Source organism: Patiria miniata, unplaced genomic scaffold (assembly GCF_015706575.1).
Source record: "Patiria miniata isolate m_02_andy unplaced genomic scaffold, ASM1570657v1 HiC_scaffold_21, whole genome shotgun sequence".
In the NCBI taxonomy this organism is placed as follows: domain Eukaryota; kingdom Metazoa; phylum Echinodermata; class Asteroidea; order Valvatida; family Asterinidae; genus Patiria; species Patiria miniata.
Window position 1 is genome coordinate 2539523 of NW_024037060.1, and position 60948 is coordinate 2600470.

Sequence of the window (60948 nt, forward strand, 5' to 3'; positions counted from 1 at the left end):
TTTTTTGAATTCCTATTAAAGTCCCCTAGAGTTAGGTCATGCACTTTCTTAGAAATGTGTGGGTTGCTTGGCAGCGCATGTGGGCGGTTGGTAGCAGAACTTGCAACCAACCACAAAAGTCCTTGAGGAGGAACTGTATAAATTCGGTGGCCAGTGAACTTTCCCTTCACTTGACCACCGAACTGCAAATAACAGAGACAGGTAGTTGGAAGCACCCAGCTTCACTGTTTAAACTGTCTTCTGTAATCCTCCAACTGAACCTGCCATATTCATATATTCATCCTCTGTCCTGCTCTAGGTGAGTTTGATAATACTTTTATCTAATTACCGGTACTTTTACTCCTAGGTTAAAGTGTTTATTCTTTACTCAAAGTTTAGACCAAGTCATCACATGTTGTTATTATTACTATTATGTTCCTTTCATACCATCACTGTATTTTTGAGTTGAGAGAGTTGTTAAGCTTGATAGATGAATATTGAGTTCTTGGACATTCCAACTTTGACCAATTTCCACTGGAGAAGTTCTTACTGCAGTTGACATTCTTTTATTGATTCGTTGTTGTCATTTCTTGAAGCAAGCACAATCTTTTTTTGGATGTTTGATGCATTGATTTTCACATAGCTTGATTTGAGAAGTAACCATGTTCTCTGAAAGTAGAACAAATTCCAAATTGATCAATTCCCTAAATTGTTTTGAGTTTTCTTTGATTGATCTGAAAGTTCACGTACTAAGGTTTGCCATTTTTGTACGAAAGACTTGTGGCGACTCTAGTCTAAATAAAGTTGAACTTTATTTCAGAAAGAAGAGTTTTTCCAAAAATCATGATTTATTATTATAAATATCCATGGATTATTCAGTTCACTTTTTGGCATGCTCCAAAAGACAATCAGCATCTGATAATCATTCCCAGTTACTTTTGGATAGAGTGAAAAGAGGAATAATTTCCGAAGTACAAATTCTGTAAATATTTGTAACAGTTCTCTTTGATCATTTGATAAGTGTATTCATTTTGTTATATCTATTGTAGTCTTTTATCTTAGCTTAGTTTATTCCAGTAGCTAGCCTTTTCTTTATTTTCTCTATATCCAAGTTTTCCATCTTATATATTCCTTTTTGTTTTAAGATTAATTTGATTATTCAGGACATTCGTATTTTCCCTCCTGGTCAACTTTTACTTTCTTATTATGAGTCATTCGTATTCACTGAATTGTTTTAAGTGTTATATTGCAACAGGTGTAACCTTGTCATGCCTGAGGCATTGGTCTTGGTATAATGTTCTTGGGGTACCTTACTCACTTCTGGGTAAGACCAACCTACGTACGTACGCACACCAGTGGTAGAGGGCATTGAACAGCACTGGTGACCGTGACAACGTTACACACTGCCTATTGTTTAAAGGGATTTTCACTTTTGCTTATATGAAGAATCCATGTAGTTAGTATTTTATGAAGTTAATATTTATATTGACTTGACCACCGAACTGCAATTAACAGAGACAGGTAGTTGGAAGCACCCAGCTCCACTGTCAGGTTAGGCAGTTGATCCGAGATATGCTTGATGCAGGCGCAATCAGGGAGTCTACTTCGCCATGGGCATCCCCGGTTGTTTTTGTAAGGAAGAAAGATGGTTCCCTTCGGTTCTGCATAGATTATCGTAGACTGAATGAGAGAACCGTCCGGGATGCCTATGCACTCCCTCGTATCGAGGAGACTCTCGATGCCCTGCTTGGAGCTAAGTGGTTTTCATCCTTGGATCTGAAGTCTGGTTACTGGCAAGTCGAGGTACGAGAAGAAGACAAGGCGAAGACGGCATTCACAACCCCTCTTGGGTTCTATGAAGCCAACCGCATGCCATTCGGCCTCACCAATGCACCAGCAACATTTCAGGGGTTGATGGAATGCTGCGTTGGTGACCTCAATCTGAAGACATGTCTTGTTTATCTGGATGATGTCATCGTCTTTTCTCGTACTTTCGAAGAACATCTCGAATGTCTGCAGTCAGTACTCGCCTGTCCTCGGGAACATGGATTGAAACTGAAGCCGTCCAAATGTCAATTGCTCCGTACTTCTGTCAAGTACCTTGGGCATGTCATTTCAGCGGATGGTGTTGAGACTGATCCTGACAAGATTGCTGCACTAGAGAGTTGGCCAACACCCACAAATCACCAGGAGGTCTGGTCATTTCTTGGGTTTGCTGGGTATTACAGACGCTTCATTGCTGGCTACTTCAAAATCGCAAAACCCCTCCATGATCTTACAATTGGCCTCCCCGCTAAGCGTAAGGCACGCCCCTCACGTCATCAGAATCCCCCACCTTTCATCTGGACCCCTGACTGTCAGAAAGCCTTTAATTGAGACCTTGATTGCCCACTTGATGACAGCACCAGCACTTGCGTATGCCGACTTCAACCAACCTTTCATCCTGCATACTGATGCAAGTCTTACTGGACTTGGAGCTGCTCTGTATCAGAGCAAACTGGGCCAGACAAGGTAGTGCGGTTCCTTCTGCAGTTGATGACCCTCCTCTGTGGCCTGGGCAAAGCTCCTTACCTCGGGTAACTATGGAGGAGTGGAGAAATAACCAGAGGAGTGACCCTATTTTAACTAGGGTCATTGGCTATACAGCGTGTGTCAATAAAAACGCAGGATTCAAAGCGATTTTTTTTGTGAGAAAATTATGCTACTGGTGTGCCTAATTTGATAAGAAGTTGATTGTCCATAATTTCATCTTTGACAAGATTTTTGTTTGGTGGAATTTGGACTTTTGGTTCAAAAGTTATGACAAGTTTTGTGAAGCCCTTCTGAAGCGGGTTGGTCTGATTCAATGACCTTAACACAACGACCAGTTATGTACAATGCAGGTATGCATTGAAGACAATTAAACCAGAACAAAACTTTCTTTGAAACAACTGATGATAAGTATCACTTAAATTTAATAACTGGACTATCATTGTTTCAAAGCATCATGAATGTCGTCTCTGACATATCAAATAATAAATAATATCAGACTTGCACACATATCCTTCTTTGTGATCCACAAATACTTTCACCTGTACTGAATTCAAACCTTTCATTAGGTATGTGTGATTTCACAAATCAGACAAGCTTGGAATTTATAACCCTTCTTCAATATACTCTATCTCTGGACAGGATTGTCCAAATGAGATGGGATAAAAAGCATAGTGAAGAGAAGGAAAGGTACTTTGAAAAGAGGGTTAACATTATGATGAATAGGGGTGGTTTATATTCTTAATATTTTTGTTTCTAATCCTGCGTTTTTATTGACACACGCTGTATATAGAACGTGGTCATCATCCCGACAAACAACAGAAGCGATCTGAACATCGTGATGTCCTCTCGATCTTGTGAGATTGGGACAAGTTGGTGTTTCGGGATGGTGTCCTCTTTCGACAACACCAAGAACAAGATGGTGATAAGGTTTTTTAGCTGCTCCTCCCAAAGACCTATCATGACATGGTTTTCAAGTCTCTTCAAGATGAGGCTGGTCATTTTGGTCGAGAGCGCACATTGGATCTTGTTCGTTCTAGATTCTTTTGGCCTCACATGGCAGAGGATATTGACAACAGAATACGGACATGTCCAAGGTGTATTCGGAGAAGCTTCCACCTGCTGCTGTACGGATGGCACCTCTTGTTAGCATTAAGACCAGTGAACCTATGGAACTTGTCTGCATTGACCATCTTTCTCTGAAGTCGTCTGGCGAAGACCAGTCAAGCATTCTGGTCATCACAGATCATTTCAGTCAGTATGCACAGGCATTTGCTGTCTCTAATCAGACCGCAAAGACTACAGCTTGAGTCTTGTTCAACAACTTCATAGTGCATTATGGATTTCCAGGTCGACTACACTCCTACCAGGGAAGGGGTTTCGAATCAGAGGTTATCAAGCAGTTGTGTCAGGTAACTGGCATAACTAAAAGCAGAACCACGCCGTATCATCCCCAGGGCAAAGGCCAAGTGGAAAGGTTTAATAGAACCCTCTTGGAGATGCTTGGTACATTGCCCGAGGATGGTTATGGTTATGGTTTATTTTTTCACATCATAGCATGATAGCACATCAACATAATAAACAGGAAACTATGTAAAGAATGACAAACAATGATACGAGGGATCAACGTTTTCATGTAGTTTTTGAATTTTTTCATTGATCTAAAGATAGGCATTGGTTTGAGGTGGTTCCACAATAGAGGTCCCTGGTTTCTGACAGTCGATAAGTAAAGAGATGTTCTAACTTTATGGAGATGAAGAATTGAGGCTGACCTTGTTTTATTAGAATGGATATCTGAGTTTTTGTTAAAGGGAATGTACATCATTGGTTTTTGATGTAATTTTCAGAAATGAACTATTTGAGGGGTTAGTATACATAGATCAAATATTGTTACACTGACATTTTTGAAGTTTTGTGTTCGAAAAGGTTGGAAAAACCAAGAAAAACAAAAATGTTTAAGTAGTCTGGTTCCCTGACTCCACAAAAGATAAAATGGATCAATTTATAGATTATGGAAAATTGTAAGGCACGGGAACCAGTCTAGCTGGCCTGCACCCGTTCATGAAACATGTAACCAATAGCAAACAAAATTTGGACCGAAAAAATGGTTAATTTGGAGCAGTAGTTGAAAAATAGTTAGGTTTTTCCAACGCTGGTCGGCCGACCACCGTTGGAAATGTATACAAAAATACCATTTTCTTGAAAATGACTTCACACCAGGTGCCATAATTTTACAAGATGCTTGAGACTGTCATTTACCAACATCCTAGTAAGGTATTTCGTAAAAACTTGGTAGTTTTATTTTTCGATGTTTGCAAATGTTGTATATTCCCTTTAAGAAGGATATGAAGGCTGCATGGCAAAAATATCTGGCGCCTCTGGTTCATGCTTACAACTCAACAAGGAATGATGCTACTGGTTTCTCACCATACTTCCTCATGTATGGTAGACATCCCAGGCTTCCTGTTGATGTTGCCCTTAATCTGGAACCAAGAAATCCACCAAAAGGATCCCATAGCGCCTATGCTGACCAACTTCGAGAACGCCTGTCTGCTGCCTATAAGTTGGCCTCAGCACATGCAGGCAAATGTGCTTTGAAGAACAAAACACAACATGATCTAAATCTACGGGCTGCAGTGCTTCATCCAGGTGACCGAGTCTTGGTGAAGGTAGTTGCACAAACAAGCAACTACAAAATATCGGACCTTTGGGAGGAGAGCGCATACAGGGTAGTAAAACAGGTTAATCCTGATATCCCCGTGTATATGGTGAAGCAAGAACAGGGTGGAGGTTTGACTTGAACGCTTCATAGGAACCTGCTCTTGCCATTTAATACCTTGCCCCAACCAGTTCCAACAAGTCCACCAAAACAGTCCCCATCATCAGAGGATGACAATTCTGAACATTATACAGGTGATGTAGGTCAGTCATTGGAGGATGACGGCAGAGAGAATACCCTGCCTCAAAACGCCCCTCATGACAAACCCCAGAAACAACGACCGCGACGACAAGTCGAACCCCCAGATCGGTTAGAATTCTCCAATGCCCAGATTGTTCACGTACCAGAATGGAAAGAAAAAGCAAATTTTCTGTATTTTATTTTGGAAGATAAGCCATGCGAACGAATGAAAGAAATGTGTCTTGAAGCAATAATTGTATTTAAGTTATGCAGATGAAATCATGTATTCAAGCTCATTATTTGTAAAAGTTCCGTAATTTGTTCGTCAATTCTCTCAAAGGTTTACATCTGCTTATTGATTGCAGTAGCAATTACGATAGCAAAGTTTCTGTATTTTATTTTGGAAGGTAAGCCATGCGAACAAACGAAAAAAATGTGTCTTGAAGCGATAATTGTATTTAAGTTATGCAGATGAAATCATGTATTCAAGCTCATTATTTGTAAAAGTTCCGTAATTTGTCAATTCTCCCAAAGGTTTACATCAGCTTATTGATTGCAGTAGCAATTACGATAGCAAAGTTTCTGTATTTTATTTTGGAAGGTAAGCCATGCGAACAAACGAAAAAAATGTGTCTTGAAGCGATAATTGTATTTAAGTTATGCAGATGAAATCATGTATTCAAGCTCATTATTTGTAAAAGTTCCGTAATTTGTCAATTCTCCCAAAGGTTTACATCAGCTTATTGATTGCAGTAGCAATTACGATAGCAAAGTTTCTGTATTTTATTTTGGAAGGTAAGCCATGCGAACAAACGAAAAAAATGTGTCTTGAAGCGATAATTGTATTTAAGTTATGCAGATGAAATCATGTATTCAAGCTCATTATTTGTAAAAGTTCCGTAATTTGTCAATTCTCCCAAAGGTTTACATCAGCTTATTGATTGCAGTAGCAATTACGATAGCAAAGTTTCTGTATTTTATTTTGGAAGGTAAGCCATGCGAACAAACGAAAAAAATGTGTCTTGAAGCGATAATTGTATTTAAGTTATGCAGATGAAATCATGTATTCAAGCTCATTATTTGTAAAAGTTCCGTAATTTGTCAATTCTCCCAAAGGTTTACATCAGCTTATTGATTGCAGTAGCAATTACGATAGCAAAGTTTCTGTATTTTATTTTGGAAGGTAAGCCATGCGAACAAACGAAAAAAATGTGTCTTGAAGCGATAATTGTATTTAAGTTATGCAGATGAAATCATGTATTCAAGCTCATTATTTGTAAAAGTTCCGTAATTTGTTCGTCAATTCTCTCAAAGGTTTACATCTGCTTATTGATTGCAGTAGCAATTTCGATAGCGAGATGTACCCACTTATGTTTTTCGTTCAGTCTAGTAATTTTCAAGAATATATTCTTTAATGTATGTGTATGTCTAGGTCTAGTTCCGAGATTTGTCAAGCTTTTGTTCCGTTTTTTTTGTACGTGTATTAATCAATCCTTCTTTTTAAGTCGTTTAGTTAAGTATACACATGTACCCTGATAGTTATATAATAATCGTTCTTGTAAATTTAATTGAAAGAAGCCTAGATATTGAGTACACTGTGACCGACTTCCACTACAGATATGAGATATCGCTGATTGCTAACGGCTGAGGCAATAAAACATTCCACAGGAAAAACTGATGTTTTCTCTTCACTTGCCCATTTTCTTGCTGAACCCACATTGAATTGAATATAAATATTCAATTTCCCTTTTCAAATTGTCCTCCCCGCCCCAACTCCCCCCCCCAAAAAAAAATGCGCATCGATTAAAATTCAATACCTTATTTTCTTTCAACACTCGGTCCGAGTGTTCTCGGAACAAAAGTCCTAAGACACCAACAATTTACCTCGCCTTTATACTGCCTTTATTTGGCTGAATACCTTTCATATACAGTTATAAAGATGAAATTGCACTAATAAACTCAACACCCATAACATTGGAGAAGTATGTGGTTGAAGTCAATGGGCGGAGCAACAATTTGAAACACACTCATTTCAATAACATAAGTGTTTGAAGAACCAAGGAAACCTTTGCTTATTGATTCCACAGGCGCCCCCCCCCCCCCCCCCCCCATTGAAAAACTTCATAGCTTACATAATCCTTGCCAGCCTAACGCACTCAATTTTCACACACTTACACTGACTCGCATTAAAACAACATTTCTTTATGTAACTGAAATATCAAAAAACAAAATATAAAATGTATGCATATTATACACAGACCTTTGTACACTCACTTTGAGCTTATAAATCTAGGAATGAATTTCAAACTGTTTCAATGTTAGTAGCAACTGTTTTAACCTTGTTTTTCAGTTGAGCTGTGAAATTGGAACAATCTTATAAATGACTTTAAAGTTGGCATTTTAAAAGCCTTTTATGTTGGAATGTGCACAAATTAAGCATCAGTCAAACAAAAAGAGCAACTCATTGCTCACTACAGAGTACCTTTTGCCTCAAAAAATTTCAGTTCAACACTGAAAGTCTATTTCTCTCAAAATTACTGACGTTAATATGCACCACTTTTTTTATATTGGACTCTTAATGACATTTAAATAGTTACTTGGAGTTTGCACAAGAAGGTTGATTTCAAGCAGAAGTCTAACTTGTAAATTCTTTGTTGACAGAAGTTCAATTCAAACCAACATTCAATTACATTATTCAAATTAATTAATTATCATATTCATGATAGAGTGTCATATGAAGTCCTGACATTTTTGACAGTCCTATTTGCTTGGAGGTTGCCACGGTTACCTGGTATTTTCATTCTCTCTCGACCTGCGCAATGCGTGCTGGAAGTAGTGCAACCATCTCCTCACAAAGTTCATACTCGGCCTAAAACTCGGCAAAATGAAAAAGTAAATAAAAGGAAACGCAATTTTAACAGACAGTTTTATCTTTGAATATTCTGTTTTCTTGCAGACATTATCTTGGCACACTGTATATATTGTTTACATGGACCATATGAAATGTAATCCGTAAAAGCAGTTTATAAGGTTCATACAAATGAAAAACAAAAATTGGAATCCATGTCAGGGTACCAGTCGTGAGAAAATGTTCCCTGGAATCAGAAGAGCCAGTTTTACAAGGCCAATCAGAAACCAAATTGCAGACAGTCATAACCAATCAGATTCATTCCACTATGCCTGCTATTCTAATACCAGTAGGGTTGACAATAAGTTGCATGTTTTTCTTTCATTTTCATGTGAAAACATACCTGCATTTTCTCCATAGCATCTGGGTGGCTCTTACAGTAATCTACCACAAACTTGTAATTTCTTAAGCTGGGAAAAAATGGTCAAAAAAACAAGTTAACAGTAAATAAACATCTGATATAATTTTTCTAGATATCGAGACAAGACACAATTTAACTTGTCCCAAAACACAGACTATTTCCAATAAATGAAACTTAACATTCCGAAGGCCTAATTTTCAGTAAAAAGAAAGTGGTACTTGAACAATGCAGTTTTACATTCTGGAAAAAAAAATAAAAAATTTTAACATTTGGCACAACAAATTAATGTCAACATTGCTATCAAAAAGTATTACCTTGTGGACAAGTTTTCTATTCTCTGTTCTGGGTTGGGCGTGATGATCTTTGAATGTCTACCAAGAAAAACAGTATATATTCACATGTAGAAAAAGAAAAGTCTACATACACATATGAAGACATGTCTCCGGTATACTACCGAGGTAACACAATGTTAAACGCAAATTATACAGTTGTTGATTGGGAAAACCAGTGGTGTTCTTACAATCTAGCTTTGCAGAAATACGCCACCAGAGCCGGTCTCATGACCTCCTCCTCAAGCGTCGACGGCATCTTCTGTTCAGCGTCTCTTAACGAATCTAAAACATGAACGACAAGACAGGTGATTGGTTGCCTGTGAAAGCCTCAACTGGTTGAACGATTGGCGGGGCTAAAAGATAGTTGAGGGGGGCCAAGGTGTCGGGCAATAGTGTGGTAAAGAATGTTGCACTGTCAACATTTCGGAAATGTAAGGAATTTTTTTTTTTTCAAAATATCAAAATAAACTTAGGGAGAAATGCTGTAAAACAAAAGAAGAGTAAAATTTGGCAAAAAACACTGAAAAATAATCTCCACCAAAATAGTCTAACACATGACTTAGAAATAAGTGGGAGGCTTTTGAATGCAGAAAGGCTATAAAACTTACCGAGGAACTGTTGGAAGTAGTCCAAACTTTGATTTATTCTGAAATACACAAAAAAAAATCTTGTCTGTTAAAAAACAAAAAAAATTCCCTTTCACACAACTGCACACGTCAAAAGAACATCTGTTTGAAAAAAAAATACCTTAAAAAAAATAGCCGAAACACTTTTACACAAAAACAATGGTTCTTATAAAAAAATGTTTATAATCAATCAAAAGATGCGATTTTGCATTCCCCCTCCCCCCCCCCCCAAAAATTGTATCATTAACAAAAACTTTAAAAATTAAAATAGTTACAACTGTCTTGTGGTGCAAGCTGCTAATATATCAATTCATACTTACAACAGGTTGATTTTATTACAGACGTGGGTCGTTGGTGCAACCCCAGAAATCTCAGCTATGGCCAGCTTCAAATCCATCATTTCACTGCAGAGAAAAAGTCAGTTGTGTTAAAACAAATCAGTGACTTCTCTATCATAACTCTGTAATGGATGCCGTCTATAACTGAACCTTCAACCTTAAAAATCAACCCATTACTGTTAACAGCAACACCCAGTTCAAAACTTGTTATTCAAGTGCGTTTTGTGCAAACTTTACGTGTTACTTTTTTGTTCACTGGACTATGGAGTTGTTTTTGTGCGACTGTGACAGTCATCTTATGTGTGAAAGTCACACTCCTGATTGACTTTAATCAGGGGAACTTATTTCCGATGTTTGGAATAAGTAAGTTTGGCCCGTTTCTGGAACACCAGCCTGAAATAGTGTCAATAACAAGTTCTTCAGTCTTAAGAACAGTCACAAGCTATTCAAACGAATAATGACCAGGGCATTCCTTTTCCCAGTTACTTACTTTAGACTTACTGTTATTCAATTCATGATAGGCTTGACTAAATCTAAAAACAGATACATATACTTTGAACCTCGAGCAAAACAGAGGCACAATTTAGAGACAACAAAGTCCTACTGTCTATTTTGTTGTTATTTAGAATGGAAAATGGGAAATGTTACAAAAATTAATTTATAGAGCAGTCCAATTTTTAGGACAACGGACTTTTGCAAGTGGCATGAAATTTATGCATGCCCGACCTCCTAAATGCTTCTGTGGAGAAACCCATTGAGTAAAGGAATAAATATTGAGAATTGTACCTCGTGGTCTCCGCCAACTCATACATGAGTTGCCTACACACCATCAGGAAATGTTGCGGGTTCAGTTCCTTCAAGATGTCTTGTAGCATGTCCACTCGACGCTTGTGCATCTTACAGCGTCGCTCCAAGTCCACCTCAAAGGATGCGAGCACTCTGAACAGAGCGCTGTGATCCTGTCAAGATGATATCGTAGTCAGAGAATAAATGCAGGGGAAATGTCCTTTGGAGGGTTCATTTTTGTCTGATGGAGACAGTCTTACTACAGGGAATGTTGCAGGGAAAGGTCGTCAGCCACTGCGAGGCTCATTTGAGGCTCGGCTAAACACAGAATTTCTTGCTTATTATCACCACTCTGTGCTTACAGCACTAGCAGAAAACATCCTGTGCCAACCCTGTAAGCACGGAATCCTTAGTTACAGGATTTACGCACTAACCAATGAAATATGCCAAAGCACAAAGTTTTCTGCTAAAGTAAGCAGGGATTTTTCACTAACAAACAAAATTTTAAAAAGGTAAGTATGAAAGCTTACTTAATTTAACACGACCGGTCACAATCATATAAAATTCAAAATCTCGGCCTAACTTTGTGGCTTTCTAACTGTAGGAGATTGCACAATTATAGTTAAGCATATTTCTTTGTTTGACTTTGAAAAAAATTGTAACAATGCACCTAGTCAATTTCCAATCGTGGTGTACATGTATATTTGAAAAAGACTACCTTCTAAGTTCTGTACAAAATATACTTACTCTAACAATCTCTATGTAGTCAGAAACATGGCCGTCCAATACGTAGTATTCTTTGGCTTCAAGTATCCACTTCTGTCCAGCTAGGAATATCTCACGAGCCTGAATGTAAAAAAGTTTTTATTCAATGACCGTTTACAACTTACAAAGGGAGAGTTACAAAGGGAAAGTTGGGGGAGACAACTGGGAGAGACATTTGAACCCATGACACTAAAGTACAGGACACTACGGATTTGTCCACGTTTAGAATGAAATGAGTTGTGACTAATGACTACATTACCTCATCAAATGTCACCACACATTTGTCCGTGACTTTGTTTTCCAACGACGTCAACTCCAGCCCTTCAAACTGCGATGCCAGTTTCTTCAGATTTTCGTCGTCTGTTTCGCAGTTTTCCCGTTCGGGGGATTCTTGCTTTATTGAGGGTTGCGATTCACTGTTTGAAGCACACTCATTCTGTTGTTGATTCTCTGTGTCCTGTGAACTATCGGTTCTCTGGTTTTCTAGACTGTCTCTGTGAAAGGAAACAAGCAAAGGAATTTATTCTCATTAAACACTCCAAGACAGACATCTGTTTATCTTGTGCTCTGTAAGTGTTCTTTTTAGCAGACACCAGACTACTGCATGGTTAGTATCAGAAACTACACTTTATTCTTTGCTTAATAACCCTAACCTTCCCTAATCCTCCCTAATCCTCTTAGCAAAATGGAGCATTTTGCAGGATTGAGGCTATATGGCAAAAATGTTTGACTGATTTTGGAGGATGCACTGTGTCAAGGTCTTAGGCTGGATCTTGTGTTGTTTATGCTCAGCTGTGCATAAATTTAGTCATTGATTATACTTGAAATCCTTCGCACTGTTCCAGGATGTCCCTGGCTCTACCTCAACACAGTGACAGCGATTGCTGGAGGATTTTGCAGGATAGAGGCAGTGGTCACCCCACCAAGGACCACATTTAAGAAATAACGGAGGATTTTGCAGGATTGAGGCTGTATGCAATTTTTACACAGAGGCAGTTGGAGGATCTTGCAGGAAGTATAAGCACATGGGTTCGAGTCCCACCAAAGTATGCGAAAGGAAAACCTGACAACGTAAAAGCCAGCTTACTTGGATAGGTTGAGTAGGGCCAGGCAGTATTTCAGCCAGCACCTTGCTATGTCCGCTTTGTGACGTTTGAGTTTGTCGATGTCATCATTGTACTGATCCTCTTCAGTTTCCACAGCTGGCAATTTCTCTAGTGCCTCGGCATAGATACGAGTTGCGCTCGCTTGGGTTTTAAAAAAGAACAGAAAATGTTATCTTAATTTTTTTTTTCTAAAACAAAACAGTTTTGGCACGTTTCAACAACTTCATTCTTAAGCTTTATTTATAGGCTGGCCCGGATGCAAGAAAAAAAGCTCTTAGTTCTTCAAAAGTTCTTGGTTCATCAACAGTTCTTAGTTCTTCAAAAGTTTTGTTCTTCTGAATTTCTTAGTTTTTCAAAACGTCTTAGTTCTTCTTAATTTCTAAATTCTCGAAGAAGTCTTATTTCTTCAAAATTATTGCTTCTTTATAAGAACCAAAGTACTTAGTTCTTATAAAGTTCTTGCTTATACAAAAAAGTTCTTAGTTCTTCAAAGTTTTAGTTCTTTGAAAGTTCACAGTTCTTTGAAAGTTTTAAGTTCTTCAAAAGTACTTGGTTCTTCCATAAAAGTCTAAGTTCTTAAAACAGTTCTTACCCAAACAGTGGCGCGCCTGTGTGTAGTCGTCCTGGGTGATGTAGTATTGCGACAGCGTTGCACAGTTCAAAGCCCAGTCCATTGGTTCATACTGATCGGTCTCGAGTTGACGCTTCAACGTCTCATGACAGTGGCTGGCAGACTGTAAATATTGAAGGAATAATGTGACATTTTCTTAAGAATTTGTCAGGTGCACCACAAAGTGATGAACAGGGAAGTTCCCACGCATCACTTTGGGTGTGACAGACAAATTGTCGACTGCTGTGATGTGGGACGACATTTTTCACACACTAGGGATGCATGACACTTCAGGCAGTGCATTCTTGAGGTTGCAAAAGCGGCACGTTTCAATTCACAGAAAATTGTTTTGGGAAAGATTTCCATATACAAAGTTCACTCAACACCCTGTGTACAAACCCTATGAGATTGGACTGAAAAATTCTAAGTGTTTTCTAAGAAAATGCTTGTATTTTCTCACTGCTGAAATTGACTTTAATGACATGAAATTGCTATCTGGGGGCTTGTTAGTCAATACAGAGGAAAATTAGTGAACTTCTTTTATGGAAATCTTTCCTTGTTTTGCTACATCAAATCAACACATAATCTCCGAACTAAAACCATCAGAAACATTTCTTCTTCACCTGCAGTTTGTATTGGAAACACTGGTTTGCGCAAACTTGGAGCACGAACAAGAATAGGCTAGCCAAGTGACGGTGCTCCTAGAGCGCACACAATACTATACGATTGGCTCAGAATGGCTATTGACTGGAAATCTGTTCATGCATCTGGTCTACACAATGGGCTTGATTTAGCCCACTCATTGGTGTCACGGGGTAAACCTATACGACAGCACTGCCCGACTCTCTTCAGCAGTCTACAACCAGCTAAGTCACAACTGTCAGTCTGTCAGTCGGATAGTCGGGGAGTCAGTCAGTCGGGCAGTCAGTCAGTCAGGCAGGCAGTGAGATAGGTACAAAAAGACAACACTAAAGCCAAAAAAAAAGTCTCCGGTTTCTGGTATGCGCGCGCAAAATGAAAAAGTTTTTTTTTCAATGAAAGATGATGTCTCAAAACCGCCAAACTCACTGGTTTGACTGGAATTCTGCTGCTGCGCAATTTCAACGTGTTTTTAGATGGGGTTATGGTCGAGAATAAGCTTTATGTGGCCTCTCTGGACTCCCATATGCTGCACTAAGTTTAGTCGGGCACCATTTTCAGTCATCAGCCGACATTTGAAGCAAAAAAGTCGGGTAAAAAAAAAAAAGCCGCGTCGCCGCACCACTTTTTGGACAAGCTCCATACCAGAAACCGGAGACTTTTTTTTTTGGCCTAAACTGGCCCCTGGTACCAGCACAATTACATGTACAGTAAAACACGATGTGGTCCCAAATTGTATGCTCCATGCTAGTGTTACCTTCTTGCTCTCTCCCAGATTACCGTACACCTGGGCTAGGTAGTACAGCGTGTGCGTGTAAGCTTTCTCAAATTTCTGCTGCCGTTGGTGGTCACTAAGTCTGTTTTCTTCTGCCACAAAAAGCCTGTTAAAATAACAGCAACAATTTTAAAGATTATTTTATTGTTCTTTTCACTCAAGATATAGTTATTAAATTGTTTGTACTCAGTGAATGTTATATGTTAGATGAAAACAAGTTTATGCTCAACAAACTTGATCAATTAAACATACATGTAAATGTGACTCTTATTCATCAAGTGTTCTGAGAATATTACACAATATGCGCAATTCCAACTTTGAATTTTTTTTTACTGTGACACTGCTGTTGCTATGGGAATGACTAATAAGCATCAAGAATCCGATTTTGAAAGTTCAGGGTTAACACATACTCATTCATTCCGAATGGCGCAACTCCGACTTCGTGCTTGTACTTCTTGTAAACACTCTCTGCTTCCTACCCAAATAAAAATAAATTATTCATGTATTAAGTCGTCAAAGTTGAACAATTACTGAGGATTGGCTTGTTATTGATCATGTGAGTTGACAACTGACTAGTGATTGATTTATAATTAACTTGTCATTAACTTGTTATTTGTAATGTGACTGACTTTGTGATGTGACATATGATCGACTTTTGCTTGATTTGTGATTCACTCATGAATGATTTGTGACTGGCTTATGATTGACTTGTGATTTGACATGTGAATGACATGTGATTGACTTCAGATTTGACTTGTGATTTGTAATGTGATTTGACATGTGATTGACAGGTGATTAACTTCAGATTTGACTTGTGATTTGTAATGTGATTGACTTATGATTGACATATGATCGACTTGTGATTGACTTGTGATTTGGCATATGATCGATTTGTCATTAACTTGTGATAGTCTTGCGATTGACTTGTGATTTGATTGTGATCAGCATGGGATTGACTTGTGATTTGATTGTGATCAGCATGTGATTGACTTGTGATTTGGCATATGATCGATTTGTCATTGACTTGTGCGAACTTACAATTGACTTGTGATTTGATTGTGATCAGCATGTGATTGACTTGTGATTTGATTGTGATCAGCATGTGATTGACTTGTGATTTGATTGTGATCAGCATGTGATTGACTTGTGATTTGATTGTGATCAGCATATGATTGACTTGTGATTTGATTGTGATCAGCATGTGATTGACTTGTGATTTGATTGTGATCTGACAAGCGATCGACACAGATCTCCTCACCAGCAACAACTCCAGCGCCTTCTCTGACTCCCTCCTGCCACTCCACAGGATCCCCAGCTGATTGAGAGTAGCCACAGCCAGCGAGACCGCCCGGCTATCCAGGCAGTGTGGCTCCAACATCTTGCGGCAGGCCATCAGGTAGTCCTCCCCGGACGACGTCTCTTCGGTGTCCACAAAATTCAGGCCCAGCAAGTAGCGCAAGCAGGCTAGCATGACATGCAGGTCTGGGGAACACAAACAAGAACAGCAAGAATATGGAGAGAATTTAAAAAACATATCGCAAGAACATTTTTGCACATTAAGCAATGCGTGAAACAGACACGTTCAATATTTTGTTGGATACGGATTTGGAAAATAGGATACCAAACAAAAGTTTAATTTCTGGGGAAATTTGGAACTTATATTTCAGAAACTTTTTACAAACAAACCCAACCTCTCCCTATTAACATATCTGTTTTAGGAATTTGGTTGGTTGCATTGCTCTATGTAATATCAATAGCTTTTTGTCTTGCCATGTATTGTAATGGTGAGATTTCAAAGGAGCTCATTAATTCGAGCTTTCCAGCACCTCAGCCACAGACATACAAAGGTACAATTGGAGTCAGCCAACAATAAATGTAGAGTTCTTGATGGAATTTGTTCCTTGTTGTTTACCCGTGTCCTGTGGGGCCTGTTGGTCAGTTTGAATTCCATAGTATTTCTCCAGTTTAGCACGCAGATCTTGAAGAATTTCCCTGGCCGCATACTTGGACTTGAAAGGGTTGGTTTCTGGGTCATTTTTAGAATCCTGAAATATGCAAAATTAGAAAAATAAACCTCTATCGCAAAAATGATTCTTTCTACCAATTCCTTTCCCTCATCCACACATCCACTTCCAATCAAGATCATAGTCATAATCAAGAAAGAACATAGTAAAAAGAATGTACAAAGCTAGCCTACAAACAACATCAGAAAAACTATTTCTTCATATCAAATTTGATTAGGCCTAAGGTAAAAGAAGGGAAAAAAGTGACATTAGCTGACGTCATCAGGAAACTGCATACAGGCCACAAACCATTTCACCGATGTCGCCAACTAGTTTGATAACTCAAATAAATTAAAAGTGAATTTTGTTCTCAAGTATATAGGGAACCGGGCCAGTAACTACACGATCGCCCAATGCTTTGCCATGGTAATGTTTGTCAATGTTTGTCATGATGATGTTTGTCTTTCACAATCACATTTCACCATCATGTTGACGTCTGGCACTTTAAAGTTTTGGCACTTTTAACCATTCCTTTACGACCACTCCTTCAACGTAATTACACACTTTTTCGCAAACTTGTTACTCGGTACCAAATCATCACTTTCCCCCACATCAGAGAATACAGACCTCCTCCGAAAGCCTTCTCGCCTCTTCGAATTTCGAGAAACCTTCATCTGTCAAAAAGTCACTGTACGCCGCCATTACTGTTAAGTTACCTGGTATCCGGCCAGAAAAATCAATTACACGTAAACGGGTGGCAGGGCGTATGTAAGTTACCAGCTAAAACTTACTCCATTCATTTTCGTGTATAGCGCCCTCTGAAGACAGAGTTTTTACAAAACCGGGGAAATAGACCTTATCGTAGCATCCATCTTAGAGGGCAATGCCTTTGTTTTGACTGGGATATGCATGAACACACCTTGTGAGCATTTGTTGGTAATGAATTCAAATAATAAAAGATGCCCTGTAAGATGGCCGCTGCGCAATAAGGTCTGTTACGAGAAGCTTTATAGGTGCCCAGAACAGAGGGATTTTTTGGAAGATCGAATTTCTTTTTTCCAACCAAATTACGATGATGCGTGAACTCAATTTTTTTCTTAATTGTTGTTGCCACAGTGGCCTCAAAGCATTTCTGTGAGCTTGTGTTTGGATTAAAAAAAGTTTCAATTGCTATCTTCCTGTCGATAGAAAAAAAGTTATTCATCTTTGCATGACACATCGAACTATTAAACAAAAATCCAAAGACGTATAGTTATTTGATTATTTCTTCACAAAATTCAAATTATTGGCTGCCAGACAATTTACTCGGGTATCGCATATTATACACGCAGGGCGCGTTCATTTGTACGCAAAATTGACGCCCTTTTTCAAATGGTTGCAGTCTAGACCCCCCCCCCCCTAAAAATTGGACTATTTCTAAGTGGATTTTTTCGTTACAACAAAAAATACAAATTGAAAAGGAGAAAATAATCCATTATTTGAAGAGCACCGGGAACATGTACAAATCTTTTAATGGACCTAAAACGATCGCTCTAATTTGCAATGAAGAATAGAGTTTTCAAAAAATCGCAATATTGTATAATTTATGATGGCTTTGGAAGGACATATACCGCGGCGAAAATAGAGCGTGGCAGTAAATAGAGCGTGTCAGTGAATAGGCCCGAATTACCTTAAAAAAGTTCGCCGGCCAAATCACGATTTGTATACCCTCACTTTTTCTGGGCCATGAACCGGTTTGTAAAAAAAAGAGGGTGGGAGCCATGAACCGGAACGCGAGCTCGTATTTCTGTAAAAATGTGGTGAAATTGGGCTCTAAAATTGCTATTTTTGCAATGGAGCGCATAGGCACGTTTTCAAAATGGCAATGGAGCGTAGGCATCTTTTTCAAAAAAGCGATGGATTTCAGAACTACTGTTAGGGGTCAAGGGTGGATCCAGGGTGGGGGCAATGGGGACCACCCCCCCCCCCCCAAAAAAAAAAACCACCGAAACCATTTTTTTTTTTAAGTGACGTCGCAATAAAGGCAGGCACTGCCGTACACCACCATCTTTTCCTGAAAAAAAAATGGTTAAAGTGGTCAGAAATTGCCTCAGATCCCACCACAGACCATCTAGAATCCAAAACAATTTCGGGGCCCTTAAGCGGGCCCCGAACTCCACGCCGTAATTTTTTGCCCCATGGTGTTCTGGATCCGCCGTTGCTATGGGGTGATGCTCTTTGGATTGAATTTTCTCCTAATGGTCATCGGTGAACCAAAAAAAAACAATTAGCCTGCAGGAAATAAAGGACGATGAAATACTATTTTATTGGTATTTCTATTTTGTTCTGATAGCATTTTTAATTGATAGCATTCTTAATTTAGTATTTTTAATTTGATGTGTGTCTCAAACACCTTGGAGGATTGTGAGTATTTTTCATGAATTTTAGAAGTGGGGGGGGGGGGGGGTAGCACTGGGAGTCTATGGACTATGGTAGCTTATATTTTCTGCAACTTTAGTTTCATCTCGAGTCATCTGATCTCAAAGTTTGCTCCAGTTGTTATCAGTGTTCATTTGAATGTCCTCTAAATCGACGAAAAGAACATAACAGACACCAAAGTCGACAAAACTTGTCTTCATGCACAAGTAAATAAGTTGTCATAAACACCAGTGATAATTTCCCCCCTCCCCGGCCCCCCAAAAAGGGGAAACACTGACACCTTATGTGTTGCAAGAAACACATCGATTGATATTAAACTGATTTATCTATTTCTAATTATTTTGTTTGGTTCATTTTAATTAGTAATGTTTTTGGGGGGCAACGGGGGCCACGCCCTCCCCCAAAAAAGAACAATTTTTTTCTGTTTAGTAATGTCACAAAAAAGGCAGCCAATTGCGTACACCACCCACAAAACTCAACAAAAGCAACACATTTGCACCCCTTCCCCTTGCTTTTCATATTAAATTTGGGGCGGGCAATTTTTATTTGTGGACCCACTTTTTCGGGAGAAAAACATTTTTTGGCCCCCCCCCAAAAAAAATTGTGTTCCGGATCCGGCCTTGGGGGAAAGGGGGGGGGGGGGAATGGGTTAAACATCCCCAAAATGCCCTCAAACAGAAACGTTTTTATTACATTATTTTACGCGTATTAACAGGCACGTCGTGAAGTTTGGAAAATTACATTTAGAAAGAAAGCCAATTTCCTCTAACCGAATTCTTTATGTAGGAAAATCGGAGGACATTAATGGAATTAATTATTTATTCAAATCTATAAGTAATTTATATTAATTAGTTTATTTATATTAATTAGTTAATTATTAGTAATTCATTTCATAATAGACTATAGTTGTACATCCTCCAGCCAGTTAATCTAACGGGAGGCGGCCAACATTTAAAACTACAAAATTCTGCATTCTTTTCAAGCAATTATGTTAAGCAGAACGAGATGTAAAACTTGTAAAAGTTGCGTTTGTATTGAAAAAAAAGTTCAAAATGGGTGCAACTAGGAGGGCTGATGCTCCGCAGACGAAATGCAGCTGCTCTCTCACGATCTTCAGGCTCCAAACGCACTCCATCTGCGAAGCAATCAACATTTACATTACAATATCACGTTATTTATATTGAAATTAGCTAATTTACATATCTCCATAAATTGATTAATAATTAATCCTGCACCCAACTACGACTATAGACCTACGAGTGCTGGATTCGAACCCATGGTGGTGACCTGATGGGCTTGCCACTGCCCTGGTCTTGTACTGATATAAACAATCGGGCCTTATAAATCCGACACACCCCTCAATGCCCTCATTTCGAAATTTGGCTGAAAAACAGCAACAACTGCAATTCAATACCTTCATATTGCTGTGCGGAAACATTCTCGCTACTGAAAACAACAATTTTCTGAATTAAAAATGATAAAGATAATTTTGTTGTTGTTGCGCAATACAAGTCAAAATGTTAACAATGATCGCAAGAATCAACTATTGACGAATCGGAAGTACGGGTTTAATTTGCCGTAATCCGAACGATGTTTTGATATTTAAGGATCCAGATTTGTGGTCGAATGAAACTTGACATCAGTTGTAAATAAGCGTCAAATTTAATTTTGTGAACATGGATGTTCTCTCGAACAATCACGAGAAATCCCGTCTATGGAAACGTGATTTCAGAATATAAATTTTCGAACAATTTCTTCAAAGTTTGCACATTTAAAATTGTAATCGTACATTTCAGGCTTTGGATATTTAATTAAATCCAAGAATTGTGTTAAATTTTCAATCCAAACATAATCTCGTGCCAACACGAAATCTCGGAATGTATAGGCCCGAAATTGCCTACGCCGGCCAAATCACGATTTGTATGCCCTCGCTGATTTTTCTGGCGGCCATGAACTTAAGGGTTTGTAATAAAAAAAAAAAAAAGGAAAAAAAAGAAAAAGTGGAAGCCGTGACTAGGACTGCGAGCTCGTATTTCTGTGAAATTCGGATGGAATTGGGCTCTAAAAGTTCTATTGGAGTTCAAAATGAAAATGGGCTTCAGGACTACTTCTAGGGGTCGCAGTATCCTCTTTGGATTGAATTTTCTCCCAAAAGTCATTGGTGAACGTCCAAAAAATGAATAGAAAATGAAGGATGATGAAATACTATTATATTAGTATTTTTAATTTAGTTTTTTTTTTAATTTGATGTACAGGTTCAAACATCTTTGAGAGTTGTGAGTATTTTTCATGAATTTTGGAAGTGTGGGGTCTATCAGTAAGCCGAGTCATTAGACTTTTTTTCACGAATCGGCCATATTAAATTGAAAGCGAGGTAATTTTTTTTTGTTGGAAACTTGCGAATAGAAATTTAAGCAATGACATAAAGTTAATTAAAAACCAGTCTGCTCTGATGAATAATTTCAAATTTGTGAGTGACCCTAATGTTTTAAGCCAAATTTATAAGTAACTTGAAAGTGAGGCTTGGAACGCATAAATAGTCTGGCACCATCTCATTCAAAAGTTTACCGTTTGTAAAATACATTCAGGGAACACGATCAAAAATAGCTTCCTCGTGATCTTAACCAGTTCACGCCGGGATTATTTTGACAAGAACGGAACGAGGTGCGGCATTACTCTTCACTCTACCTCAAGCCAGGCGGGTTGAAGCCATCACCCTCGGGCAGCACACTCATATTTCCGGCCTCGCTCGCTGCGAGCGGGTCGCTGATACCGCAAAACCTTTGCGGGTATACACGTCATCCGGCGCGAACTGGCTTTAATTACCCCGGAAGTCACGACGCCTAGCAACATACTAATGCTAAAATTATTTGAAATGGATGTTTGAAATTATTTAGCAGAGAGAAGGCAGCTTTCCGTATTCCGTTATAAATCACAATTTAAGTGCAACACAAAGGGAAACGGACAAGATAACTTTCAATAAATACACGGGATGGGCATGAACATTGACCCAAGCAGGATTTGAACCAGCGACCTACTGAAACACGGGCGGCACTCGGGGCTTACGTTGAAGCCTCCATTGAACCTTAATAGAATAATTATCGCAATGAAGTAACATGTTCAGGTCCATCACTGGCCCTTTGAAGTAAGATAACAGCTGAACTCTCATTTCGTTTGTTTGTTGCTTGCTGTTTGTTTGTTTGTTCCTGTTTGTTTGTTGCTTGCGTTATAAGCCTGTTGTTTGTGTTTGACAAACCAAATCAAACGCGTGTTTCAAATAAGTGGATATCCTTCCAAAAATATAGAGGTTGCCGTGCAGTTTTGAAGTTAAAACTTGGTGTCTGTTTCTTTCATACGATGCAAACTTTAAATCAAGTTGATTTTTATTCAAAATTAGTTCCCAGAATTACACGTGCTTTTCAATATTATTAGTTTTGAGCATGCATTGTGTAAGCGTCAATAGACCATCCAAACTTCACAGTGAAAACTTTTTTTAAGGCCCCCGGCACGCAGGACACCGGGTAGCGATAAAGTTTTAATTTTTTTTCTGCCCTTGGTGACTGAATTGTTAAACCCGGGAAATTAGTTGACACACGTCAACCAATTGAATACTTCCGAAGTTATCTTGCCGCCAAAAATAGTACAGGGTCAAGATGTGGGGAAGCCCTTTTTTGCACGGGCGAACTTCAACCGATTGGGGGCCTTCCGATCCTACTACCCGCAACATGTACCCGTTTGGTGTGTGGAGGTTGATGAGTAAAACGGTAGAAAGCATAGCAGGTGGATGGAATACGTTGAATGCGCTTTGCGCATATGCTGCGTAGGGCACGTACAAAAATATGCCTCTCGTGCGCTACATTATGGAAAGTGCCATCCCATAATGATATTTTTGGCTGTTCCGAAAACCGATCACCCCGAAAGCGTTGCCCATATTTGCGCTTTTTTGCGCTTATCGGCGAACGTTCGAAAAGAAAAAGTGAATTGAATATTAAATTTGATAAACGATGTTTTTTTCTTTTAAGTTTTATGGAATAAAAAGAGGATTTGATAACAATTTTTTTGAAAAATGTTGTTCTGTCCAGAGGGATAAAAATCTAGTCCGAACACTGCCACCATGGCTTGATTTGCAGTCAGAATTCAGCCTACACGTCCAAGCAGTTTCTTGTTACGATGAACTCTACTGCAGGGTCAACTATTTACATAATTTCTGCACGCGCTCATTGGTACGTTGTAGTCTGGCCAATCAGGATTCGTACAGGGATATAGAAAAATCCGTCGCCGCGCACAATGACCAATGAAAACGGAGAAACCTAGAGGTCGTTGCTGATTGTCACGCATACAGTCAGGTGTCCAGTCTAGGTAGGAATCTTGCTCGTTTCCCATCTTACACCACACCCAGCGTTGTAGGTCCCCTTTCGACTCTCCTGGCTGCAGATTCGTACAGGAATTACTAGTTTATTCAGGGAACTACATCGGACAAACGGGGCCAATTCGGGATCCCCGATTTGCTATAATTTCTGGGGAACGCTACGGCTTGAGAATTGCCTCTAGTTGTGGGTGCTAGGAGTGTAAAATCTGCGTTTTTCCGCGCTGGTCACAATCCCCACAGCAACTGAATTGCAGCCTGGCCGGCATAGACCCCATTCAACATGGCTTGTTGTTTGAGCGAAGAAGCTAAAGAAGCCAAGAGAATCAACCAAGAAATTGAGAAACAGCTACGCAAAGATAAACGCGATGCGCGTCGAGAGCTCAAGCTACTTCTTCTTGGTAAGTTGGAGAAAAAATGGAAAAAATATGGGAGTGGTGCGAGCCTGATTTGAAGGGGAATTATTCCTCGTTTGATGCGGGAAAAAAAACTGTGCTGTGTAGTTTGTCTGTGTACGGGCGTGAAAGCTTACGGGCTTGTTATGCTAATGTTGACATGTTCGAGCCGTCAGCCATACCCTTCTGTGGTGATGTGACGAGGAAATTGCGAGATTTGTGTGTGGAAAGAGGGCATCGTGGAGCGAAAATACCACCAACATTTCCACCAGATGCCTTCAAATGAGATGCTGTGGCAGTCTACCGAGGTCCTTGGATGATATCTGTAAATGGAGATGGGGAATCATCTGATGTCTGCTCAGGCATGTCAGATCAGGGAGATGGGCCCACACGGTCATCATTTAAACCGAAATGGAGGACACAAGCAAGATGCCCCAAATGTGATGTGATGGGATCCACATTTCATACAGGAGTACATCAAGTGACCATGAAAAATATGATCCAACAAAAATAAGACTTTAAGAAAATAAAGGAAGCCGGAAACTTTTAAAAATGCATTGCTTTTTATTTTACTACTCAAAACCAATTTATCCTAGCCCAATTTTATTGAGTCAATCATAATAAACCAACCTTCAATACAACAAACATTGTTAGAATCAAAACACTTATTTTCAGCTTAAACTAATGTAGGCAAACAAAAATCGGTTTTAAAAAGTATCAGATTTGTCAACCCTGTTTCTGTTAGGGAACCAACGGATATATCCTTGTAAAAGTTGTATTACTGTAACATGAACAATGGTTTTGTAGTACAAATAAAACACCAATAGAGGAACATATCGTGTTTGTTTTGATTGATGAGTTAATTTGATGAGTTTGTGTAATTATAAACATAGATATCCCCCTGTGGCCCAAGTGGTGACATTTTTTTGCGTGTGCTGTAAATGCTTGGAAAAATTTGTTCACAAAATTACTGTGAAAGGTGTGGTGTGCTGTGTGCAGTTTGCCATTTTGGGAATGGGAATGTGTGATTCTAAATAGCGCTTCCTTTACTTGAAAAGAAAGCTGGAGTTTGTGTAACCATGGTAACATTTTTGGTTTGGAAGACGTGGCAACAACAGTTTGCATGTTGAATTCCACGTGTACATGTATAATCACATGATACATGTACATTGCATGTGTTCATGTTATCAGAAATACATGTGCATACCTGTACATGAAGGAATTCAGTGTTGTGCAGTGTTGAAGCTGAAAATGTGCATATAAATTTGTGCATGTGCATGCATTTTGGAGTTAATCATGGGTTTGTTGAATTTGCACCAATATATCCCATTCCCATGATCATCCAACGTTCTTGCATACATTTTTCATAATTTTCAAAACCTAGATGGCAGGCCCAATGCACATTGTGTGTCATTTGGATCTGCTGTTCATTATACATGTAGGTGTACATACACACGTTTAATGCACTACCGCGTACTCCCATACCCATGAAAAAGAAAGTCTTTCGAGTAAGAAAATTTACCCTTCCCTTATTGCCAAGTATTGCCATTTTCCTGACATCTGTTTGTGATTGTATATGATTGGCTGAGCAGTAACATTAAAGCAACATTATCTGTGAATCATCCTGATTCACAGATTAACCCCCTACCCCCTAGGTCCTTTTTGCTAGGAACCATACTCAATCCTCCTCAATCCTCCAAAATGTTGCACTTATGTTGAAATGAAGGATACCCAGTGCCTCAATCCTTCAAAATTGTCGGACAGTCCTGCCTCTCAAAATGCTTTTATCCTCAATCCTCCAAAATCATCCTCTTCAAACATTCATCCTCAATCCTCCAAAATCCTCATGTGCTTCAATACCATTCATCCTCAATCCTCCAAAATCCTCATGTGCTTCAATACCAATCATCCTCAATCCTCCAACATCCTCATGTGCTTCAACACCATTCATCCTCAATCCTCCAAAATCCTTATGTGCTTCAACACCATTCATCCTCCATTCTCCAACATCCTCATGTTTCTCAAATCGTCCTCAATCCTCCTAAACCGCCAGGAGGATTTTGGAGGATTGAGGACGGTTAGGGTTAATTAATATTGCTTTTATACATGTTGGTTACAAATCATGTGGACAGTTGTTTTGCAAACATTGTTTGTTCATCAACTTGGAATCATTAATTGTCGAGTGACATTTTTTTTTAAGTTGATGATAATTCTTCAGAACATGTAATGTACGTGTACATGTACAAATGTATACAATGTGGAAATCATAAGGTCAAACACACACATCACTTGGCCGAGTCTATAATTTTACTACTATTAGCTACTCTTGGATCAGTTTGGATGGGATGTATGTACATGGAAGCAATTTTCTAGAGTTATGTACAGGATCAGAAAAAATAAATTGATATTGATTTCATTACTGTGATAAAAACTTGAATGTTCAAAGGATCTGCAGAGTTGTAATACAATGGATTAGGGAATAAAGCAGTAATGAACTATTTCTGGTGTGCTTAATCTGGTTTTAAAGATTTGGTTGAAAAATTTGTTGCCAGGTTTACTATAAAAAGAATGAGTTGCCCAATTGTAAAAACTCTCATATTTTTAAAGGCCCAATATTGTACTTGATGTGGGGCTCTGGTGTTAACACTAATCCACCTTCAAAGGATGCACTGTACATGTACATGGCTGAGCCAAGGTGCATTAAAAATGGATACAAAAGCTTGATTGCTGTTTTCCCATGGATTACCAAAACCATGAATGTTTAAAGATGTACTGAATTGAAATCACTCATCAAATGATTGAAGCGTGTGTGTACTGCTTATTTAATTATATGGGTTGTCACAGTGAGTATGGTGTGTTTTCTCTTACTGAATCTTTCAATAAGTGTTTTTAGATGATGTTTTTCCTGATAATCTTGTTACTTTACTTGTTCCGTTATGACAATATGCAAGTTACACGTTTTTGACTGTTTTTGGTAGAATGGCAATGTTGTACTCATGCAAACTGTCAACAAATTAGGGATCGTAATATGTGATTTTTCTAAAGAGTACATGTACTTGCAGTGCCAGTCATGTTTTTTCTTAGATCAGACTGGATGGATAAAGAACTAGATAAAGAACTAATTGAGAGAAGCTTCTGGTACAGGTACTTGCATTTGATAACTTCATATAATATGTCTTTATCTTTAATCACAAAAAATAATGCAGATTTTGCAGATTTTCCCCCGCTTTAAAAAGCTTTCAGTTGGCCCATCCTTGGTGTAGAAGCATACATGTACTGCATGACATTGGCAAATCTGTCAAATATTTTTGTACCAACACATGAGAAAATAAACATATTTTAACCAATGTCTGTCTAAACTACCAGGTTTAGAGATGACTGTGTGCTATTCCTTTTTTTTTTTTCAAATTAAAATTGTTTATTTTTTCTAGCAATTAAAAAGAAATACATCCAATGTACAATTATGCTTTTGGAATAAACACTTCACAATCTTCAAATTACTTGCGGCCCAACACCAATTCAGTTCTTGAAGGCGAGACTAGTTTCCAGCCTCCCACAGACACATTTGATAATGTAGGCGATGGGAAACAGTCTACATGAAGAGTAGATCAAATTGCGCCCAATAGTAAGCTAAAATCAAAGCTTTCATGAGGGTAAAAATGGCCCCAAATAAAGAAGATAAACATGCAACTTGAACATTTTCAAGAGGAAAAAAAAATTGAATTTGTTGAAGAGAATGGACAGTACAATACATCTGTAATTCCTGTCTTGGGCCATAACATTTCTATTCTAACAGAAAAATGATTTTGCAGTTTCTCTAAATAATTAACGAACCTGCAGTTCTGTTAATATGTTTGGCAGAAAACAAATCTTTCACCAATTTCAAGTGACATTGATTAGAGGTCACACATAATTGACCTATCGCCGTTTGGGAGTTAGCCACGCCCCTTAGACAAACCTATGTAATTTTTGTACACTAAGTTTTGTTTGTTTTAGATTTTGCATGTTCCGCATCCACTTGTATATCGTTTAATTGGACAATATTTCACAAGCTGCGTTGACGCGATTCTAACGTGATTGTACCGCGATAAGTCAATTGAGGCGAAAGCTGGGTAATCAATTTTTCTCTCACTTTTTGTGAAGCATGTAGGGTTTTACACATTTTTGGCTTCAGTCGTCAAACCTTTTCCAGGATAACCAGCATATGTAACAAAATGCGTATTTAAATTGTGACCGCAGTGAATTTTGCTCAACCCACACTTCTTAATTTTGATGGTACACAGTACATGTACAATTTTTACACCATGTTAATTTATGTAAACCCCTTTAAGCACGCTGTACTGTATGCGCACACAGGCACATGTACATTTATGTACAACCCCTTTGTGTGTCTGCCTGTATATGCAGCCCTACACAATGTACATCAAAATAAATTGCACATACCGGTATGGCGGTATGAACTGTGCATAGTTATTACACTTTCGTGCCACGGTAATGTTCTGCAAGCCACATGCTTAGAGTGTACACATGCATGGTGCACATGTAGTCCTGCAGGCTTTTGGAGAAAATAATTTTTGCCTGTACACTAATTAGTATGTTATGAACATGGAGGTCTTATTACATGTATTCATGTAGGTTAATGTTGGTTGATCACATTCACTGGAAGTATAACTGAGCTTAATGTTTTCCCGCAAGTGTTGTGCGCTATATAAGACTCCGATTTTATAATAAATAAACCTAAGTTATTATGCAGTACGTGAAGAACAAATGACATTGTAAATATGTCAGCCCATGGGTTGAGCTGCATTTTCACATCACCTGTATCATATTTGCACACCCACAGTTATGGACATTAAATGCTTTTTTTTTTTTTGGTTTCACGTCTGTAGCTTTGTACATGTTCATGTTGTAAGGGCAAGGTCAATAAATTTCTCCCTAGATGGGAATGCATCACACACCTACATCATTTCACTGTCTGCTGTAGCTATTAAAAGAATCTGAAATTTTTTTTTTAAAGGGGGGGGGGGGCGAGAAGAGTGGGAAGGGTATCTCTAATTATGCCTGGTTGAGATGCTAGAAGCTTCAAGTTCAAGTGTTACAGCTTCGTATTACCTGTACTTGATGCATCTACATGTAGAGAGGGCAAGGTTGGCAACTTTCTAGAGATGTGAACAGATATTAATCTGTCTGGTTCTACATTGTGTAAGAATGGGATTGGTTTTAGCGTCATTACATGTATACCCCTAGGGCGATGTTAACATTTCATGTGGATAGCTTCATATTAACTGTACATGGTCCCGGTGTTAGGGCAAGGTTGGCAAATGTCTGTTTGTGTGGGTCTCTGAATGCATAATCCTACAGAAATGAACACATAATGTATGTATTTGTCTGGTTATGAGACTATTGAACGTTTTATCTGCATTATCTCTAGGGAGACTAAAGTAGCTTCATGTTAACTGCACCTGATGTTTGGGCATGTTTGCAAAATTGCTTTCTGTGAGGCAATGCATAAAATTACTTCAAATATGAATGTATTTGGCTGATTCTGAAAATTGGACTGGTTTTTTTTTTAGTCATCATTGTGTCGTGGGAGACATTATTATGTACAACAGGGAAGGGCAAGGTATGTACATGTAAATTGCAGCCATCAGGAATAACAGTGTACCAAATGAAATTGATATTGAGCTGTTTGCCGTAATGAGGTGACGTATTGATTGGAACCATTGTTGGAATGCTCTTGCACATCTGCGCAAGGATGGGACTGGTGGTTTTCCTAATTTTGGTTTGTTTTTCTTTTAATTTTGTGAATTAAGCACCGATGCACAGTGCAATTCCTGCCTGATGCTGAAATTGTCAAGTCCTTGATTGTATTTTAATTTGATGTAGAGGGCGAGGCTGGTGAATTGCATAGAAAGGAATTGCAAATATTGAATTGAGATGTCATGCTCATTGTTAGGTACTTTATACAGAAATAATATTGAAAATGCTGAACCATTCTGCCATGTTCGTATTTGTTCTGCCATTTGATTTGTTGAATTACATTTCTAAAACACTGAAGAGCACAGCCTTGAAGTTGACATAGTGTACGCCCTACATGTACATGTAGCTTTCCTATGGAAATGTTGTTCCTCCAAATGCAGGTTTATGGTTCATGTGATCAACTTTTTGTTGCACGCCTTTGTACCAACAAGCTGGGGGGAAAAAAGCAAAACAAAATACTAAACAAAACAAAAAATGTTGTGTTTTCTATTGTATTGTAACAGTTAGGAAAAATTGTGGTGATTACCATGATTTGACCCGAGGTTTGCAAGAAAACACCCCCTCTCCCAAAGGCATGTAAATAGTAAAGGCCAAATTAATATTTACAGGTACAGTCTGCCCTTACAATGTAGATAGCTTCCATGTATAGTGCTTTGCCCTGAATTGAGTTACACAAAACTATTCGGTGATCGTTCATTATACACACAAACAATATTGACCATACTATTTGCATTTCATAGACGGCCACGCTTCAAAGTCTGTTTGGTGTAGCGATGCGCTGTTAAAGATTCCTTTGTTTGTCATATTTTTTTTTTAACTGTTAACTTTGACATGAACAAAAGGCTTGTCTGTACGCAGTGGGTGAGCTGCAGGTGCTACGTTGGGCTTTCGTTTTTGAAAAAAAGAACCGTTGGACTTGCTGCCCAATATCTGTTTGCTTTGTGCGGCTTCAATGCCAATTACAAAAAAAAATTCATTCAACGTCTGGGCTGTGGTTGCTGAACAGGCACGGTCACCGTGGCTTACAATATTTAAAATTATGTTAACTTTGAAAAAAAATATTGAAAATTTGGAAAGCCTACATTAGACGAATGACAGTCGTAGGAAGCGTTGTCAACATCGTTGAGTAGCAATGAAGTAGCTGAGCAAAATAATTTCTGTTAGGCCTATAAGAGCACAGCAGTACCATGTTTGCCCTGGGAATGTTGAAAAATGTTTTTGAAGAATATATCGTAAATACTATCTTGAGAAACACAATTAATTATTTGGAAATACATGTAATTCTCCCTTTGAAGCCAGATTCCTGTATTGTGCATCTAAAGAATACAAAAAGGAGAATTACACAAAAGTTTGTAAAATTTAAAAATACTTTTCAGCCTCAATGTACAAACAGTTGGCCTACCGGTAAGCAGATGATTTTGTATTTAGATTGTTATGCAAAGTGGTTCATTCAGCTATTTCATTTGACATCAACTACATGTACGTAATATTCACGTGATAGCCAGAAAATAAAACATTGGCTGAGTCGGGATAAGGACAGGGTTGATGGTTACCACATTGAACATTCTCATCAATTGCTGAAATACTGCGAGAGTGCAAAAAGCCATATTGTTAGGGAATTAATTGCAAATGTGCGTGTACAAAATATAAGTAGGTAAACGTGTGTGTTGATGGGATGTGTTTTAATAAGCTTGATGAACAGCAGATGTTACGTGTACAATGTAGGTGTGCCGGGGGGGGGGGGGGGGATTTTCAGGGAAATTCCCCAATTGCAGCCAAAAACAAAATCCCCGAAGGATATGGCGCAATCTGTTGAAAGTAGCTGTTTTTTTTCCTAGAATGCATGACCACGCCTTTTATATTTCCCATGAAAGCGATAAGGCCAACAAAATAACAAAAACCTGTGTTTCCTATCATCCCACTAGACCTACATTGTAGAAAATCATGCAGAACTGCAGTGTATTTATCTTTTGATTAAAAAAGAATGGAAACTTAATGGTGCCACATTTCAACAAATTTAAGACCTTTTTTTGGGGGGGGGGGGGGGGGTAATTGGTCCACAGTGCGGTTTGCCACACCCTGCAGCGAAACCTTCATGTTTAAACAGTGCATCAAGGCAGAATGGAACGGTTGTTTCGAATATTTCCTGTTACACTTGGGGAATGCAGGCCAAAAAAATTAAAATTAAAATTAAAATTAAAATTAAAAAACAAATATTTGACCATCATCCCACCCTATTTTTCTGGCTAAAAAAAATGAGCATAAAAAAAATGTTTTCATGAAATAGGGGACACAATTTTTTTCTGCTCTTGGTCTAATGAAAATTTCAAGAACCATGTATCTTTACCTTCCCAGATTTTTTTTGTCTGGAAAAGAAATGATATGTTTCCGATGTCTTGTGACAATGGTGGAAGCCTATTCACTGCCTGTGTACAGAACCATTGTTCAGCACACAAATCGTTCTCTCCCATTGACGCCTCAATTCACACTAAATGACAGTGTTGATGTTATACTTACTTACACACATATCTAACATAAGTAACACATTTATACTGTAATTTAGTGGTGTAGGACATGGTCAAATAACAAGAATTATTGAACAAAATATAGGACATACATGTAGGACATACCATCCCTGTAAATCATTTGTGTCACAACAATACCACACCCTGCATGTCATACGGCATGTCATAAAATATTTTATCTTATTGCCGTGGAATATCATACCACCTTTTTATCCTTTTGATTTATTGGTGTACTTTCACCCTAACTCCCTAGGCTTTTGCTGGGATTGAACCTCAATCCTGCAAAACATTTTTTGCAGCTTGCGTTTACTCTAATGTGGTGTTCTCTTTCAAAAACTCTTAACGGTTTATGTGCATTTATTTGAAAACAAGCTGATTTACCCGATCATAGATGATTTAGTTGAGAAGACATGTAGCTATAGAAAAGCAATTTACGGTGACGCGATCTGAGGCAATTTCTGACCACGTACGATAGTAAAACAAAAGATCATCTTTTAAACATCATTTTCGAGTTTGGAGTCATTGAATCAGCTGTTCTGAGCAAAAGAATATTATAGTAGGCTACAATTTTTATTCGGGGAAGAAAAAGTGGGGGTAGGGAACCAAACGATATTGCCCGCTTTAAAATGTTGGGGTGGGGGTCCCCCGTCCCCCACCGATTGACGCCGCGCCCATGATAATTATGTACCATGGCATGTATAACTGTCTGTAAATTTTCCCGTTGGTCTGTTAAATTGCATTTTGTGAGGCAGTCGCGTTTGTTAATGTGGGAAAACTGAGTTGAAAGACTTACCGTATAGTACACAGGCGAAGGCTGATTGTACTGTTTTGACAGTAAATCATAATGGAATAAATCGTGAAGGTGGCATTTGCAGTAAAAATGTTGAGTGTGTTACCATAAAATTACATAGTCTGAATCATGGAGGAAGGTCATTATGAAATTGGACTCTTCAACAAACGTAAACTTGAACTTCTTACAATTTGCGAGACCCGCGAGGAAAAAGTCGATTTAACTATTTTATTCAAGTTGGCATGGTTCAACCATAATATAAGCAAGGCCAAACAGCCAACAACCGCCAATATTATTATTTATGCACTCTTCGTTATTCCAACCCAACATAGTTCAAAGATCACAATATTTGAAGCAATGCATCGATCCCTTGTTGATTTACCCGATCATAGATCGGGTAGGGCGTAGAGTTGGGGATGAAAATGTGGGGAGATGAATGTAACTGGGGGATTTAGTTGAGAAGACATGCAGTTATAGAAAAGCAATTTCTGTGGTGCGATCTGAGGCAATTTCTGACCACTAACAATTATGTACCATGGCAACAGTCTGTAAATGTTCCCGTTCTGTTAAATTGGCATTTTCATTTGTGGGAAAACGTACTTGAAAGGCTTGCCGTAGTACACAGGCGAAGGCTGATTAAGAAGGTCATAATTAAGTTTCAGTATATTGGACTCTTCAACAAACGTAAACTTGAACGTCTTACAATTTGCGAGACTGTCTGCGAGGAACTTGTCGAGTCAACTGTTATTCAACTTGGGGCAACCATCTATATAAGAGCAAATTTACTCGGCCTCCTGAAACGATCTGAGACCGCGGTCTTTCGCCACGCCAAAATCGCTCCACGTCCGTGGAAAAATGTGGAGGGTGTCTTACGCCGGATCGGACACATTTTCGTTGATTTTTTGTGTGACTGCGTTTAAGATCTCGATGTTTGAAGCAATGCATCGATCCTTCGTTGATCCCAGACAGGCCCCCGAAATTATAACGCAACACTGTGGCGGGCAGCGAACTCACAACGCTCAGCCTTGGTGGAAGCATGGAGCTGTATTAACACACGATGGAAGCAACAGAGCACTATCACGTCACTCACATGCTTGTGCTTCAAATCATGCAAATAGCGAGAACCGTAGACCCAACCTCGTTTCCAGGGTGTGGAGCAGGCTGCAGTACGCCTTGCCATTGACAGTTTTGCATAGCCCGGAAATACTACGCAGTGTAGACTACGCAGTGGTCAGACCGTGGTCAGACCGCGCAAGGCATACTTAATGTGTAGTCCTTCTGAGTATTCGTTGCACACGGCGCAGGGGCGGCAAGCGAAGCATATGAAAGAATAGGGGCACTTGGTGGCCACGCACCATGGAGAAAACATATTTTACCAAGGTCACCCCATAACACAATTTGGTGAACGCTTTTGCAGAACGGCTGAGTAGAACACGTAAACGAAACCCCTACGTTGACCTCGCTGACCTCGCACAGTCTAGACACGCAGAGAAGCCAGCACAGGGGGCGGCCAGGCAGTCAACGTGAAAGCGCACACGACGGCAAATTCCTGCGAAAAGGCAGTCACGAAAAATCGACGAAAAGGATCGCCGGTCCGTACGGGAAAATCAGGACGACCCGAAGTGTCCGACCCGGCGGAAGACACCCTCCGTATTTTTCCACGGACGTGGAGCGATTTTCGCGCAGCGGGAGCCCGTGGTCTCGGATCCTTTCAGGAGCAAACATCGTCTCGGGGGCGAGTAAACTTCTCTCTTATATATATAGATTGGACACTTGCATTCCTTGCCATTCGCAAAGTGTCCTCCATTGGCACTGATGAGAATACTACACAGCGCCATCTACCGTTGATGCGCAGATCATATGATCACATTATTTTCATTTGTAGTAATCTCTGCTGGGTATTAGTAATGTGCGCATGATCTTCCAAAGAAATGTTGAAGATGTTGCAATTGAAACCATGTGGCGACGCAAGATATACTGTACATCCGATTACATTGGTACATGTAGGTGCACTACAGTGTATGACGAGAGCTGCCCTGAAAGGTATGCATATCTGCAGATTCGGCCTTGACTCGGCTGAACTGCCTGGAATCGAGTCTGTGCATAGTCACTCTGAGGGGCAGAACACCAAGTATGTACGTACTGTAGATACATGATGCTTAACAACAGTCATCCGAACGACGACGACTAGACGAAATTCATGCATTGGATTACCCAGAATTCCTTTGAGATGAGTGGAGGAAATATGTGAGCTGGGAGGATTTGCCACGATTTCCTTCAATTTTGTATGCAAGCTGAATGTGCAATTTCAGGTTTTTGTTTTCAAATGCTAACTTGCTTTATTTACCTACATGATAAATACAAAGATTTTAGTGGCCTTTTTAATATAGCCTGTACTTTGTTAAAGATGTGTAGGTACTGCTACGTACGTTACCCTCATGCATACAGTGTAGATTTTTCCATGGAGTGTCCAGAGACATTACTGTTGAGTAAACAGTGACAATTTGATCAGAATGCTAAGGTCATCTGATCTGTAACATGTGATCAATATGTAACATTGTTGAAGACAAGAAAAAAAAAAGGGGAAGATAGTCAGAGCATACATGTAGTAACCAAAATGTCAAGTGTTTATTCACTTGTTCTTCTCAGAAGCATCGTCCTCTTAATCAAAACAGGGACAGTTCTACCTAAGGCCAGCGTACATTTAACCAAATGTTTGTTTCACTGACCAGTACCACATGGACCTCATGTATGGGTATACATGTAAGACCATGGGTTTTTAGCTCTATGGTAAGACAAAAAACAGTATGCGTGCAGGACCATATCTACTGCACGTATGTAATCTGTCGATGTCTCTACGAGAATGACACTTTGTGAATGGTACATTACATGTACATGTAGTTAGAAGCAACAATACATACATCACTGTGACCGAACATCAGACTACAATTTTAATACACTTTTGGTGATACAAAGTAATAATACATGTAATTGATTGTTTCTTTATGGAATATTTTTACCTACCGGTATGTTCATTTACATGTGAACAAAAAACACACAAATTAAGCCGATCCAATCCCAGCTAAATAATAGCAATAATCCCAGCTAAACACCACAGGCAAAAATGATGTTTGATTCATTCGCCAGACTCAAAATGCGCACTATGACTCACAAAAGATATGCAACGTCTTTTGATCATACTGTGCATAAAATGAACATCTGCTAATAGCAAGCCCATAATTAGCATGTCTGATCATGGAGGAAGGGTCTGACATGTACTGGTACATGTAAATGTTTCTGTTACGTTCATCCATCAAACGTCCGACATAAGTCTCCTTGAGCATGCAGATTTCAAGCCTGCATTGTACATGGTACGTGTACCATGCACCTCGCTGTTTCACCTAAACAGCAAGTCATGGTTTTCAAATTTCATTAACCAAGGTAGGGAAGAAAAAAAAAATCATTAAAATTGGACGCAGCATTGCGGAGCAATTTGACTACAGAAGCCAAAATCTCCTTTGTCGTCTGTCAATTTTGACTTGATGGTCTTGTGTTGCCTGGGCCCGGCCACAAAGCCCTCAATCCTTCATGCAGGTCAGCGTAAACCATGCGTGTAGTCGGGACAATGGGGATTGGAGTGGGAGGCATAATGTTAATTGTAGGCTGGAAATGTTGCCGAAAAGGTTGCCGGGGCAACGGAAACCACATTTAAAGGTGCTCGCTTATTCTTTTTTTTTTTATCCAGCATGGTGTCATGACATGGCTAATGTACACACGCATGCATATTTGTTCCTTACTGAGTGGTCTCTGTGTGCTTCAGGTGTTGAGTTTTTGTAGTTTTTTTTTTAAAGGGGGCTGTTAATTTGGTTTCATCAACACATTTTCAGTCACAAAAACTTGTATTATAGCTGGCAGCTCTCATGGGAGTGAATGCAAACGTATGCAGAAAATGCAGCTCTGTACAATTTACTATTTACATTTAAGTTTTGCCAAGCAAACCTTTTATTCCCCTTAGTTATGGTGGTAAACCTCACCTCCCTTGGCAATTACTACATTCTCCAAAGTCAGCAATCTGCAGGAATTTCTGTGTATTTGTGGTCACTAATGTCAAAAAAATGTGCTTAATTTTGATGTGTCTAGTTCAGACAAGCCACTCTCGCTTTGAAAGTTCCACAGAGGACCTTGTGCCTCTTCTTCAGTAAAACCACTCCAGCGATTTCTGTGTGATTCTGTGTGTGGTGAGAGTGTGTATGTGTGAGAGTGTGGTTTAACTGTACATGACACTAAACATTATTTTTTGAAGAGGACATGTATGTTTAATACAGGCCTCATGCATTGCGGGTGTCTCGGAGGGTATTCTTTGTTTTAATTTAGTAAAAATGAATTCACAATAGGTTTGCTCACACCTATCCTAGTGATACAAGACCATTTCCCTCTAACTCCGTCCTAATGCATACATGTACATGGAAGGTCTGTTGAGATCACCCAAACTACAGGTGCATTGTATTTGTAGTGAAGGTGTTCCGAGAAATTAAAAAAAAGAAGCCATTATTAACCCTAACTCCCTACTTTATGAAATAGAGGACCAAGACCGTCAAAATCCATCATTGACCACTGTATTGGTGTATTTTGATGGACTTGGTACACATGGCATATCTGCCAAAATTCCCCAAAATGGGAGGATGGATTTTGATGGAGTTGGGAAGGTTAGGGCTAAGATGGAAAAGCTGAAATCTAGGCATTGCAGGGTGTAACTTCAGGAAACCTCTTTTACTAGAAGACAAAAACTTGACTTTTTACACATTTTTCCTTTCCATTTCTGCAGGTACTGGGGAGAGTGGGAAGAGTACGTTTATCAAACAGATGAGGATTATCCATGGGTCGGGCTACTCAGAAGAAGACCGGAAAACATTCACCAAACTGGTATACCAGAACATCTTCATGGCGGCAAATGCAATGATCAGGGCCATGGACACATTGAAGATTCCCTACGGTGACCCGTCAAATGAGGTCAGTCAATTTCCTCCCAAGACCCATATAACTTCATTTTAAAAACTGTTCTTAAACCTATCCGCCTTGGCCCTTTTAAAAATTTGCAAGGATGCATCCTCAATCCTTCAAAATACTCCAACTGCCTGCATGGGAAAATTTGATACAATTTTCTGAAATCCTCCGAACTTGTTCCTTATTCCTTGAATTTGTTTCGTGGAGGAATGACCACTGCCTCAATCCCTCAAAATCCTCCAACAATCACTGTTAATACATTGAGGCAGTGCTGATGATATCCGGAAGCAGTGCCGCTTGTATGCAGTATAAAGTAGGCCTCAATTATGCATGGTTGAACATACACTTCAGTGTCCTACCCTGTGACTTTGACATGATGCATCCTCCAAAATCACTGACACTTCCTTGGCATTCAGCCTCAATCCTCCCAGACTGCCTGGTTGATTTCCGAGGATTGAGTAGGGTTAGGGTTAATGAATTTCCAGGGTTTCCCCTTCTTGGTTCTTTGGATTTCAATGTGAAGAGAAGATGTGTGAGTTTTATGGGTGGATTTAGGTTTAATATTTACAGAAACTGTGGCTACTTTAACCCTAACCCCCTAGGCCCTTGTTGCTTACAACCATCCTCAATCCTCCAAAAATTTTCAACTCCGCCTAAATTTTTCAAAATTGTCAGACAGTCCTGCCTCAAAATGCATTCATCCTCAATCCTCCTCAATCCTCCTCATCCCAAAACTTTGCACTCGTGTTTAAATGAAGGATAACCAACGCCAAATCCTCAAAATCATCAGACAGTCCTGCCTCAAAATGCATTCATCCTCAATCCTCCAAAATCCTCTTGTGCTTCAATCACCATTCATCCTCAATCCTCCAAAATCCTCCAAAATCCTCATGTGCTTCAATCATCATTCATCCTCAATCCTCCAGAATCCTCATTTGATTCAATCACCATTCATCCTCAATCCTCTAGAATCCTCCAAAACCGCCAGGAGGATTTTGGAGGAGTGAGGTGGGTTAGGGTTAATTAAGGGTGCTAAAAGTTAGAATAATTTGACGAAAAGATATTTGCAGAGTTGTATCATTCGGGGGCTCGATATTGCAGGCTTTCAAATGTTGGCAGGTATGACATACTGAGCTGCTGAAGCTGACTGCAACACTGACTGCAATGCGCATCCTGCTTTATACCAACCATAGAGTCATGAGAAGAACGGGTCACAGCTTGCTTGACGTAAACCACAGTGCTATATGTGACCTGTCATCTCTGGATTGTCATCTTGATGAACAGAATGATAAGAAATCCGGTCCGATATCTTTAGAGTAATGCACGGTGAATGATTCCGGGACACCTGATGTCACTCATCTTATTCTTTCATGGAGTTGGAGGGGAAAAAGTGAATGAAATCTTACATGTATTGGCAAGCCCAATGGTGGATCTGGTGGGGGGGGGGGGGGTGTTAAGGGGTCCAAAGCCCCCCTCCCCCCTCCGTGGGCGGCACAATATTGGAAAAATCATGCAGGAAAAAAATTGGCACCAAAAAATATTCAAAGTGCTGAGGATGAGACAGCTTTTAATTCGTGAGTTTGTAACGTTTTTTTACAATTTAAATCAAAGACGATATATACCGGTACATTGATAAATTGAATCCCACGTCCCTAAAACCCTTTGTATTTTTTTCTCTTAACGGAGACCCATAGATACATTGAAAAAGCTGCCCATTTGTAATATGATCCACATGTTGTTGACTTTCACAATCAAAATATTGGGATGTGCACAAATACTGAACACAAGTCCAAATCGGTTTTATTAGTTTCAACGACATGACTCCATGACCCCTTGGTCCGAAGTGTGCATTGGTTTACACGATGACCCGAAGCAGTGACCCAGATACCAGGAAGTTGAGTGGGCCTCTTCAAGACTGGACAAAGCAATTGTAAACACCCCTTCAAGCGATTGCAGTTTTAAGTTGGGCCAAATGTAAACTGAAGTTGACAAGAATAAGTTGTAGGTATATAGGTACAATGCATTCAACTGGAGTGCACAGAATCAGTGCATGCTGTGTGGGATATCATATATCCTGCAGGAACCTCTCTACATTGTTATGTGTTGAGGGTTGGTGTTAGGGGTACCCAGAAGAGACCTTTGTGTTACCCAGCCCATATGAAATAGTTTACATGTATGTAAGTGTAAATTTCATCCGTGTTTAACATGGAAGTCATTAGGCCACGCCCACTGCGCATACATGTATGCAGGCAATATCACATGCACCTCTCCAATGCCATACTGCATCTAGATGGAATCACACATTGTACCCACATGTTCACATGCCAGTATGCGTCAGACATGCGTGCATGCAAGTCGGAGGTAAATCGTGGCTGTGATTGGCCAAAATAACATGCAGTGGGAGCTTTAGTGGATCTGTTTATTGGACCTGTTAAACAAATCAAAGTGAACATTTCCTCAAGTTTGTCACAATTTTTTTCCCCCGATGATTGAAGCAGATTTCAGTGAATATTCTCGAGCAAGGTTCCTAGTTTCCAAGCAGTAGCAGATGTTTTCAGTTCCCAAGGTCATTGTACTTTTTTTTTCATTGGTTCCCCATCATTCCATTGTATCCATTCCCTACCCAGGGTACCAGCATATATGTACACATAGTTGTCATTGGTTGCCATCGGTAACCATTGGTTCCCTTCTCCCCTCCCCCCCCCACCCCAACCACCAATTGTGGGTCAAGGCAGAAGCCTACATGGCCGGCAGGTATCAGCGCAAGCGGCACCAACCTGCCTTCCCCGGTATTATAATTTCCGGGTCTGGAGATGACTTGAATGAGCGGACTCTATGGGGGTGATTATGTCCCGTTCTTCCTTGTGCATTGTAATTTGATTGAGAAGGAAACTGACTGTTCATGTACATGTAGCGAGTGAAAGAGCTCGGGCCGGCTAAACAAGGAAAAAGCTCTGTGTGTTACCTGTGAATTTAACTCAATCCCTCTGCTGTTTCAGCAAGGAAATGGGAAATCAAATTGTGTAGAATGTGCTGAGCTAGGCCCAGCATTTTTTTTTTTTACAATTATTTTTTTTGTCCGTTGCTATGACGTTTGCGGTTTAATTCCAGGAACGTATTTTCATGTATGTTCAATCGAAGAATGACAAGGATATTTTCTGCTCAAATTTGTTACTGAGAGATGAGCTTGTTTTGAGGGAATTCTTTGTACTAATCACATACATCGTAAAACTCACTCAATCCTTGAAATAATGAAATTAGACATCACTTCAGAAATTTCATATTTTTTTTTTAATTCCTGACCTTGACCCCATCAACTCCAGGAGATTCGCCACTAGGAGGTCCATTGAGAAATGCAATTCTTAACATTCTAAGCTGGGTACCTGGGCTATTACAACATGCATAGATACATACGGTACATGTACATGTACTTTATTACCGGTACAGGTACATGTACATGTATGTTTGCATGTACAACCACTTGCAAAGCAGAAGGCACATTAAAAATGAAGGGGGGGGGGGAAAAGGATACATAATGTAAATTCTAATCCATTATGCATCGCAGTTTATTGGGGACACTTTTGAACTTGGGCAAATTTGTTTTTAATTAAGCTATTATGATTACATTTATGTAACAGTTCAGAAAGATCATACCAGTACATTGTTTTTCCCCAATGAATATTTCACATACATGTACCATACAGTACAAGTACATGTACGTATCGGTACATGTACCAGTACATGTAAATGTTACAATGTACATGTATATTCATAGTATTAAAGCAACTGCATAAAAATATGCAGGTACACAACAGGGCAGTTCATGAGATGGAAACAGGATGAATAAAGGATTGCCCTTTAAAATGAAATTCAATTCAACCAAAGAAGCGAACTTAACAGGTTTCATACTAAAAACATTACAAACTGTAGCTGAATTCTCTATACATTAGCAATTTTCGTTACAAAAAATTACAATTCTCCATTCTTTTAAATTACGAATTACATGTATTTCAAAATGGTCTCTTGATGATTGCTATGAGCTTTAGTTAAAATTAACATTGTGCATTCATTGCACCTGTGTGTCTGTACATTTATGTATGACAATGATTAACCACAACCTTCCCAAATCCTCCAAAAATCCTCTTTGTAAAATGGAGGATTTTGCAGGATTGAGGCTACATGTATATGGCAAAAATGTGTGGCTGATTTTGGAGGATGCACTGTGTCAAGGTCTTGGGCCGGTCCTTGTTCTGTTTATGCTCAGCCGTGCATAAATTTAGGCCTAGATTATATTTGAAATCGTCCACACTGCTCCAGGATGTCACTGGCTCTACCTCAACATATTGACAGTGATTTGCGGAGGATTTGGCAGGATTGAGGTAGTGGTCATCCCTCCAAGGACCATATTCAAGAAATTAAGGAGGATTTTGCAGGATTGAGGCTGTATGCAATTTTTACATGGATTCAGTTGGAGGATTTTGCATCCTGGCAAAAATGCCTAGTTGTAGTTTTTTTTTTCAAACTACAACATGTACAATGTAATGGGTGAACTGGAATGCATTGTCACTAATGCATTGTTTTCATTTTTGATAATGGCAAATCACTAGCTGTATGTCGATGGTCAAAACTTGTCAAGCAGATGTTCCGTTGTATTAGTAAGCACTGCTACGGATACAGGCCATTTCAAAGAATAATTAAAATGGATGAAGTCATACGATATGGGCTTATTATCATCAGTTCAAGAGAAATCATTTGGTGGATGTCCCACGATGAAACAAAAGTGTGGGTTGCACTTTTTTTGCGGAATATGTAGACCTGCATGTACACCCAGCAAGATGGGGGGGGGGGGGGGGGGTGGAAGGAAAGAAACAAAAATAACAGCATTTTTAGTTTTGTAATTGTGACCCATAAAATTCCTTAATTCCATGAAATACATGAAATCAATATTGGGTTTTGCCCTTCACCGTACAAAAAACACTGTGTTGTTCCAGGGATTGCCAGAAAAAAAAAAAAATATGAAATAGACCTATACAGTGCACTAGGCCTCTGAGCAGTTGACACTTTGTGACCACAAGAATCCCAATTCAGAATTGGGACAAAGCTTACGGACACAATGGCCATTCATCCAGACAGTGGCTTAGTCTGGTTGTGTGGGATGAGGTACATGCATCGAGATGCCTCGGCCATGGATTTTCTTGTATCACACGGCTGTGCGGACAAAAAGGGAGCTTGTCTCGATCAAAATGCCATTGAATGGGTAGACCATGTTTTTGGGCCAAAGAACATGTCAACTGCATTGTGAAGTGTTCTGTTGTGTCATAGTTCCTGTGGATGATGTCACAAGTCGCTTGCCTACACATAGGACTCAAATTTCAGTGGGTGGGGAGTGATTTCAGCTAGTACGTGTGACAACATCTTGGAATTTGGTTTTCTTTACCTGCTGTTGATAAAAAAAAAATCGTTCTGATTCTCAGACCTCCGTTCAAACATCTTCCTCTCTACGTGCCTTAAAACCTCACACTCCAACTTTGTAACCTTTTCCTGAATTATCCGTAACATCCTCAATCCTCCAAAATCAATCAAGTGGTTTTTTTTTTAATTGTAGGATTGAGGCTGCATGTCAAAAAAAGGTGTCAGTTGATTTTGGAGGTTGCATTGTGTCCAGGCCGCAGGCTGTACCCTGCATTGTTTATGCTCAGCCATGCATTATAAAGAAACATAAATTTACGGGGGGAAAAATACACAATAGTAATTTGTAGAGGTCAGTGTGTAATGCAGATAAATGGATGCAAGAAGACCAAATGAAATTGAATCAGCATTATTTGTGATCTTTAGTAAGTGTCTGTAAATGACTCTGATAATTTTCCTAATGTTTCGTTTTTCTTTTCTGTCCACAGAGAAAGTCGGCAGATGTTAGATTAATAGACCATGAGACAGTAACACAGTTCGTAGAACCAAACGTAACGTACATAGAAAGTATATGGGCCGATTCAGGTATACAGGAGTGCTACGACAGAAGAAGAGAATACCAGCTCACAGATTCAGCAAAATAGTAAGTTTTGTATTCACGGGTACCGCAACCAGTCTCTGTTTTTATGGTGGAATTAAAAAAAATTACCTTTTTCATACACCTTGTACATGTATGTTAAACCCTCAACCAGAAGATTAATATCCCTGATCAACTAATGGAACGGTGCAAAATTAAAGGCACATCTACCGTAGGTTCATTTGCATTTTTCCAAAAAGTAACACACTGAATTGTCAAAAAATTATTTATGTAAAAGATAGGACTGTTACAACCCAGTGAAAATATTCTGTCTGGTTTGCTATCATTTTAAAAGAAATCATGACATTTCCAACAATCAGTCAAATGACTGATTTTTGGAAATGAAGACTATTAATGACAAAATCGTGTTTTGGGGATCATAAAGTTGTGTTGTTTTTTTTTCTCAGTGTAATATCCACTGAGTGAGGTTTTTGAACATTCATCTTGGATTTTGACTGGTGTTGCTAATAGGAACATACAAATGCATGAAAAGCAAACAATCCTGTATGCCTGTTTATAGAAGCAGCGACTAGAGGTTCAACCCTGAGGTATCCCATAAAACCCTGTAGAATCTCACAAAACCTCAAAGTAAACCTGTAGAATCTCATAAAACCTCAAGGTAAACCTCAAGATAAAAACCTCAAGGTAAACTTCAAGGTGAACCTCTAGATAAAAACCTCTAGGTAAACCTTAAGGTGCACCTCTCGATAAAAAACCTCTAGGTAAACCTCAAGGTGCACCTCTAGATAAAAACCTCTAGGTAAACTTCAAGGTAAATTGCAAGGTAAACCTCAAGGTAAACCTTGAATTGCCACCTGTTTAATTTCACATTCTCCCTTAACCCTTCCCCTATTACCACCACCAACCTACCAGAAAGAATGAAACCTGTTGATTTTGTTAATTGACTTCTACTAAGGATAACTATTTGAGTTTTCTTTTTTATAGGGAAAAACCCATAGAGGAGCAAAATCAAAACAATTGAGAATCACAATTTACTGAATCGCATTGTGTTCATGTACATGTACATAATAAAAAAGAGATTCTACTTTAGAAAATCCAAGCCTGACATTAAAAAGAAATTAAAAAATGATTTACAATGTAGAAATGTGGGATTTGCAGTGCTCTTTTTGTTTTCAAAATGGGCAGGAAATGGGTCTAAATACAGCTGCAATCTGTTGCAATTTGGAGGAGGCTGTATGGGGATAATGCACAAGGTCAACCTGCCCCCCCCCCCCCCTCGCTGTAAATAGATGAAACGACCGTCGCTATATAGAGCCACGTTTCCCATGCGTCAGAGCGTTGACGTCAAACGAGCTGGAAGTAGGCAGACAAACGGTGGCGGTATATACACGCCGGTTGCCTTGGCTAGGTTGGCGGTCTGTTCAACCAGGCCTGGGTAACCATTGCCAGAAAAAAGGGGGAAAAAAAGACTTTCGTTTAGATTGATTGAATTGTTTGTTAGCCTTGGAAGTGACGGGAGGTTGAATAATTTATACAAAAATGAAAAGAAAAAACAAAAAAACAAATCAAAAAGTTACAAAAGTGAGAACAGGAAAAAACAAGAAGTGCAAATTGTTTTGACAGAATCTTGTTTTGGAAAAATTAAAACAAAATTAGGAAGAAAACAAAAAATTTAATAAGTGGGAAGAATTCAAAATAGAAACATACGCAGAATCACAAAAGGAAACAGTAACAGCAATTTCTTGATTAGCTTTTTGGGGGGGGGGTTCAGCTGTGGGAAATATTTTATTTTTGGACAGGGTTGGAAAATTGGAGTCATCACTGACTGCATTTGACGGAGCGACGCTGCGTAGGTTTTTATTATTTTATCTGCTCATCCCTGCCCCATGCATTTATTAAGGTCATGTGACACTCCTCTTCAGCCCGGGATATATTACTGGCCGGAGCCTGTTGTACGTGCAGTGTGTACATACTATGCACATGTAGCCCCATCAATATACAATGAGGGATGTACCATACATGTACAGGCACTCGCATGTCTGCATGCACTAACGGCCTGCTGCTTATTCGGTCTGCATTGCTCGTTGGTTCTGTCGCTGGCTGGCTGGCTGGCTGGCTGCGGCCATCACTAGGGCGCTGGTACTGGGCTGCTTCTAATTGCTGGCTCAAAGTCCAATCACTCTGACACATGCTCAGGGACGTGCTCAACAGTGCCATCCCCGGCACAGCTCTGTGATAATACAGGCGGGGATGGGTTTCTATAGGGAGGCTATAGAAAGAAACAAAATAGTGTTATGCAAGCGGCAGAAAATAAACCACAACAAATTTGCCATGATTAAAAGAAAATTCATCAGTGAGAAGATGATTTTGTTCTTACTGTAGATTAATTTCAAAAAGTCAAATTCTATATTTTTATCTGAATACATGTACATCTCTACTCGTATAAATTCACAAAATGAATCAAAGTCAATCAAATCATACTGCATGTAATTCATGTACAAATTAATAAGATTTCCTCTTGAATATCCAACCCTGCATGTAAATTATACATTAAAGCCACAACTTGAATAATGATAATTTTATGGGACACAAAATACAAAAATTCATAGCATTCTTTACATTTACAAATGTACATGTTACAGTGCATTCTGAACATGTTGACATAAATTTACTGGATGTACACAGTTGTTGAGACAAGGACATGTACAATTATGCGAGTACATGTACATATGTACATGTACGTTTTTGATTAAGGTTGCTAGACTTGTTTCAAGTATCACACATTTGGCAGATGTTGAAGTCATAGACATACATGTAATGTACCTGCGTGTACATGCACAGTACGCAAAGGGATGAGCAATAAATACCGGTACACGGATGCACATGTGCTACTTTCATATACATAATGATCATGTTACCGGTACATGTAATTTATGTAATATCAACAAATATAGACAACTTTCATTGTGGCACACAGTAATACATATTTGCTTAATACTACATGTATCTACATGTAATTGTGCATACAGTATGTAACTTAGGCGGGAAAAAATGTGTTTCCTATTACATTAGAAATTTTTTTTTGGATTTTTGTGTTGTAAATTTATACCAGAAAAAATAGGATGGGATGGTTGTCAATTAAATTTAAAAAAAATGTTTTTGCATGCATTTGTATTAGTCAACACATGAATCAATTGCACATTCTGCCTTTGCTGCTCTGTTTATAGGCTTCAGTGCACGGCCGGCTTTGCAAGACTGCACTGCCGACCATTTAACAAAAACTTAAATAAAAATGGTAAAAATTCCAGGATGGTGTCGGCTACAACTGGGTTGGGGACAGCACCTTGGGATGTTAGGGGAGAGGGAAGGGGAGTGGTTTGCATAGTGTGGTGAAGAGAACGTCACTAGCTACATACATACATGTACAAGTGTTCTTAAAATGTCAAACTTTTGTTAGGCCAAAAAAAATAAATAAGTCGGTCTGTGGTCAGCGCGCGCGTCGATTTTAATCATGCGCGCCGAGCTTTTTTTTTTCCAAAATGTTCCGCGGTAGCTCCAACAGCGCCCTCTATTTCCGCACCTCAATTTTTTTTAACCAAAGAGCACCAAGGAATGGGAATTTGCACAAAGGCGAATGATCGAAAGCACCAAGGCAAATTATGGAGGACACCAATGTACATGAGGACACCAAAAAAGCAAAATAGTACCTACCTTGTCTGTACAATCCAAGCTTGAAGAAAAAAAGAAAACAAGCAAAAAAAAAAAAAAAAAGCCGCGTGGCCGCGTCAATTCCGGAACTTTGGTCTGACCAGAGACCAAATATTTTTTTTTTGGCCTTATATGATCTTTTGGTACAAAATTTGGTTTGAAATTGATGTTGCAATTAACAAAGTTGAGAGAAAAGATTAATTTCACTCCGGCCCGAGAAAAAAAACCAAAAAAATTCCACCCGATCTGACATTTTCAATTGCTTTTTACGAGTTGGGTTCATTTGATGAAGTTATTATTTTTTGTTTGACGTCAAGAAACAAGATGTAGACAGTGTTACGAAAACAAGTAATGCCACAAAAAGTACGGTAGCTGAGAAAAAAATAAATAATAACAAACGAAACGGAATGTAAAGAAGGAAAAGAAACAGCAAATAACCAAAAAAAATAAAAATACAGAAAATCACAAAAAGGAGGGCATGCACTTAGTGAAAGGGTTCCCCAATGAGGTGAACAATAACATAACCAACAAAGCACATGTAAATTACAATAGACAAAACGATTATGTAGGTCAGGGACTGCAAAGCAAATCTAAACATTGTTGCTGAGAAGCATTCGGTCCCGTAAGTTGTTAAGTGCACACAATGTGTTCAGCATGAATAATTTTTTTTTTTTTGTACAATAGGTCTCTCTCAAAGACGGCCATCTCTGTAGGAGAACTGCAACTGTATTTTACGCACTCGAACACGCATAACGCAGTGTTGAAAATGTTCCAAACATGCACGCTTGTTGCTCGAAATGTGTTCGAAATATGACGCAGCCGATGCATGTTATATGCAAGTTGACGCTCAAAATGCCGATGCACGTGGCTGGTCTGTAGGAAATGACATCATTTGAGAGACCTATTACGAATGCTTGTGACTTGCTGTTAATTGGCTAAGAAAGTGGGGCTATTTTATTTTACACTTCCATATAAATTGACTTTTGATGAAATTTATGAGCATGATTTCTGGCATGTAACAGCTCTGCAAGTTTGACCCCTGGATTCAGCCTATCGAGCTGGCCAAGCTAAGCATTGATTGGGCAGACGTCAGCTTAGGCCGTGTGCGAATTATGTGGCTACGGCTAGGAATATCACACTAGTCAATGGGCAGTGGCCACAGCCGCTTCCATAGGCACGTGCGTAATTGCTAGCCACAGCCAAGCAATTTGGATGCGATCTTACATGTAGGACCAGTCACAAAGAGCAAGCAGGATGTGACACTCGTTCTTGTAACCCACGTTTGCTCAGTAAAATGTTTCGGTGCTTAGCAAAAATGGTGCGCATACATTGCAGCTGTACGAAACAAAGTATGAACTGCTGTACACATGGATTGCATACACTTTTATCAAACTCATCTTACGTGTAACTTGTGTCTCAGACGTAAGGGAAATTACTCCAATCAAGTAAAAACCTAAGAAAGTTGGCTTACTTTGTATTTTTTGTCTTCTGTTTTCTCCTGCAGCTACCTTTCCGATTTAAGGCGAATTGCTAATGCAAACTACGTTCCCACAGAACAAGATGTATTGAGAGTACGAGTGCCTACGACAGGCATCATCGAGTACCCATTCGATTTAGACTCCATTATTTTCAGGTAAGTATTTTGAGGCCATTTTTTTTGGCAACCATCTTTTGGCGGCCACCTTGTGGCACTCAATTTTTGGCGGCCACCTTGTGGCAGCCATCTTGTGGTGGCCATGTTTTGGCGACCATCTTTTGGCAGCCATCTTGTGGCAGCCTAAAAATGGCAGCCTAAAAATGGCGGCCTAAAAATGGCGGCCTAAAAATGGCGACCATCGTTTTGCAGCCAAGTGTTAGCCATTTGTGGTGGCCATTGTTTGCTGGCCATATTATGGGGACAATTTTATGGCAGCTAGTTTGTGGTGGCCATCTTGCAGCTTTTTTTTTTTTTTTATTGCAGTGGCCATGTTCTGCAGGCCATCTTGTGGCTGCTGTCTTCCTTTGTTAATTATATATTTTAGATTGCGTGAAGGAACTATAATGACGTCATTTTGGGCTATATACAGGCGTGATACAGAACTTATTGACGTCAATTTACATTTTGCTATAATTAGATGATGCCACTTCAAATGTGTAATTTTAAGATTGAAGTAAAGATACACAATTGCTTCAGTATACCGTTACTTGATATTTACTACTGTTTTTACACAAAAATGGTTTCCAAATGATGCCTTATTTGCTCAAAATATGGCATATTGCCAATTTCTTAAATTCTTGCCTTGGAAGCAATTATACAGATTAATTTAAATTGACCAGCATTGATGATCTGTTTTGCCCATTCCAGAATGGTCGACGTAGGAGGTCAGAGATCAGAGCGACGTAAGTGGATTCACTGCTTCGAGAACGTCACATCCATCATGTTCCTAGTCGCCTTAAGTGAATATGACCAAGTCTTGGTTGAATCAGATAGTGAGGTATATCCATATTGGCTTTCCTTAAACCATTTGTTAACCCCAATTTATGCCTGAAACCTTCCCTCGGTTTGTAAAGTCTGTCCCAAGGCAAAAATAGCTCATTGGGGTGGCGTTATCTCCGGTTGCCTTGGCATGAAACAAGTGAGAATGTTTCCGTTCCCCCTGGATGGGATGCTGGTCCATCGCAGGTTACTCCCCAGCTAATGCTGGGATCCATTTATACTCCTGGGTGGAGAGAGGCAAGTGGGGGTGAAGTGGCTGGCCCAAGAATGCTGGATTCGAACCCCTGACCTTCTGATAATGAGTTACAAACCCTAACCAGTGGACCACACTCCTGTTCTTGGAGTCCTCCTTAATTAACCCCAAATCAACCACCATGCTAGAGCCCCATTGGTACACTCTTTGTACTTTCAAGGGGCACCGAGCTCCATATAAAGACGACAGGGGCTGTTAATTGCCTTCTGCAATCCTGCAAAAATTCTTCGAAACTTCCTGGTGGATTTTGGAGGATCTCAAGAGATTTTTCGATGGAACGGTATGATGCTTCTCCCTGCTTTCGTGTCCAGTTGTGACCAACGTGGCCCCTACTTACAATTTGGCTGGCATAGCAGGCCAAACTGACCATCGCAGTGCAACATAACTTTCTGCTTTCCGATAAACACACGTTTCTATGCACATTTGTCTTATCTGAACACTGGTCTGCTGAAACAAACAAAACAACAACCCACATTTGGCCCTGGTAAGACTTCCTCAGCCAAAATTGTATCACTGTGCGACAGTTTTGAACAGTGCATAACAATTACTGTTATTGTATCACTGTGCGACAGTTTTGAACAGTGCATAACAATTAGTGTAATATTTGCTTTGCCTTTGTTGCAATTTTAAGGTTTCCCAAAACCTTAAAAGAAACGACGCGTCTTGAAAAAGCAAGTATTTTGTATGTCTACAGTGTTCTGAATAACTGAGGACAAATCTGGCTTCTGTTTGTGAACAGAGACATGCTGAGAATGGGCTTCATTATGATTTTGCATAGCTTTGTTTTTTTCTGTTTTGTTTTCTTTAAAAAACTCTGGATGACCATAATAAACGAAAGGTTTCCCCAGCATAAGAATAGTAACACTGCAGTTTCAACCCCCTCCCCCCCCCCCCCCCCCGGGACTGCAAAGCCATTGTCGCGACACAAACTTTGTTTTTCCTATTGAGGCATTCATCTCTACTTTAGTCCTTACTCTGTGCGACTTTTTGCTGAACACTTCTGACCCTTTTTCACACCGTAAATCTCCAAAACCCTCACTTGTTCAGGAACCCACTTGCACACTGTTGGTCCATATTGCTGTGCAAGGCAAATTCGTTATGATAACAGCGAACCTCACAATGAACATTCAATTGTTGACATCATGAAAATCCATTTGCATTTGCTTTCGCTTTCGCGTAAAGTATGAAGAGGCTTTTAAGCAGTAGAGACTCGACCAATCCTCCAAAACTTCTCTCCACGATAAATTAATGAAGTACGAACAGTCCTTAAAAGTTTTGATATTTCATATGATTTACTCGGCCATTTATTGCATGCAGAGTCTTAGGTCACGTCCTAATAGACTGCTGCATTTGGCCCTGCCAAGTGCGCACTATGGTCAACAACACGTGCGCCTCCCCGATCAGGCATGCAACTTTTCCTCGGATCCGCTGATTTCCTTGTTTTTTACTTCTCATGAATGCCATTACAAATTGAAAAACACTGTACTAAGTCTTGTGTGGTTTGGAATTTCCTTGTTCTTTCTAAATTTCCAGTTGCGTGCGCATCATACACCAGGCATCAGCAGATTTCCGTGCCATTAAAAATTGAAAAACACTGTGTCAAAGTCTTGTAAAGTTTCGAATTTCCTCTTTTTTTGGTCACTTCCCAGTTGTATGCCTGATACATGCGTGCATCACACGCCAGACTTTGCTGGACATGTGTGGGATATTAGTCATGGCTGTGATTGGCCAATACCATGGGGAGGGGCTTAATTGATAGCTCCACTGCTTGGCTATGGCTGGCTCCAACAGGTATCTATGGGAAGCGGCTTCAGCTGTTTTCCATACTTAGCCGTAGCCATATTAGCCGTAGCCATGTTAGCCGTAGCCAAGTCATTTCAGATTTAGTCTCATACTGATTGTTTTGTTACAATTTGTGTTCCTGTCCTCTCTTACAGAATCGGATGGAGGAGAGCAAAGCGTTGTTTAGGACAATTATCACATATCCCTGGTTCCAGAACTCATCGGTTATCCTGTTCCTCAACAAGAAAGACCTACTGGAGGAGAAGATCATGCACTCACATCTCGTAGATTACTTCCCAGAGTTTGACGGTGAGAACTCTCTTAATTTAACCCCAACTCCCTCAGGTGTGTGCCAAAAAAAAATCATATTTGAAATTGGAGGTTTCAGGACTGTTCAGGGGTGTGTATCGGAACTGGATACCCGAGGAGCTGACAGCTGATGTCAGGAACCGGTTCCGGATTATGGGATGGGTACCCGTAACTAACATCACTGATTCTGACAGACGGGCGTGTCTCAATGCAAGAATGTAACTGGGGCGTTGCGGTGATGTTTGCCGCCGCTCCCGTGCCGGCTCGGACTAGCCAATGGGCGTGACTACACTTCACTTGGGTTTCTTTTACGGGTACCCCGGGTACTCACGTTTCACCTAATAGGGTACCTGGTTCCCATATGACCCATAAATGCACACCAAAAAAAAACTGGTGTGGTATGAAATTTGGACTGCTGTTAAAATCTGGTCTCTTTACCTTATATGGACTTAAACCCTCACACATCCTGTCACTGTCCCAGGTATCTTCACTTACTCATGCGCATTACAACCAACGAGTCTGTATTTCATAGAGTCCAAATTATACACTACATCGGTTCACACTTCGCTCAAATGCGAAAGCGAGCGCGACTTTGTGACGTCTCTGCTAGTATTCGTGCTGCAAATTTCGCAAAAGTTGAACACATTTCAACTCTGGTGAATTTGGTAGGGAATGTCTTCTGAAGTCTGATTCCCTTCTCATTCGCATTCATGTGAAGTATAGGCATGATAGCTTTTTTTTTGATAGGCTTTCCAATTTTCTTCTCCTTTCATTTTTTTAAATTATAAATACCTGAGACTGTTTACCAATTCCTATTGATCAAGAGCCTGTCACGTGGGTGGTTTTGAACCGCCGGTAAAACACTGCTGTGTTCTGCCCAACATCACATTAATTCTGCACCACTTTGTGCACATTCAGAATAAACTTTGCGTACTTCGCGTTATACATGTACGTGCGAGAACAAGTACGCGTGAGCAGTTTGTGTCCTCTATGGGACTCTCAAATGTGTTCAAAAAGCGCCCATAACATAAGCACTGTATACTCATTGCTGTCTGGGGCTTTTTGTAAAAATTCACGAGCTTACTGGAGTGGGACTCGAACCCACGACCTACTGCCTACTGCCTACTAGTGAGAAGTTCTCCATTTCATGGAGACTGAAGGCAGTAAGCACAGCTAGAATCTTAAACTATTGTTTTCTGACTTCTTCTCACCTTCTCTCCTGCCAACTCCCCCCCCCCCCCCCACAGGTCCACAGCGTGATGCCCAGGCAGCCAGGGAATTTATCCTGAAGATGTTCGTGGAGCTGAACCCAGACAGCGATAAGATCATCTATTCCCATTTTACCTGCGCCACCGACACGGAGAATATTCGCTTTGTGTTTGCGGCCGTCAAGGATACCATCCTCCAGTTGAATCTCAAGGAGTACAACCTGGTGTAGTGTTTTAGAGTGAGAGCGAGGGAGAGAGAGCGTGATTTGTTGTCCACCGGCCGACCCAGTGTGAGCCGTCATCTCACCCAGAGGCCGGGGGGTCCTAGCCACGTAGCCTTTTGTTGTATTTTCAATCACGCTAGCCATTTTTTCTACGACTGTTGTTACAACGTAACACGTCACCGAATGACTGTCACGAATGTGTAAAAGTTGCAGTCTTGCGTACATGAACGGTGAAAACACACTAGGGCAACACTTTCGTGCGGATTTTAAAAAAAAACATTTTTTGTCTTGGAAGTTTTCTTTGTTTTTTAACAGTGAGGGAGTGAGAGAAATTGTCACCAAAAAAAGGATAACATTTTGGGGACCGTTTTCAGACTTTTTTTAAAACAACGTGCCGGCACGTTTTGGACTTTCTGGAAAAAGTTGTTCAGTAAAAGAAAAAAAAAGTAAAAGCAACTGGCATCAAGAAGAGCAGGTCTTTATTGATTTATTCAACTGGAAGTTCAAGCGTGAGGAAGTTGTTGCTGATTGTGTGGAATTTTTTTTTTCCTTTTTGGGGGAAAAAACCCCAAATCAAAACACCGGACACCACCAGCACAGAACCGGTTCCCACCATTCTTTTGGCCGGTTCCCTGCATCATGTACGCAGCAGCTGCCCATGGGACACTGGCATTTTTTTCTGGACAGTGTCCTTATTTGGACATTTTTAAAACAAAAAGAAATAAAAACGATGACGCCCGCAATTTGGTGCTGCATGCAGCCCCCGCCGCGGAACCACTAGCTGTCTCATATTGGTACACTTTGATTGAAAGCTCTGCATTTTCAATGTTAGGAAAACATTCACACACACACAAAAAACCCAAAAGGAAAAAGGAAGAAAAAGAATAGATATATGTACCCGAGTCAGAAACCAGACAGCTTGCTGGACGTCAGACTTTTTATCGATATTCCCTGGATGATGTCTACAAATATCAGTACAGTGGAGATACTCAGTTTCATCTCTTGTTTTTTTTTGTCCAAATGTTTAATATTTAAGTAATTTTCTTTTATATATATATATATATTTAAAAAAACTGAAAATATTTTACTTCTGTGATACTAGTTTATCTTCTGATTAATGGCAATTGTTTTTTTGGTTTTTTTTTTGGTTTTTTTTTTAGCAAGGAATCAGCAGACGATCTTCGTTTTTGTTTCCATTGATACTGCCACACACGCCCATTGGGCAAGTTGTGACCTCAAATGACCTCAAATGACCTTGAGGTCAGGGGTCAGAATTGGTATGTGGTTGACATTTGTGTGTCAGGCTCACTTGCCAGTGTACAAAAGAAAAAAACAAAATTGTTACTAACGCCTTTTAATTGCATAGTGCTGTTTTATTGTTTAGCTGACGCATGGAAATCGAGTTGTTCGTTTTGTTTGACAACTCCGTCGAAAGTCGAACTGATGCAATTTTTAAGAAAATGGGAAATGGGATCCAGCGGAGGAATTGACAGAATTAACGTAAGCTTCCGGCAAAACCTTTGTGGAGGATAGACACGCAAACAAACAAACCAGAATCACACGGGCAATGGTGAAGAAAAAAAATCCAGTATTTCATAGACGTTTTTAAGATGAATTGGGTTTGGCCAAACCATTAGTGTCTTACAGCTAAAAAAAAAACACAGAAAAATACACAAAAGTATTGCAAGTTCACATAAAGCGAAATAACACAGTCTTTTTTTTGTTAATTATTATAAAATACACCCTGTTAGACCACCTTGTGTCAATTTTGGGAAGGGGGGGGGGGTGGGGGTGGTTATATTGAATATATAGGGAAACCGGGTAGTGTTGTATTGTCGCTAGGATTCTTGTAGGTTTATTAGTGGTGCTAGATTTCATCCAATTGGTGGTCTGTGTTGAATCATAAATGAAAAAAAAATATTGTAATTGTGTTGGCATAACATACAGTGAGAGAGATAAGATGAAAACGAATAAAATGTTTTAGGCACTAAGATATGTACTCTTCGTCAAATTTCGTTAACCATATTTTTTTTTTTAATCACAATCTCGGTGTTGATATTGATAATGTTAATATTAATGGAATGGAAGTGAAAACAAAAAAAATGGTGTTTTACCATGACAACGATGGCCACCCTTTACAGGTTGACCTTTTTTTCTAATGTTGATAATGTCCTTGCTCTTGGGGGTTAGTCATTTCGGGGAAACTTGTTGAATATTCAACATTTGTTCACCGCTCATTTTAGCTCAATATTTTTATTATTTGTTTTTTAAAATTGATGTGAACTTCCCCTCTCACTTTTTGGAGTGGGCCCATTTTTATGGAATGAATGTTATTTGTTTGAAAATTGAAATGCACAAATGCCTACTCATTTAAAATTGTAAGTACTAGCCTATTTATTAAATTTGTTTTTAGTGTTGTTCCATTTTTTTTTTTTTTTTGGTTTTTTTTTTTTTTAAATTAATGATACAATGAATCCCTTGCCATAATGCCGCAACTGTGGGGCTCCTCTCCCCTCCCCTTCCGAAGAAAAAGAATAAATAAAGAAACGACAGACACAGACGGAAAAATGCGCTCAACGCCGGACTAGTAATCATGACAATAATAGCCATTAAAATATTTAGCTACAGATTATTATGAAAACAAATTAATTGCTGTATAGATCTGTAATTTGGGTTACAAACACGTGAAAACGACAAAGTGTAGGATACTGGTGCCGTTAATCAATGTAGTCAGTTTAAGGCAAGCAGCGAGGATTTGAAGTTTGTTTCCGAACTATCCCCACGCAGCCTTAATGTCTGTTCATTGTATTCATTTGTTTTAAAAAAGAAAAAAAAAGTGCTGGCAGATTTTGAATTTTTTGAAAAAAAAGTTTAAAAGTAAATAAAAACCTTCAAAGGGACCAAACCAAAAAAAAAAAAGTTAAAAAAATTATTTAAAAAACAAATTGCCGATTTTGAAGGCAGGTATGCATACGTTGATGAATTTAAACAAAACCTTGCAAACTATGTATAAGTAAATGTAAACAAGAATCGGACACGATCGTCGTCACAACAAAAAACTGCCCTTCACTACTTCTGTCATAAACACATACAATAGATTTAGATCCGATGAAGAATAACAGGCCTTTTTAAATTGGTCCATGCATGTATTACTGTACAGTTGGTGTATAACTTAAGATTAGTAGTTAATAAGGATTAAAATTAAAAAAAAAAAATAGAAAAAAAAAGATGTCGTTTATTTAGAAGTGCACTGCTGTCTGCCTGGCCTAAAACATGAGTTTTGGGGTCCCTGGTTTTGTTTCTTGTACTGTGTGTTGCTATTTAAAAAAAAATCATATGTATATAAATAAATATGGACCCATATGTATTTATATATGTATCATCATTTGGCATCAAAGGATGTGAGTATATATATCTATGCCTTGAACGATTACACTGTTTTTAGTCCAAGACAAAAATGTGGTTTTTTTGGTTGTGTATATTCCGCACTTGAATAAGTTCACAAACAATTTTGTCTTCATGTGTGGAGTATTGAAGGGGCATAGGTCACATCCCAGTGCTTGATGTTAAACATGAATGAATCCCACAGATTGTTAACCAATACTTAAATCAGTACTATGCAGAACTGAACGATAGTTGAAATTGAATTTTTGGTTGAAGGGGGGGGGGGGCAAAAAGGTGGGGGAGATACTGAGGTTGAACGGTTACACCAAATTCGTCCAACTCATTTACAAAGCAATCCACTTTTAAGTTTTTTCTTACGGATGGGGTGCTTGAAAGAGTAAAATCAGGTGAAAGTTTGAAAGAAAGAAGAAAAAAAAATCTTGCGCTGGTCTCACTTCTGATCCCCCAATCTCGTAAGGTTGCTCATTTGTTTTGATATCAGAGCAAAAGCTTAACAGAAATGATGTAGGAAAAGGGAAGAATATCTGATCGGAAATTTGTCGGAGTTCCATACTGCGATGGCGTTGAAAAGATCCGAATCGCAACCACACAAAAACGAGCGTTGGTGAACATTTGTGCTTTTTGACTTCACTGAAATGAAAGGATTTTAGGTGATGTGTTAAAAGTTTGAGCAGTACTTGTGCAAACCCAAGACCAGGCCCCTTTCACTTTTTTTTTGTTTTTGTTTGTCTGCTTTACGGTTTTCTCTCAGTTACGTGCTTACTATGAAATAGGCCAGAATTTCTGGGGAATTTTTAAGGCAGATTTTTTGGATCATTAAGTGTGCAGTACTATGATGGTAGTTGGCAAGGGGACAAGTAAAAGCCGGTCTGAACCAGTTTGGTTTTAATCCCATGCAGTTGGAGCAGAATGATGCAATTTCTTAGTCTGGTACCTCTTTGTGCTACGTATGGAAAAGCATACCGATTGAGTTTGGATACTTATGCACACGGCCGCTGGCTGCCTGCCACTGCTAAATGTTGACTTGTTGAAACTGTCTGCCTTTAGTTAAGAACTTTGCCGAGCAATTCATTTCCCAATTGGTTGATTGTTAAGCAAGCGCATTACAGCTTTTGTCGAGGGTTTTCAAAAGAAACAAAAAAAGACGAGGGAAACAAAACAAGAATTTGCATAAATGCATGAATTCACAGGAATTGCTTTGCAAAAGTATGCAGCACCAACTTTAATTCTTGAGACGCTTTCCTTTCTTTTCCATCCACTGTCCCGTACTTGACATTTCAAACTCATAAAAATTGAACCCCGTACTTCCCAAAGAGTATTGTAAACCAGACGATAAAAAACTGGTGGCATTTTCTCTAGACCACCTTGTTTGTTGTGTTTTTTGGTTCCCTAAAAGTTGTCAAGAATCATTTATTTAAGCAGCTGTGCAGACTCTTTTTAAAAAAGTACAGTAAAAGGGGGGATGTTTGGGAACGTAACGTAAGATTTTACAATGTATATGTATATATTCATAGATACATGGTAAACTTTGATGGGTGGTTACGCGTTGATGTGTGTACACGTTGTAACACGGACGCTGTTTGATAATGCGTTATCCACCTTCACTTTTTTGGCAGCAGGGTTCATGTTGGGAATGTACTATTAAGAAATGTGAATGTTAGAACGTATTGCAGAAGTTGTACCGTAGGATTTGTCAAAAAAGAAACATTAAAAAAAATTTAAGCTGCCTGCTGTTGTCGAAGATATTAAAAAAAAAGTTATTGATATTTTTATTTTTATTTCTTTTTCTTTTTCTGCATGTCAGTTTTACAAGTTCAAGCATAGTAAGGTTGAAGGTACGTAGCAGCGATCACGGTTGTTTTTCGGAACAGTGTTTTCTTTTTTTCTTGTGGAAGTATAAGGTACGAGTTTGCAGACTTTTTGAAAGTGTATAGGTTTAATGTACACGAGCACATAAAGTACATAACAGTACACATCTTGAGAATTCATGTACTTTAAAAAAAAAAAAAATTGTGAAAATGAGTGTGAAGAATGCTTGTATAACTGTGGGGATGTTTCTTGCCAAAAATCTTTGGGAAGGGGAGGGGGGTGGTGATATTTAGCAACAGAAGGGGAGGAAACAAACTGACTTTTTCAGTATTTTTTGTTTTCTCTTTAGATTAAAGTATAATAATGAGTAATATTGTCGGATCTTAACTTGGTCTACATGTACCTTTTTAAGTTAACATTTGTACTGTTGTACCTGGTAAGTAATTCTAGTCTGTTGTAAAAGTGTGTGATCGGAGGAATCTTTTTAAGACAAAAAGGTGTTGAATATGTACTGTTTTAAATGCGTCTGGTCAGTTAAACCATGCCTTGGCTTTTTTGGAATCTCCTAAAAAGAATTTCATGGTCTTTTGTTCTTCTGATTTTTACTTTTAATTATTTTTTTTTACCACATCGTCCGAAGACTTGTACCTTAAAATTTGGTGCGTTTGAGGCACATTTATAGTGCTGTGTTCTAAGGGGCCATGTGGTAAAAAAAAATGTATTAAACCAAAATGTTCAAGTATTTTATGTTTTCTCGACCTGTTACCTTGGTAACTGCTCGGGGCGTTTGATTGTAAATTGTTGATGTAGGAAAAACCATTTTTTAGCGAAGCTACACTTGTGAAGGACTGATTGCAGTGTTGGGGCTAAGCTGTCGTAGCTATTCATAAAAAAAGAACACCACTTATTTATATTTGATCTGTAATTATGAAAAAAAAAAGATGATTAAATGTGCATTTTTTTGTCTGTTTTCACCCCAAGCTTTGAGTTTTATCCAAGAGAGAGGCATAAACTTCCTATAGACAGTCCAACTTACATACTTTTTGGTTGTATTTTGTTTTAAACCGTGGACAATAATATTTTTAGTTAATTAGCAGCTAACTTTTATTTCACGGCTGTTAATAATTATTTTTTTGTTAATTTAATGGTTCAATATCAGCATTGTTAGGTTTCAAGCTCATATCCCAGAACGTACTGTTGGCTATTCCGAGCGTTAAGAAATTGAAAGTTTGTAAAAATCCGATTTTGTTTTCTGATGGGAGACAAAAGAAAAGAAAAAAAATCATTATTTAGAATTGAATTTTTTGTCTATTGCCAGGTTTTAATGCTACGTTACATTCTTGTTGGTGCAATTATTTTGTGCTTATCTTCACTCACCTAGCTTTCTGTGATAAAAATTAAAAAAAAACTAAAAAAAAAAAATAATAATAATAATAATAATTAGTGTTTTTTGGAGAAAAAAAAAATAATGATGGCAGGTCTTTTAGATGATTGAGAGGAGACTTCACAATGTGATCATGTTATTTTTTATTGTTAATAGACTATTAACTATTGTACGTCCATATTTTTAAGTTCCTGTTGGCATGCATTGCTTGTCGTTATTAAAAGTCCTGCAGAAAATTGCACACAATAAATGAACTAATGGTCTTCTTCAAAAGACTAGTCGCCGTCATTTCATATGCTGGGAGTGATCAGTGTTTACATGCTTAAATGTTAAGGTACATAGGATCAGTTGTACTTCGTGCGTTGAAAGAAACAGAAATTGGTGGAATACCAAGGGTGCATGACAACTACATTCTGTTGCTTATGTTTTGTTGAAAACCACCTTTGGTGATTGTTTTCTTCCGAAAAAA

At 39.1% G+C, this 60948-nt stretch overlaps 2 protein-coding genes across 2 annotated transcripts; one reads left to right on the plus strand and one right to left on the minus strand.

Moving 5' to 3' along the window:
• Nucleotides 1-7567: 7567 nt before the first annotated feature.
• On the minus strand, nucleotides 7568-17389 carry LOC119729675 (KIF-binding protein-like). Its single transcript, XM_038202348.1, has 16 exons — nucleotides 17284-17389; nucleotides 16566-16698; nucleotides 15912-16135; nucleotides 15064-15128; nucleotides 14636-14759; nucleotides 13222-13363; nucleotides 12611-12770; nucleotides 11783-12017; nucleotides 11506-11604; nucleotides 10759-10931; nucleotides 9955-10038; nucleotides 9617-9654; nucleotides 9197-9290; nucleotides 8991-9047; nucleotides 8659-8725; nucleotides 7568-8276 (listed from the first exon to the last, which is right to left on the minus strand). The coding sequence occupies exons 1-16, from the start codon at nucleotides 17356-17358 to the stop codon at nucleotides 8205-8207; spliced, it is 1842 nt and encodes a 613-aa protein (XP_038058276.1). The 5' UTR covers nucleotides 17359-17389; the 3' UTR covers nucleotides 7568-8204.
• A 6022-nt stretch (nucleotides 17390-23411) lies between these two features.
• LOC119729732 (guanine nucleotide-binding protein G(q) subunit alpha) lies at nucleotides 23412-60718 on the plus strand. Its single transcript, XM_038202447.1, has 7 exons — nucleotides 23412-23841; nucleotides 37736-37920; nucleotides 43812-43966; nucleotides 49134-49262; nucleotides 49974-50103; nucleotides 52296-52449; nucleotides 53697-60718. The coding sequence occupies exons 1-7, from the start codon at nucleotides 23724-23726 to the stop codon at nucleotides 53885-53887; spliced, it is 1062 nt and encodes a 353-aa protein (XP_038058375.1). The 5' UTR covers nucleotides 23412-23723; the 3' UTR covers nucleotides 53888-60718.
• Nucleotides 60719-60948: the final 230 nt, after the last annotated feature.

Bases quoted from the DNA above. Each gene is read 5' to 3' on its own strand.
- LOC119729732 (XM_038202447.1), top strand. From the start codon at position 23,724: ATGGCTTGTTGTTTGAGCGAAGAAGCTAAAGAAGCCAAGAGAATCAAC. The intron at 49,263-49,973 runs GTAAGTATTTTG...TGCCCATTCCAG, and splicing joins TTAGACTCCATTATTTTCAG to AATGGTCGACGTAGGAGGTC. The intron at 52,450-53,696 runs GTGAGAACTCTC...CCCCCCCCACAG, and splicing joins TTACTTCCCAGAGTTTGACG to GTCCACAGCGTGATGCCCAG.
- LOC119729675 (XM_038202348.1), bottom strand. From the start codon at position 17,358: ATGGCGGCGTACAGTGACTTTTTGACAGATGAAGGTTTCTCGAAATTC. The intron at 13,364-14,635 runs GTAACACTAGCA...CAATATTTACAG, and splicing joins ATCTGGGAGAGAGCAAGAAG to TCTGCCAGCCACTGTCATGA. The intron at 10,039-10,758 runs GTACAATTCTCA...TTTTCTCTGCAG, and splicing joins GAGTTGGCGGAGACCACGAG to TGAAATGATGGATTTGAAGC.